The sequence below is a fragment of the Nicotiana sylvestris genome, chromosome 4 (genome assembly GCF_000393655.2).
Source record: "Nicotiana sylvestris chromosome 4, ASM39365v2, whole genome shotgun sequence".
Classification (NCBI taxonomy): Eukaryota; Viridiplantae; Streptophyta; class Magnoliopsida; order Solanales; family Solanaceae; genus Nicotiana; species Nicotiana sylvestris.
The window spans coordinates 25,638,204-25,710,292 of NC_091060.1; the positions used below are offsets into that span (position 1 = coordinate 25,638,204).

Sequence of the window (72,089 nt, forward strand, 5' to 3'; positions counted from 1 at the left end):
TCGGAATAAGTTGGCAAAGAAAGGGAATGACCTGTTGTCGCAGCCCCGAGATCTTCACTCGGGGCGTTCTCATTAGCATTGGGGGTCTCAGCATTTACCCCCTCTGGTATAGTTGTTGAAGACGGAGGGACAATCTCAACCTCCGGGGACACAGGGGCCTTGCCCGTTTCTTCTTGCGAGGCATCCTCACCACGAGATGAGGTTTCCAGTTCGGAAGACTTGGCGACCTCGACTGGCTTCCTGGTCTGAGTCACCAGCGCCGACTCTTCATCATTATTTTCTTCATTATCCGGGGAATCATGGGCCGAGTCTGCACCCGTTTGAGCTAATCTTTTTTGCAGCCTTCAAGCGGGGGTTTTCTTATATTGAGGGTCCCCGGGCTCTAAAATCCTTTTCCTTTTGTTGTCCTTCTCGGACTTCAGATTTGAAGGCTTGATCTTCTCCCCGGGCAGAGCTGGCCTTATCTCGGATGCATCGCCAAGGCCTGCACATGTAAGCGCGAGTAAGTTAAATACCGCCAATGTATGAAAAGTGTTTGAAACCGTTGAAAGGTATTTACCCTGGTTCTTGGTCTCCCACTGGCCTCTCGACAATTCACGTCACTTGCGCTCAGCGTAGGAAGAAGTGGCAGCTAACTTTCGGACCCAATCCTCGAGGTCGGGCACCGCTGGGAGCGCCCAAGCATTGGCTGCCAGAAGAAGGATAACAACGTTATGAAATATGGAAACAGAATATAAATAGGTATAGGGAATATGAACTCCACTTACGGTTAAAGTTCCACCTCTCTGGGAACGGTATTTTATCCTCGGGGATGACGTCCGAAGTTCTTACTCTAACAAACCGGCTCATCCAACTCCGATCTTTTTGGTTCGTCGGTACTGGCAAAGAAGGATTTCGTTGTTCGGCGCTGCACCTTGATGAGCCCTCGAAATAACTGGGGCCGATACAATCGAACCAGGTGGCTAAGGGTGAATTCCAAACCCTTGGCCTTTTCAGAAAAATACCACAACATGATCACGATACGCCAAAAGGAAGGGTGAATCTAACTGAGGGTGACTTAGTATGTTTTGCAGAAGTTGATCACCACCGGATCGAGGGAACCCAGTGTGAAGGGGTAAGTGTAAACACTCAAAAACCCCTCCACGTGGGTAGTAATGCTTTCATCGGGGCTCGGGATCTGAACCTCAACCTCATATCCCCAACAACAGTCCCTCTTTACATCCTTGATAAACTTCTTCGTTATCAAGCTAATATATCGAGATGCGTGCTCGCATCGGCCTGGGACATCGGGAGGATTCTCGATACTGAAGTCTTTCTTAATAATGCAATTACTAGGGGTGATTTCCTCAAGTGTTGGCGGCACCATTGGTTTGGCCGGCCGGGAGGAAGAAGAAGACGATGCTTTGTCCTTTTTGGGGACCGTTTTGGAAGTTTTGGCCATAGTTGTAAGCTAAATAATACGGGTTGCACAGGAATGTGGTATTTCTGGCAAGAGCTTTTCCGGCGCTTAAAGAGGCGGAGGAAATGGGTGATTGGAGAAAGAGATGAAGATGGCAAAGAGGTGAAGAAAGAGTAAAGTTCTTTACTTGGAGGAATCGCCTCATATTTATAGAAGGGCAACGACGGTTCGGCGGCACTAGTGGCCGACCAATACTGGCATACATTCAATGTTTTTGGGGAAATGGACCGACGAGACATTTCGGTCACTTCGAACGCTTGTATCACGGGGATGACATCATCACTAAGGACTTCGGGAATCCAAATCGTTTCATATCATTTCATTCTAAGAAACACGGGGACTATCTGTATATGGTCAAAATCAAGGAGCCCGATTTTGAAGTCTTAAATTGGGCTATGAGTTCAAGTCCGGGCGACTCAAAATGGGGGTCGGACCCGGCAGAAGGACACACACCTCGAGGGAGCAAATCGAAGGCCTTACACGACCTACATCGAGCGCAGTACAATTTCAAGGACACTCAAGAAATAGCGGGAATTTCTCAAGGACACGTGGATCAAGGAATGAATTAAAGCATAAGATTTGTACGAGTTGGTACAGGTCCATACTAGGTTGTTATACAGCTGTACCAATAGAATTCTTTGTCACAATTAGGAATGTACTATATTGGGGTTTTCTCCCCCTATATAAGGGGGACCCCAATCACTTGTAAAGATATCTCATTCACTGCAATAGAATATTCTACTCTGCTTTTCTCGTATACCGTGCTCAACAATTGTTCTTCAACTTTATCATTTTTACTTTATTGTTCATACTTTATTGGTTCTTAGCTCACCTCGAGGGCCCGCTACTCCAGCAACACTGGTTTGGTTCATCAATTCTTCTTACTTAAACCTAATATTACTTGTATATTCACTAGTATTGGAATAAATCACATATCTTTAAAGCCATAAATTATCTTTAATTGTTACTCACATTTTTCGAGGTAAACAACCTATAATCAAACATGAGATAAATAGTTCTAAATATTATACAAAAATTAATATTTTTATCCCGATAATCAAACGACTCACTAGAGTTGCATTCTTTATTGGGAGTAAACGTTTGGGGTCGTGCATCTAGATCGATGTCTTTTTACTAGATATGGACTTAATTTCATAAAATTTTGGCATGTCTGCACTTACCACACTAGTTAACTAGTTATATAGGCTACAACTTGCTTAGCACATCATTTGGTTTTCTTACTCAATAAATTTTAGAGTAATAGTTTTAACTTTCAATATTCAGTGTTCGGAATTCATTGAACATTCAGTGTTTATTAATTTGAACTCGTATCAAAACTTATTATGGAAGATTTTAACGTTCTCTATCAAAGAGGATTATATTCCTAACTTAAACTCGAGATCTCTAATTTAAGCAAAAAGAAACTTTTCTCATTAACGCAACCAGTAAACTAAATTACTCATAACATAAGCTAGCTAAACTATGTGCAACGACTTTCCAACTCCTGGGAATACATATAAAATTCACTCCATCAAGTTAGGATGAAATTTCCAGAGTTTTTTTTATAACTCGTTGATCTCGCCCAACTATGCTTTATAAAAAGGATACGTGGACGTTGCAAATATAATCTGAGTATTTAGCCCAGAGTCAAACCCACAAGGAATTGACCTATCAATTACTCTCGTTAGACTTACTAAATTCTACGGAATCAACTTCCCAAACGTTCTGAATAACAATGGAGGATGTTTCTACTAACTAAGAATGAATGTAAATAAGCAACTGAAAACTAACTATGATTAAGTTGTAAACAATCAAGAGAATGTTCTAAGGTTATGATTTCCCTTATTGATGGAATCTATTCCGGTTATGTTTCACATAGAATTGCCTAATCATCTCTATCAATCATGAGCACTCTTATTACCGTAAATCTCTCCCCAGTAATCACGATAATTTACTAGATGCACTCTCCCGAGATACGCTAGCTGGCTTTGTTTGTTACAGCTCACTTTAGATTGTACCCAAGGTTTCGTTATCCCTAATCCCGCCTTTAAACCCTCAGTTATTGATCCCTCATATACTTTGGGAGTGGTGTTGTTCAACAATTACCTAAATATGCACTCTCTCCCGAGTTATGCACACTAAATAGGCACAATTAATTGAAGATCCTGTCAATTAACTACAACAAACACATAGTTGAACAAATATAGATTAAACTGGGCAAACTATATTAAAATAACAAGAAGTTCAACCTTCAGTAGGTTCCATCAAAACCTTAGACTAAATATTTAGCTATTCATACTAGTGTTCATCATAACAATATTCAAATTCATCACAAATCGTAAAAACAAAAGGAAGAAAGGAAGAACTCGATGTTGAATTATCCTCATTGTCTCTTGCCTCTCCTTGCCTTGAACTAAGCTATGAAAACCTTGATAGTGAATTTTTGGGCGAGCTAGACCTTCTATAGGTTAAGTGGATTTACCCCCGAACTTCCAAGTGTACCCCTGAAATTTAATTTTCCGGAACTGGGCTAGCGCGGTCGCGCTAATGGACGCGCTAGTGAGTGCGCATATGCCCTATCATTCTGCCTCGACTATCTGGGCTAGCACGGTCGCGCTAGTGGCCGCGCTAGTCCAGGTCTTCATTTCATCTCTTTTTTTTCTCGTCTTCCCACGTACTCAGCTCCTAGGGCTTTTCTTGCTTCACTTTAGCTCCAATCACAGCTTCAAGTCCTCATACGTGCTACTCACTCCTGCAACGTGTGAAATTCACAATTAGAGCCAATTTATCATCATTTAACTATATTATCACAGTAAAACATAATCAAGCTGGGGCATAAACACTCGCCAAATTACATAAATCTAGCATATTATCACTCGTGCACCTTTTAAGTATACTCTTTAAATAATAATATAATTATGTCTCAATTTCAAACAAGGTGGAATCGACTATATGAATCTCTCTGTACTAGATAAATTATTCACTTTCTTCCGATCATTGTGTGTATTTTTTATGTTTTCTCATGAGCTTTTTATATATTATATCAATAATGATAGGCAACTGTAAATTTAGTGATTGATGGTAGTGAAAAAAATATTGCATCAAAGTATAAACTTAGTATAATTTAATGAACTAGAATTGTAGATAGTTGTAAAAAATATATAAAAGTAAAATTGTGTCAAATATTTTAAACATTTAATAATGGAATGAGTAGCATGAAATAAATTGCAGTTCACAATTGTTGAGGCTTAATTGTTTGCTTCCGAATTAATTTTTCAGATCAATTTGCATATAAGATATGTTTTAGATTAGCTTTTTCTCACTTTCAGTTTCTATTTTTTCCTTTGTAAATTAAATATTCCTTTGCTTCTAAATTTCGAATTTGATTAATTTGTTGCAGTGCAAACTTTAAATCTCGGGTTTGAAGTTCAACTTTGTCCAATTATTAATTTGCTTAGCACAAAGTGGTTAAACTTGTAAATAATTTTCTTAAACTGATTATTAGCCTGTTTGCCAAAAGTGCTTTTTTTTTTTGCCAAAAGTACTTTTGGCCAAAAATTTAGGTGTTTGGCCAAGTTTTTGGAAGGAAAAAAAGTGTTTTTGATGAGAAGCAGAAACAGTTTTGGAGAAACAGAAAAAAGTAGCTTCTCTCTAAAAGCACTTTTTTGAGAAAAATACACTTAGAAGCAATTTTTTAAAGTTTGGTCAAACACTAATTGCTGCTCAGAAGTGCTTTTCAAACTAATTGCCAAACACAAAATGTTTCTCACACCAAAGTACTTTTGAAAAAAACACTTTTCAAAATAAGCCGATTTTTGAAGCTTGGCCAAATGGGTTATATGTTTTAAACGGTGACCCCCGAAATCGGCTATTTGTGCACTTCTCCCATGAAGTGGTACCTATATAAACTTCGATGGGCCTAGTGTTAAAGAGTTCTCGGCCTCACGAAGCCCAATACGCTGAAAAAGAGAGGAAGGCTCTGTATCGCAACTCCAATGGCGTTATCCTCCGTTGTTATGCCGTCGTTATCTTCTCCGCCGCCACGTACGGTGGCGATGTTGAATCGCTCCGGTTCACCGTCGTCTACATCGTCGTCTGCATCATCCAGTGGCCGGCTCACCGGCTCAACGCCACTAGCCGTCGCTTTTATGCCGTTTGTGAGATGGACATCGCTATCGTCTTCTCGCCGGAGTTCACAAATCGTACGTATGGCACCGGAAGAAGAGAAGATGACTCGCCGTTCTCCTCTCGATTTCCCTATTGTAAGCTTCAAAAACTCTTTTTTTCTGGTTATTTAACTTAAGCCAGCTGTGCTCTTCTACAGAAAGTGTTATTTTTTAGATAATAGCAGCTATCGAAATTTCAGGTTAGTTTGGGCTAAGTTTAAAACCTATTATATAGAAGATAAAAAATTCAAGTTATATACAGTGTCAGTGCATAACTGATATCTACAGGTAAGCCTCCTTAAGATGTAGGATATGTAATTTTGAAATAAGACAGATTGTGTGTTTTAAGCTTCCTTATAGTTCTGGTGTATATAACTTAAACTCTTTGCTTAATGTAGTTAGGGGTCGTTTGGTTGCCGGTTAGAGTTATGCAGGTATTAGTTATACACGTATTAGTTATGCATGTATTAGTTATGTAGGGATTAGTTATGCAGGGATAAGTAATGCAGGGATTAGTTATGCGGGTATTAGTTATGCATGGATTAGTTATGCAGAGATTATCTTTTTGAATGTTTGGTTTGTTGTATTAGAAATTGATATACATTATATAAATTTTAAAGTAAAATGCTTGTTTACAACTATACCCCTGGCCTTCTTTTGCATTGTTTTCTCTCTCTTTCCATTTATTTATTTAGGCAACAATTTAGTTAGGAACTTTGGGTGTTACTTTCACTTCTTCGTCATACTACCGAACTATGTGAAGTTTAGGCATATTTGATTTTCACTTCTTAGTTTTGGTATTTCCATTTTCTAGTGGCTTCTCCAGTTTGCTTTTGGTATATAGTTGGCAAGTGAAAGCAATGTAATTAAATCCGTAACATGCAATTTACACTACCAAAAGCCATATGATGCAACAATTTAGACAAGACTAGTATTCTATTATTTATATTCGCAACTTACACAATCCATATCGTTAAATTAATGAAACTGGGCACGTAGTAGAGTGACTACCAAAGTGAGGCAACTCATACTGAACTTACTCGATTTGGACTAAAGTTACTCGGTTTGGCCGAACCTGAACCTCACCTTATGGCTCTATCCCTGCATATACGGTTATAGCAAGGAAGTAGGATGCAAAAACAAAATCCTATAAATCACAACACAATTTGGAAGAAAAAAGAATAAACAAGAAACAATCAATAACTATCATGCACCAACGAACAAGGTTGACAGTAGAACTTTAATCCCCTCTTCAGAAAGAAACATAAGAAATCCAAATCACTCAGCTACCGAAGAATTTTCCTTTTACAACTGAACAACATTAAAATTTAAAATGGATTGCACTTTTTGTCACCATTACTATATCATACTACTGTTTGATGTCCTGTAGTTTGACAAACATCCAAAACCAAGACAAACAATAAGCAAATTAATAAAAGATATATTCAACAAAAAGAATCCAAAGGAGAACTACTCTGTCCACCAAAGTAAACACCAGCTGAAAATAATACCAAATTACACAAAACACTAACGTCAAAATATAGCAAATTTCTATGTGTATTTGTTATACAAAAACAACCTATTTTAAAGCTAGAACATCCACATATATTTACATTTGTGGATATTGACGAGGTAACAAAATACAACATTCAGATATCACAAAGTAGCAAAATAAAAACCATCGAAATCTTTAAAGCTTGTCATTAATAATTATCCACACCATGGTCTGACGATCAAGTTCACCCACGCTTAAAAAGAATTCCATTCTTTTTACATCTTGAGTAATTCCCATTGCTGCCTTGACTCGCTGATCCGAGTTGTATAACTCAAATGTTGGGGATCCAAGAATAGAGAAGATCTTACCACGAATATCAGATAAGTCACGCTCCCCTAACTTGTCAATTAAAGCACCCATTCTTTTATCATGACTTTCAGTAAATTGTTTCGTCACATCCACTAGACCTTTAAGAACAGTCTCATTCTCATCCTCAATTGTTCTTCTTCTTCTTTTGCATTTACCTTTTTCATTAGCATTAGAAGATGATGCCTTAGAATTATTACCTTGTTTCTGAGTTTGTTGGGTTCCACCACTCTGAGTTGTTCCAGTGAATGAACTTTGTGCTGCTCCAGTTGATATATTAGGTTCCTCTTGAGCAGTAAATGGACTTTGGTGCTGCTCCAGTTGGTATATTAGGTTCCTCTTGAGCAGGTTGATCTCCTCCTCTGGCTGGAGCATCCCCATCATCATCTTCATCAACCACAACGAGAGGAAATCCCAAACACATGTCATTAGGAGTTTCCTAAGCTTCAGTTCTTTCTATTTCTTCAACGGCATCTTCCGGACCTTCAGCAAACTCTCCAGTTGCTCTATCCTTGCCAAATATTTCTTCCCAATTAGCAAACAATGGCCATTTCTTCGAGTTCATTGACTTGGCAAGTGGATCAATCTAATGAAACAAAAAGAAATACAAGAATAATTAGCAATATTCCAAATACATAGATCATATTTACCAAGAAAACAATTAGTAACTAGCAATATTTCACTAATGATTTAAAAAGATGTAATTCACCTTTATAAAGTCATCCAAGCTTTTGGATAGTCAACTAAGATAGTTCCATCGCTATATTGGAATCCCAAGCCACTTCGACTCTTTAGTAACGATATGCTTGAATAACTCCTCTTCCATGCTCTTATTTTAGAATCGATATGTGGTTGAGATTTCAATCCGGAATTAGGATGACGAGCATGCATGTAGCGTTCCAACTCCATTAAATGTCCGTTCTTAAAAGTTCCATTATCTCCTCTCCAACCATTAGCACACAATTCTTTTAATGCATCTACAAAAGTGAGTTCCTCTTCTAGACCCTTCGAGGCTTAGGTGTTGTTTTTCTTGTCCTTTTTGAAGCTCCATTAGATGGTGTTGCTGTGAAACTAGTCATTTCAATCTATAAAAATACATAAAGATTTACTATCTGCCAAAAAATAATGTGAGGCATACATAATGACTTACTACTTGTCTTCAAAAAGATGTTGTCAAAGATACATTAAGATTCACTATTTGTCTCCACAAACAACAATTGGAGACATACAAAAAGATTCACTATTTTTCTTCACAGAACAATGAAGCTACTACTATTTACAAAGGTAATCTAAGAATTACAAGGATTAATTTCCAGATCTTTCATTCCACATAGATTGAGCTAACTCATCCCTCCAAGTGGTCCACTCATCAGATGGTTCAACGGTATTAATATTTTCATTTTCATGTTGATGCTCCATATGGTTTTCCATTTCCACGTCTAAGGGGTCGACATTCATCTCTCTTCGAATGAAATTGTGTATCAAACAACAAGCAATAATAATTCTATTATGGACCTTAACTGAGTACCATGAAGGACTTCTAAGAATTCCCCAACGTCCTTTCAATATACCAAATGCTCTTTCAATAACATTACACGCTCTAGCATGCTTCATATTAAAGAGCTCTTCTCGGCATCGAGGTGGTGGATTGTCACCTTCCCAATCCTTTAGCTAGTATCTATATCCTCGGTAGGGTGAAAGAAAACCATTTCCATTTGTATATCCTCCGTCGCATAAATAATAATTACCTAAAAAGTATAAAAAAGGATATAATTACTTAGAAATATTAATCTATTTTCTTAATTGGAATAGATAGGTGTGTGTATATAGCATACCCTCGGGTACTTTCAAACCATTCTTTCGTATAACTGCATCTCGCAATACACGACCATCAGCAGCCGATCCCTCCCAACCAGGTAATACATAGATAAAGTTGAGATTTTTATCACAAACCCCCAATACATTAGTTGCTATATCTCCTTTCCGGGTCCTGTATCTTGGTTAATGTATAGATGGAACTCTAATGGGAATGTAAGTACCATCCAATGCACCTAGACAACCCTATAAAATAAATTGAAGTCTAAATACTAAAATAGAGTTATCAATAAAATACTTTAATAATAATATTTAAATCTTTCTATAGTTAATCAAATGCTGGACTGAAATTTACCAACCTTAAACCATCTCCATCGGTCATCAGTCTCATCTTCAAGCACCGGCTTAGGTTTAACAATTAACAATGGAGTTAGTTTGAGAATAGCTCTTAAACATTCATTGAAGGTTTGACTAACTCCACCCTGATCTAATATAATCAACGTTGATAGACCTGTTCTTCTCGTGATGAGCCAAAATATTTAAGAACATTGCTAACTTTTCACTACTGGACATATTTGTACTATCCGTCAACCCTCCAACGTCCTTGGCTAAGGTAGCTAATATGTGAAAGTCACTTCTATCCATCCTAAGCTTATCAATACATACAGTATCATTTTCACGAATAATAAAATTTAGATGAGACACGATTTTAGGAATTCTAGCACTCATGCAATATCTAACCCGTTTATTTCTACTTTGTGTTCTTAAGAACATGCTGTAAATAGCCATAAAAAGACAAATAAGGACAATATAAGATTGCACCACACTCTCCTCAAGGATGATAAAGCATTCGACATCGCATAATTGTTGAGGATCCATAAACACCTATTTGCATTAAAAGATGCAAAATCATTATTAAACTGAGCATATATAGTTAAACATACATTGCATATTAAAGAAACTTTTTTCAAGTTCTTATTTTCTTCTCCTAGACATATAGATTTCACAATTGCTACACAAAAACAAACGTTTCTGGAGTCTTATCAACCAAAAGTAGTCTTATTAGAGTATCATTTTTTTTTGTTATTTAATTAATCACCATGTTTTAGACCTTCGATGTTTCTGAATCTTCAAAGAAATAACAATACTTCAAACACAAAGTTAAGGTTGCTCTCATCTTGCAATTTCTGAAGCTAAAGAAACTGATTATACAAGAACCCCCTTTTATTGGAAAGAATTTTTTTTTTTGCTTTTAACAAACAAACAAAACCCGTATCAAATTTGGGTGTACTCAAAACTTCAACTTTACTAGAAAATATTGAAAAATTAAAGTTTCTTCCAGAAATTCGTCTCTCAGCAGATTCACAAGAGGAAAAAGTAAAAGGAGAAGAAATAAGAAAAGAAAAGTTTAGGGTTTCAAAAACTTCTTACCTGAATGAGAGAACAATCTGTAGGCGCTAGATCAGAGAAATATATGTCAATTTATTGATTTTGTTTCTTAATAGATTGAGAAGAGGAAGAGCCTAGCAGTGAGGCATCGCTATCTCCATTCTTGCTATCCAAAAGTTTGATACAGATCGATACATCTAAGGAAGCCTTATGTGTAAAGTGATCGGAGTAAATTTGTCATTTCAGTATTTTATCCATGTATTACTAATACATGTATTAGTTATTCCATCTTCTACCTCGCATAAAATAATACACAGATTGAGTCATAACTTATACATGTATTATTTATGCATAATTGAAAAATGTCAACCAAACATGGTATTAGTTATGCAGAGTTTTATACAAAATAACTAATGTCTACCAAACATGGTATAAGTTATGTTACCCCTTATACATGAATAACCTTTCTTCTAACCAGCTACCAAACGACCTCTTATAGTTTTTGGTCATTTTACTGTGGAAGATTGTCGTTATTTGGATGAATTAAATTGTGATAATCCAATCAAAGTGCCAAATCCTATGAGAAAATAGCAATTTGGTCGTGCTAAAGGTAAAACCTATGATTAGTAGGTAAAAAGTATAGTTTGATCTAGACATAGATTTTGGTTTTCAAGTGTGAACAATTGTTTGGTTTGGATGAATTAAAATTTTCAAATGTCCAAGTGGCAACTATTTGAAATATACAGTTTTGGTTGTGAAAAAATACAACATTTAACTAGAGGATTAGAAGAGAATGAGTTACTATAGTAATTGGTTATTTAAGCTCAAATGATTATTACTGGTTAGATGAATAAATTGGCAAATACTCTCAAACTACCAAGCTATCTGTTCATGTCAACCTAACCCCCCCCCCCATATAAGGAAGTTAATCCCTTTGTTTGACTAGCCAGTGACTCAGTTTCCGAGAGGGCCGTTTTACTATGAGGCCTGGTAGAAACAATTTAGAAGAAAGGTTGTCGACCTATATGGTTAACTTTTCATGCCGAGAAAGTCAGGTATCAGATCTGTGTAGTTTCAAGCCCCCTTTCCTTACCATTTGCAGTTTCAGCGAGCCCTTTCCTTACCATTTGCAGTTCCAGCGAGTGAAGTGAAGTAGTCTTAGTCTGGGGAAAAGATACCCTACCCGCCATCTTTCCTCCCCAAGGAGGGGCCCTCAATGACTTTATTTAGCCTCCAATCTATTATAGCTCCTTCAAATATCTCTTTTATTCCTCAAAGTGCTACCAAGAGAGTAAGGGGGAAAAGAAGTGCCACCAAGAGAGTAAGGGGGAGAAGCAGAATAATTTTGGCAGCATCTTCCCATTCCTCTTCCTCTTCAATACTCCTGCACCGTTCAGTACCCGTCCCGTCACAGATCATGGCCTCTTTACTCTCCTCTGATTCTCTTTGCTTCCTCCACACAATGCACCAAGACTCCTTTCCCTCAGCATCTCAGCTACTCAGCTCATTCTCTTTCGCTCCTTCATTGGAGGCACTGCTCCAATGGAGGACTTGATTTGAAAGAGGTTTTTTTATTCCTTTATGATAAGATAAATGATTGGAAGGAGGCATAGGGGAGGCTGTCAGACTTAGGTGAAGGGAAGGGGAGATTGGCAGATTTACATGCTGCAATGTGCTTCATAGGCTACTCAATGTGATTGCTTGCTCGATTTGTCAACCACTGGCCTTCTGCAGCCCTTCCTTGTTTGCAGTAACATCTCTTCTATCTCTCCCTTTTTTTTGCACAATAAGTGGGTCTAATGACATCTCTCCATAGCCTTATTCATTCTTTCTAAACCTCCATGGCCATTATATGAGGAGACACAAATTGATAAAAGTTACTCATCCTCTTATTAAGAGGTATTGTCTCTTCCAAGTAGCTAACCTGTATATGTCATGAATCTGGTAGAGGGACAAAACTTTGCCCATGCATGTGTTATTTCTTCTGGACAAGTCACTCTTTGTCTAATTAATATGCAGACCTGATTTTGCTTCAAAAATCAATTAGTTAGTTATTCTTTCTTAGCCTCAAAACCTTTCATTGTGTCATTGATAAAGGAATTTGTGAAATAGTCAGTGACTGGTCCAACAGGTATTAACTTTCTTTTGTAAGGGCCACAACATTGTCTATCATCTTGCTCAGTGATTCCATAAAAAGTGTAGTATAAACAGAAAGGAAGAGAGAGGATCTCCCAACTGTAAATCCCTGTATGATGGAGTGAAAGCTTCTGCGCTCTCTTTTTCCCTTTTTTTAAAGAAAGCTTCTGATTCTTTGGTACTATATTCTATGGAGTCGTACATTTCTGTTTGGCCAGTTGGCTGCCTTTGTACAACCACCAAATGTACTGTTCACACCAGATGGGTTCTAGTTTCTGAGTTAGCCCCAGGCCTTTAACAAAGACAGAGATGTAAATACAATTTTGGTCTTTTATTTGTTATTTTCTAGTAGTTTCTAAAAGCTCTTAGACATGTCTTTGTGGAAGTTTCTTGATGTCCTCACTAACAAACTTTAGCAATATGCTTTCAGAGGATTTTGAGCTGATACTGCGTTGTGCTTTCTATAATAATACCCATCCAAAGCATTTTGATGAAACATGTTTATTGGCAGGAATGGGAAAGGCCCAAGCCCGGACGAAGACCAGATATCTTTCCCCAATTCAGTCCTATGAAAACTCCCTTGCCACCACCTCTGCCAGCCGATCCTCCGGAAGAGGATGAGGAAGAAGAAGAAAAGAAAGAGGAAGAGGAAGATCCTGAGAAAGAAGATCCAGATAAACCAGATGAGTAGTAGGGCAATCTGATGAGTTTGTTTCAATTAGTCAGGCTTGCGTCTACTATTGTTATCTTAGCTGTTGCGGCTTAAATGTGCTGGCCCTAGGCCATGTTCTATATAGAATTAATGGCACGAAGAGTTCTCGACTTCAAAATTTTGTAAACAGTTTACTATGCGGACAGTTAGTAGTGCAATGTAATGTTTTGTTTCAACAAGACTCGCATTTAATATTCTTAGCCTACTCGCTGCATAATATGTACATTGGCTCTATTCATAATTTCATATTGTATTGAGTTGATGGCATGAGCAGTTCTTGACTTCAAAAATATGGCACAAGGAGGTACCAACAAAATATCCCTTACTATTCTTAAAGGAAGTCTCGAGTTCTAACACTGTTTCAGCATCACTTGCAGAATTCTGTTACACCAAAAAATGAAACAAAAGCAAACAGTTCGTCTTGGTCTTCTGGATAGAGTTTCTGTCATCTTCAAAACACCTAGCATTTTGCTCTTTCCAAACTGTCCACCATATAACTAATTTTTCTACTCGACTCAATTGATAATATATCCATTTAAATTCCATTCATTATGAGAGGAAAAAGCAAATTGGAATATAACGTCGAGAGAAGTTAGACTGAAGGGACTGCTGCTTGCAGTTGGTCATTGTGAGACGAAAGTACAATGAAAAAGAAAACCAATGCGCCTCAATTATAGTTTGTCTATTTATTAGTTCTGGACTAAACATACAGGAAATTCTTACAGTCAGACCTACCAACAATACGAAGTGATATCATTCCAACAGAAGATCTCTTTTCCTTGCTCTTTGTTAAGGAAGTATGAAATGGTTTATGAAACTGCATGAAAAGAGCCTAGTTTCTACCGTAGCTTCAATTAAAAATACAAAATCACACACTTCAAACTGAAACTCGATTCCAAGGAATTGAACTATTGCTCGACACAAGCAGCACCCTATTGCTCGACACTAAAAGCAAAAACATTGATTCAATCATGAAATCTATTTCTTGTCAGGCCGTATAGCGTACAAGAAAAATGGCTGCGAACTGAAATGCTAGAATACATAAAATTAGAAGAAATCAAATCTACTACATAATCACCTAGGTATGAGAGAGTCCAAGGAATTATCAGATTTGACAAAAATAAGTTCTGGACACTGTGCTTCAAAATGACACATGAACTGGCAGAGAGTACTCTGCTTCATACCCTCTTAAAAAACAAGTGTCCTGAGAAAACTGTCTTTTCTCAGCTGCCTTTGATCATACGAAATACTTGAGGATTACTACAGCTTCTGTTTCTTGCTTTATCTCCTCCTTGAACCAGAAGATCCTTTACTTCTTGCTTTATCTACTTCATCGAGTGCTGACTTTTGCCTCCGTTGAATATCTTCAACATATCGGCGCCATAAGGATTCCCTATCTTTTCTAGGCATTTTTGAGTACCTGGGATCGGCTTTGAGAAGTTGTTTGGCTGTTGACCAAGAGTTTCCAACTGTTTTACCATCTTCTGTTTCTCGTGAACAAGCTTCAACAGTTATAACCTCGGCTAGTAAAGCTTTAAACTCCTGTGCGCTCCGCTGAAGATCAAAATACATAGTATGAGAATAAGAAAAGAAAACCATGTACTTGATAAATAAGGAAGTACATAAACTGCGTGAGAAGGACAAACAAAGGTACACCTCATTTAAATGATGCAAACTGCTAGTAACTATGGAGGGCCCACGTCACATTTTTCTCTTTACTAGATTTTAGGTACTTAAACACCAGTATGGGATACTCATCAGGGGTGGATCTACATAGAGCCGAGGGGGTGCGCCGCCACCCGCAAACCTCGGCCGGAACTCTGTGTATATATCTATATTGTACAATATAATAAAATGGCACCCTAATGAACAAAACAGCCACTGGGTGCCAGTGGTAAAGGCCCGAAAATACCTCTCTGCCAGCGGAAGTTCGAGACCAGGGCAACACATAAAAGTTTTGGAACTTTTATTAGTACGTAACTATTGGACTATTAATGTTAGGTGTACGACAGTTTACTTGTTTGCTTTCTTATTTATTCTTTGTTTTACTTTTTTGACTTTTTAACTTATTTAATATTGTTTGACTTTTCTATTGTGCTTTCTTTATCCACTAAAATACAAAAGCTACCTTATTTCCCCAAAAACTTTTCCCACCCAAAACCCTTCTCTTCTACTGCGCTGCTGCCCCAAATTTGGGGATTTTCACTGTTTCAGTCCGTCACTCACCGGCAGTTGGCCACCACCGTTTGGTGTCCACTTTTCCATTTCACCTCACCTTGTTGCTGCACCACTGCTTTGTAATTTGACTGTAAATCTCTCTTATTCTCTTGCTTCTTTTTTTAATTTTTTTTTATGTTGGGTTTCTCCGAAAATAATTTTTTGGTGGTATAGTTAATATTTAAGAATATAGACTTACAAGTTGCTAAACCCCTTTGATCTTTTCATTTTCTCCCTTGTTTTTCTTTTATTCAATTCAAAATTGATTTTTTTTTTCTCTGTTCCAATCTTTAATTTATAGTTTATTGTGTTATTGTGCATATTGTTCTCTTGAATCTCTGATTGTATTAGCTTTTGCATTTTGTTGTCAGATTTTTATTTTCATTATTTGTTTTGCTCTTGCTGTTGATTCCTTGATGGCGCTCATTGGAAGTTTAGATTTTCAGTCTTAGTTCAAATTTATACCAAAAATGCATATGACATGTATGTTTTTGTTTACTTAAGGATGAAAGAATTATGTATGTCTTACTTATTAGTTAAAGTGACCAACTGATTATGGTAGTATTTTGTTAATTGGAAGATATTTCCAATTGTCAGAACATGAAAGAAGTTGTCTTTTTGTACTTTTCATGTGGAAGAAATTTTATGATATTGGTATTACTGCTGAAAATTTTATGAATGTGCGCTAAGTTGTCATAATTTATTTTCGTTCGATATATTTATCTATATAAATCGAAAAGATGAATAGCTAGAATCGAAGCACAAATTTGATCAAACCGACTATATATTTATCCCATTTGGACCGTATAAATAATAATATATCTATGTATAAAATAATATGGCACCCGAAACCTTCAAATCCTAGATCCGCCTCTGATCCTCATTGCAGTGAAAATCAAACAAAATTTAGAAAAGGAAAAACAAAGCAGAAAGAATGTCAGTACAGGGCTTTGTCAGCCAGCAAATAAAGTTTTTCGAAAAGATTGTTGCTTAGATGTAGTTCTTCAAAAATATGTAGATAATTTCTTATCTGCTATTGTATAAGAAGTTAAGAACCACTAGGAGTATCAATTATAAAATGTATTACATTCATTTTCAATATACTTAAGTTAACACATAATTTATACTCCCTCTGTTGCAATTTATGTGGTGTAGTTTGACGGGACACGGAATTTTAGAAAGAAGACTAGCTTTTGGAACTTGAGGTCTTAAACATCATGCTAGGAGATTTTTGTGGCTAAAAAAGCATATCATTAAGGGTGAAAAGCAGATAACAAGGATTACATAACTTAAAAAAGAACATCAGTAGTCATCTTACCTCATACAATATCTTCACATGTTCTCGAAAGAGCTTTTCCAAGTCAGACTGATCCAAATGCGGATTAGCTGCACGTCCTTGGGGATCCTTCTCTAATTTAGGTTTTGACTCTGTCCAAGATGCCTTAGGAGCAAGAGAAAGATATCTCAACAATTTGAAGATAAACTGGAAACAAGTACCATCCAGAAAATAAAAAGGAATTACCTTTTCAACAATTCTACCACATAATAAACACAATCCTTCCATACTTCATCAGTAAAGGTAAAGCCAAAAAGATAAGAATTTTAAAGTTAAATAAAATATCATCTGATGAGCACCACGGGGGAAATGCTATTTACTGCAAGTTAAAAGACCAATTATAACCACGGGCTGCACAGAACATGTAGTTACAGAAAATAAGCTCTTCCGAGAAGCTAAGCACCTCATGTAAAGATGGATGGTACTCTTTCCACCAAACAAAGATCTTTCAAATTTTATTGTTTCTGAATAAAGATGAGGCTGATCTTCTGGAACTATCTAAAACTGTCTAATCAAGTAATGGGATATGATCCATGACATATGTTCTAAGATATGTCCTTGTAATATTTTTGGGGTCTCTTACAAGATAATACCTGAGGATCTTTAATTATTTCAACCAGCAAAGCTTGATAGGATTCAACAGCTTCCTTTCTACGAGCTTTTGACCGCACCCTCTCCACTTCTTGCTCTTCTCTTTCTTTACGTTTTCGCAAAGCTCGTTCTCTTTCCTTCAATTTCTCCTAAAAGAGTCAAGCAGAACACCATTAATGCCTTCAACTGAACAATCACGCCAAAATGTGGAATCAAACAGAACTTGGCGTACTACATTCTAAATTTGTCAAAACTTCGGACCAAATACACACACATACAGATGAAATAAGTAAATGCATTAAAATCACAAAGCACAGGTTTTTAGTTTTCTACCAGGATTAAATTAATAGGGAGAATCAGCAGGAAACCTTAGTTGGAGGCACAAAGACAGTGGTTCGGATCAGCAGAGGGAAGAGGCAACCAGTGAATAAAGACAAATAAACATGTTAAGCTACTAAACGGGTGATTTATGCTGATTAATGTGTATTTTTTGTTTGAACTACTTTCCTTTATAATGAACACTTCACTGACGAGATTTGAAGTTAAGGGGATAAGTTGGTATTCTATAGCTCCATACACTTTATAAAAGTAATCGGTTAGAGATATTAGTACACGAGGAGGTGAGAAGTGGCACTCTATAAATGGATAACAATGACCGAGTAGGCCTTGTTAGAGTTTGTTACACTCCCACATTGGTTTAGAGTATGGGCTATTGTCTCCTTATATTGTCCTACACAATCCTCACCTTTTGAGCTAATAGGGATTAAATTCAAGGTCTATTTTCTTTACATGGTATTAGAGCCAAAAGTCGCTACTCTCGGTTTGACTTTGCCATATGTTAGGCTCCCCCGTTATGTTATCCATGTTCTAGATGTCCGGTCCGGGCGTGCAGGGAATTAGAATCGGTACGGGTTGTTGTCTCTTTATGTGGTTTTGGGCAATCCTCTCATGACCTAACTTTTGGAGTTGAGTTAGGTTCAAGATCCATTTTATCTAGATATGTTCATATTGGATGAGGGGAAGTTTCTTGAGGAACTCAGTGCATTTGGAATCAATGGTAAAAACATAAATCTCACCTTTATTTCAGCTACAAGAAAGCTTTTATTTTTTATCCTGAGATCATTGCGTAATAATTTGGCTATCGAATTCCTTTGAAGGGGCTGACAGATTTTTTTTGATGAAGTAAAATGATATCATTGATGAGCATGCATCAGGACGATGCCAAATAGCAAAAGAGTTAAAAAAAAAGAGGGTAAGCTCCAGTACATGAGTGACTAAGCTAAGTCCAGGGAGCTAACAAAATCCAAAAGGTTGAAGGGGCTGACAGCTTTATGCCGCAGCTTAATGATTGTGGCATATTGATTGGCTGATGATGTCAAGAGAAGAAGGGAGATAGTTCCAAATTAACTTGAAAGTGAATGCAGAAAGTGTGAAAGATAAAGCAAAAATTTGTGATGCGTGATGGAGGGCGGATCGATAAGAGCGGGTTAAGAGGACTGGCAAAGCTTCTAAGTTGGGAAGCTTTGGAAGAGGCAAATCCCAAATTGGAAAGGGACTGGAAAATAAAGCGCTATATAATAGAGAACATAAGTTTAGATGGTATGTGTACTTCTACGCTCGACATGATGGAGTCAAGAGAAATCCGTGAGGTCTACCGAGTCAAAGCGAGCAATACGTATTATGGGCTTGAACTGTAACAAATATGATAGTTTACTAGATTTTCCCACATTACTAAAGGTATTTTCTGTTTTTAAAAGAAAAAACTTGCATACAAAATGTAAACGTCTCTATTAACGACAACATACAAATTTAACGTTAACTAACACCTAACCCCCTTTGACTAATTCTTTTTACCATAAAACACAAGAAAAACGTGTCTATATTCTAACGTGTGAAGCTGTAAAGGGTTGTTTTTTCATATTTTCTCAAGACAAATAAAATAAACCACTCAATTCTATATAAACCAACAGAAAGAAGATATGTCTGCATATCCATATCCTTGTCCGCCAGTATGGAGAGGGAAATATAGGTCTTCTTCCGAATTATGTGTTAGTGACTGGTGAGGAGGGTCAAGTTGTGATCCTGAAAACTCAATCAATCAATTATTCCTAAATCTCAAACTAGTTGGGTTCATCTATATCCTCTTATTTGACAATTTTTACAATGAGAGTCAACCTACCACAACCCTTCCTTTTCAAACGGACTTGAGACCAGCTATGCTTAGCAAAACTCAAAAAGCGGAGTTATAACGATGAAAACTAAGTAGACTAACTAAAAGACAAAACCATTGAGGTCTAAGGTTCACTTGTCAAGCTTGTACCAAGAACATTCAAATTTATTCACAAATAAAAAAGGAAAAACCTACTGCAATGCATATGCACAGAAAATTCCTCATCAAAAAAAAAAAGAACATATGCACAGAAAATAAATCTCAGATTGACATCAGCCCATCTAGTTTTCTAGATCACAGTGGCCATATCATGCAGAAAAGAAGGATTAGTATTTGCTTGAGTTAAACTTACTTCAATGGTAGACAAGCAAATGAAAGCCATGATTTTTCTTTTTTGGGATTCCCCCCCTCCCTTCCTCTCACATAAGACACCAACTCATCTAACACATCCCCTCTTCAAGTTATGCATTGCAAGAATTACATGTCATATAGTATATCATAAAAAGAAAGAACACCTGTTGTCCAGACAAATTTAAATCCTGCCACCCACACTCTCAAAGTCAAGGCCATAAATCTTCTGTAAAGAGATGCTCCACTTCTCCCCATTCCCCATCCTAAATAGGCATCTGAAAAGAAAAAGATGTCCCAGGAGGTTTAATGAGCACCCCACCTATGAGAATCTGATACCATGAAGCCTTACTATATGCATTTGACCATAGGCAATTGAATGTCCCCGTTAAGTATAAGATTTTAGGCGTTAGCGCCACTGAAAGCTCAAAGTCCCATATTAAAATGAAAGTGAACAGTCTTGTTTTCTATATCTTTGAGGGGTCAGAGAGAGAGAAGGAAATAGCTGCAGGTTAGAGTCAAATTTTAGGTTTTATCTGTACATTTTAAGTGCCAAACAAAAATTTACGGTATAACTAGTTACATGTCAAATAGGAAAAACATAAAAGCCCTATATTAGGGTTCGAGCCGTGGAAGCAGCCACTAATGCCTGCATTAGGGTAGGCTGTCTACATTATATCCACTAGGGTACGGCCTTTCCTGGAAACTGCGTGAATGCGAGATGCTTTGTGCACTGGGCTGCCCCCTTTTTTTAAACATAAAAGCCCTATATTAGAAAGAAAGTTAAGAGGTATCTAACCCCCCCCCCCCCCAAACACACACACACAGAGAAAGAGTTGACAAACCTAATATGAGATATCAGTATGATACCTTTGGAGTATCTAATTAATATTGATACAATAATATAACAAAAAAGGCAAGTAACAAGAAATCCTAAAACAAAGAAAAGTAAGGCCCCAAAGATGGAAGTAAGAGAATGCTCACCTCTTCATCATGTTTTGCTTTTGCAATTCGTGCAACTTCCTGTTCAGCAGCCTTGAGTTCCGATAGATACTCATTGAATAAAGCCTCTCTGTCCTCATGCTTAACAGACTTATAACGGGGATCATCTCTTAAGCTATCCTTTACCTAAAATCAGCAGAAAGTTGCAACTTAGGGAGGGAGAAAATATAGTTAATTGCATTTATCCAAGTAAAGGGGGAAAAGGAAAGCTTAAAGTAAACCACAAGGGAAACTTCAAGAACCATATCACCAAGTGAATTTTGGAAAGTTTAGCAGTTAGCACGACGACTTCCATTGGTTTCAAGGAGAGACATTATGCAGCTGAATGAGAAAATAAAACAATGTCCAAAATACAAATCATCTTTCTATCTTGTTGATTCGCAGACATGATATTCATCATCTGATTCAAATGGGAGCAATGTCGACATTTGAATTTTAATTTCTAATATTCTATTACTCCCTTTCATTCAGGTTGATGCTTGCTTGACCTCTGCTCACCTCTAAGATAAAAATATTGATCTAGGATGGTATATTAAATTGGAGCTTAAAATACGAAGTACATCCAAATAAGGGAAATTAAGTGGGGAAGTGAGAAGTGTGACCCTTAAACTTGTGATTATCATATAAAACAAATGGTGAGACATTCTGGTTTAGGAAAGACAGATATTATTTCGGCATTGCCCAACATAAAACCATGACATTTAATTGGAAACAACGGACTTCTTTTTCCAGAAAGTTTAGGAATTAGTGATAAATTTGATGACATCGTGGACTTTGAACCAATTGTAGTTCAACATGACATGAGTTTTGTGAAATGATGACCAACCGTATTAGTAAACATGAAGGGAGGTCTGTTAAGCAAATTAAATTGAAGATCAAGTGTAACAGAACTGAGAAATTAAAAAGCTGCAGGCCTCATATATTAGTCTATTTAGACTTGAACAATAAATATTATAAGTTTAATCTTAAATAGGCATGTCAATCCAGACCAAGCATTCAATTTGCAAGCAAGTAAAAAGATCTAAAAGGCAACTAGTTACATTGATATTTTCTTGGTATCACATCTCAACATATAAACCAACCTTTGACCACCGTGTATTTAAGGTAATATCTTCTCGTTCCCGAAGCATGGACTTGAACTGTGATATAGCAGCAGCACGTACAGCATAAGCTTTTTCTTGAGCTGCCTTCCTAAGCTGAAGCACCCTACACATTAAGTAGATTCTTGCCTAAACAACCAGCTCAGTAGGAAAAGAAATGGAAATCGAATCATCCTAGAAACAAAAGATGAAGAACAAATTAAGGCCAGTCAACAATTAAGATCAAAAGATTAAGTACGGCGATCAGTCTTCAACCGGTTAAGCACAGTCACAACACAGACTTGCACGAGCCAAAACAAAAACACGTTCACTTCACATTGAAATCTCTTTTGGTATACGCACCACTCCAACTCGTTAGATCATCAAAAAAAAAAAAGTGGAACACTTGCCCCCCCCCCCCAAAAAAAAAAAAGAACCCCACAAGGGGCAAAGCTATGCATGGTCAAGGTGGTCAGTTGAACAGCCTTCGCCAAAAATTATGCCGTGTACATAGGTCAAATGTTACTTTTAACTAATATATTATGGGTGCTAGAGAGGTTTCCATGAGAATGTAAAAAACAGAACCGTAGAAAACGGAATAAGGAACATGAAGACTCTAAAAGAATATATGGAATAATGAGAAAATTATACACAGAAGCTTACCAAGATTAGTAAAAGCCAAGAAGAAACACAGAGTAATTCTGCTGAAGTCTTTAACATAAAGAAGTCATATAGGTTATTTAGAGTGCTATTAAGCAACCTAATGGTAAAAGGTGATCCAGTGATCCACAAAGGTCAAAAAATTCCTTTATTTCATTACTCGCTGTCTCAAAAAATTTGGCCTGATTGGATTTGCAGGGAATCAGGAAAAAATTGCATATATCAAAATCGGAAAAAGAACCAGTACTGGACTCCAGATATGTGAAAACAAGGATGGCCACTATGGAAAGAGGGAATGATTTTTTGAAATGTCAAAATTAGAGGTTGCAATGGTATCACAAAATGATTACGATAATATAAAGTAGTAGAATTTGTTTACACAATCAAGACGTCCATTTAACAAGATCAATCAAGTATCCAATGATTGAAAAAAGGGGGAAGTAAGTTGCATTCTCCCTGTAAATGCTTCACAGCACATTCTTGTTGCTGGATATTTCAATGCATTATCTTTAACAATCAAAAAGAGAAAAAGGGGGGAGAAGGAGAGGGGGGGGGGGATGTTAACTTTTTTCTAAACTAGGGAAAGGGTAATACTAGAAATGGTGCAGTAAATTCGAAAAAGAATCACTTGTTAAGGCTAATATCAGAAAACATAGTAGGAAATAAGTGACATCAGAACTAGTAAATCTAAACCAAGATTGGAACAGTTGACTAATACCTCTCATTCAGCAGCACTTCTCTATCCTTTCGATCTAAGGACTCAAAGCGTGAATCATGACCCCATTTCTTTTTGAATGATTGATAATCTGTGTCCTCGTTGATATCCTGAACATAAGTAAAATAATCAGCAAGTAATGTAAGGCCCTAAAGTTATAGATCATGTTCCAACAAAAAGTTCAGCTTTAATTGGAAACTGTGAGAAGGAACAGGAGAAAATATGATATATTGATATTGTGTGTTCAATACAATACAAGAGGTCCTTATTTATAGTTATACCATACAAGGACATACTACTCCTATTTCAATGTGGGACAAGACTACATTATGTGCATATCTAACACTCACCCTCAAGCCAGTACATACACATCATATGTACCAAGCTTGTTACACATGTAACTAATACGAGAATCAGTAAGAGACTTGGTGAAAATATCTGCTAGTTGATCATTCGACTTTACAAACTTTGTAACAATATCTCCTGAAAATATTTTTTCTCTGACAAAGTGACAGTCAATCTCAATGTGTTTAGTCCTCTCATGGAACACCGGATTTGACGCAATATGAAGAGCAGCTTGGTTATCACACACTAGTTCCATCCTGCTGATTTCTCCGAACTTTAACTCCTTGAGCAACTGCTTGACCCAAACTAACTCACACGTTGCCATAGCCATGGCCCGATATTCGGCTTCGGGGCTAGATCGAGCAACTACATTCTGTTTCTTGCTCTTCCACGAGACCAAATTACCTCCTACTAGAACACAATATCCAGATGTAGATCGTCTATCAAAAGGTGATCCTGCCCAATCAGCATTTGTGTAACCAACAATCTGTTCGTGGCCTCCACCTACGAATAGTAATCCTTTGCCTGGAGCTGACTTTATATACCGAAGAATACGAACAACTGCATCCCAGTGACTATCACAGGGAAAATCCATAAACTGACTTACAACACTCACCGGAAAAGAAATGTCAGGTCTCGTCACTGTGAGGTAATTCAATTTTCCAACCAACCTCCTATATCTCGTAGGGTCTCTAAGAGGTTCCCCCTGTCCAGGCAGAAGCTTAGCATTCGGATCCATAGGAGAATCAATAGGTCTGCAACCCATCATTCCAGTCTCCTCAAGAATGTCTAAGGCATACTTCCGCTATGAAATAACAATACCTGAGCTAGACTGAGCAACCTCAATACCTAGAAAATACTTCAGACTGCCCAGATCCTTAGTTTGGAAGTGCTCAAAGAGATGTTTCTTCAGATTAGTAATACCATCCTGATCGTTGCCAGTAATAACAATATCATCAACATAAACCACCAGATAAATACACAGATTCGGAGCAGAATGCCAATAAAACACAGAGTGATCAGCCTCACTACGAGTCATGCCGAACTCCTGAATAATTGTGCTGAACTCCTAAATAATTATGGACTGTTTCAAACCATATAATGACCTGCGCAATCTGCATACACAACCACTAAACTCCCCCTGAGCAACAAAACCAGGTGGTTGCTCCATATAAACTTTCTCGTCAAGATCACCGTGGAGAAAAGCATTCTTAATGTCTAACTGATAAAGAGGCCAATGACGTACAACAGCCATGGAAAAAAAAAAGACGAACATATGCTACTTTAGCCACGGGAGAGAAAGTATCACTATAATCAAGCCCAAAAATCTGAGTATATCCTTTTGCAACAAGACAAGCCTTAAGCCGATCAACCTGGCCATCCGGACTGACTTTGACTGCATAAACCCAACGACAACCAACAGTAGACTTACCTGCACGAAGAGGAATAAGCTCTCAAGTGTCACTCGCATGTAAAGCAGACATCCCGTCAATCATAGTCTGTCGCCATCCAGGTTGAGATAGTGCCTCACCTATAGACTTAGGAATAGAAACAGTGGACAAAGAAGATATAAAAGCATAATGAGGTGACGACAAACGATGATAACTTAGACCAACATAGTGAGGATTACGATTAAGTGTGGACCGTACACCTTTGCGGAGTGCAATTGGTTGACTAAGAGGAGACAAGTCCGCAGTAGGTGCAGAATCTGATGCAGGACGTGAATCACCTGGGCCTGATGCTGGATGTGGACGACGATGATAAGTCAAGAGTGTTGGAGCTGCAGAAGGTTGAACTGGATTATGTGGAGGAACTGGACCTATAGGTGATGGAACTGGAGCTATAGATGGTGGAACAGGAGCTATAGATGGTGGAGCTGGAGATGTAGAGGAAGATGGATGGGAGATAGTGACTGAATCTCCAAAAGAAGAGACTGGTAGTACCTCAGAAATATTTAAGTGATTACCTGGACCTATGAAGTATGATTGGGTTTCAAAAAAGGTAACATCAGCTGACATAAGGTACCGCTGGAGGTCAGGAGAATAGCATCGATACCCTTTTTGCGTTCTCGAGAAACCAAGAAATACGTACTTAAGAGCACGGGGAGCTAACTTATCTGTTCCTGTTATGGACAAAACAAGTGCTTCCAAAGACACGGGGTGGAAGAGAGAACAAAGGTAAGTGGGGAAACATGACAAAGAATGGAACTTGGTTCTGGATAGCTGAAAATGGCATACGATTAATAAGATAGCAAGATGTAAGAACTGCATCCCCCAAAAACGCAACGGAGCATGAGATTGTATGAGTAGGGTACGAGCAGTTTCAATAAGATGTCTATTCTTTCTTTCAGCTACCCCATTTTGTTGAGATGCGTACGGATAAGATGTTTGATGAATAATCCCATGAGATTTCATAAACTGCTGAAATGGGGAAGACAAATACTCTCGGACATTATCAATACGAAATGTGCGAATAGAAACCCCAAATTAATTTTGAATTTCAGCGTGAAAAATAGAAAACAACTCAGATCGATTTTTTATCAAATATATCCAGGTGCACCTAGAATAGTCATCAATGAAACTGACAAAGTAGCGGAATCCTAATGTAGAACTGACCCGACTAGGACCCCAAACATCTGAATGGACTAAAGTAAAAGGTGACTCTACTCGATTATCAATACGTCGAGAGAAATGGGAGCGAGTATGCTTACCGAGCTGACATGACTCACACTCTAGAGCTGACAAGTGAGATAAACCAGGTACCATTTTCTGAAGTTTTGACAAACTGGAATGTCCCAACCGTTTATGTAATAAAGTTGGTGAATCAGTAACAGGACAAGTTGGTGATGGAAGACAAGATGTGAGTCCATATGATTTAGCAAGGATAAGGTAATAAAGTCCATTTGATTCACGCCCGGTACCAATGATCCTCCATGTACTGCGTTCCTGTATAAAAACATGATCATCAAGAAATAAAACGGCACATTTAAGTGATTTGGCTAGGCGACTAACAACTATGAGATTAAAAGGACTATTAGGGACATAAAGAACTGAATCTAAAGGTAAGGAAGGAATTGGGCTTGCTTGACCTATTGCAGTTGCCATGGTTTGAGACCCATTGGCCATTGTGACTCTTGGAAGAGATTGAGAATATGAAATAGTAGTGAAAAGAGATTTGTTACCAGAAATATGATCTAATGCACCTGAATCAATGACCCAAGACTCAAGAGGATGAAGATTGAGAGACACAAGTCACGCTATTACCTGTTTGAACAACGGAAGCTATCTCATAAGATGTCTGCTTACCATGTCTGCTTACCTGCTTTGTATTGAAGAAACTCAAATAATCCGCTAAAGAAACCATCCGACTATTCGAAATATCGGCTCCCATGTCGCCACAATTAATAGTAGTAGGGTTAACTTGAAATAGTGAAAATTAGTAACTCATTTGGGAAAACTGAAGAAATCACTAAGAAACACTATTTCTGCGCCGGAAACTTAACATTGTTCAGCGTGAAAAACACTGTTCATGCCAGAAATACTGTAGCAACCGGAAAAAATTCAAAGTGGTCGGAATGAAATAAAAACAGTAGAGGTAGGATCGGAATTACCAGACGACCCAACTATTCTGAAGAAACTTTTTCAAAAAAATGGCCGGCAATCCACTTCTGAAATCACTGTTCACGTCGGAAAAATATAAAAGTGGACTGAATTTGGTGTAACCTGGATGGGTAGGCTCGGAATTGCAAGGGGAATAATCTGTCCTGAAGAATCGTCGCCAAAAAATGGCCGCAAGGTAGCCCACGCGGCGTCGGAACTTTGCCGGAAAAGTTTCTTCCGACAGCTACAGTACCGCCGGAGATTTTCACTGGGGTTTGGTCGCCGGACAGTGACTAATCTTGTGGTAGTGTTGGATTTTGCACAACACTGACCGAGACAAAGCAGAAGCAAAACAACTTTGAAAAATCGCCGGAAAAAAGGGTTCCGGTGACTGATTTCACTTCCCGGAATCGCTGGAATTTATGCACATCGATAAATCTCTCATGATAGCTCTGATACCATGTGAGAAGGCACGTGAGAAAATATGATATATTGATATTGTGTGTTCAATACAATACAAGAGGTCCTTATTTATAACTATACTATACAAGGACATACTACTCCTATTCCAATGTGGGACAAGACTACATTATGTACATATCTAACAGAAACAATTTACTCCCTTCACCCTCAAGTGAATATTTACTTTTCCAAAGAAAGCTATATCATTTATCACAATAAACCAAACTGTTTATGATGCTTTCATGATTTAATATCTCCATCTCAGATTCACCTTTTAACCTTAAATTAACAAAGTTTTAATCATGCCAAGTAGAAATTGGGCACTTGACTACCTTAAACAGTTTTAATCATGCCAAGTAGAAATTAGACAGACATTCAACTGTGACACATAAGAACTAGTGGAAATATATTGTGAGATTACATCTGAAAAGAACTAAAGAGCGCTTAAGTAACAAGATAAACCTCCTTTGCTTCTTCCAGTAAATGCTTGAAGCCCTCCACTGCAGCTTTCTGTGCTGCCCGTTTCTCCTTCCTTTCTTCGTCCGCACGTGTCTTGACATAATGCTCAAACAGAGCTTTTCTAGCACTGTAACTTGGAATAGCCTGGACAAGGAGACCCGCTATTTAGGAAAGCAATGAAGAGAGCACCACAAACAAGAGATGGAAAAAACATTTAGTAACATGATATGTGCATGAATGACTATATGGCAGCTTTGAACCTGGAAGAGGATATACATACATCATGAACAGACCATATAGTTACTCTCAGAACAAGAGACAAGATCTCAGAAAAGTTATTAGCTTGCAGATAATCGATGAAAACAACATAATTTTGGTTAGTGTCCCGCATTAGTCCAGGATATGGGTTGTAGTCTCCTCATATGGTATTAGGCAACCCTCGCCTCATGAGCTAGATTTTGAGGTTGAGTTAGGCTTAAGATCCACTTTCTTAACATAGTATCACCATATCAGAGCCAAACCGTCCCTATCCCAGATTCCCAGGTTTATCCAATTTTGGGCCTTGATGTTTTGTTATCCATGCTACAAATGTCCAGCCCTGGACGTTTGGGGAGTGTTAGTGTCCCATGTCGGTTGAAGTTATGGGTCGTAATCTCCTTATCTAAGAACCAAAAAGCTCATCAGCCCAGGGGAAAGTGCATGGCATGACCTAGTTTGATCCCAGAAAGACCTTTTGGAAAAATGACTGGCAAACTGACAACTGATTGCATCTTCCATGTATAAGGGTAAAGATGTACTTTTCTAATAAGACAAGTAATACATGTCCGAGAGCTTCTTTATAGAAGCAGAAGGTAATTTCATTATTTAGACCAGGAAAAATTCTTTGTTATGTACATCTTTCACTTTTTTCCTTTTTTTTTTGAGGTTATGTACAGCTTTCACTTTGCACCAAGAAACTAAGAAGATGCATTCATTATCAGTTTGAAAATTCAAAAGCCTCGATGTCTCTATCAGTTTGAAAGAGAGACACATACAAGGCTACAAGCCTACAATCACAAATTTTGACAATAATGTATTGGTATAGTATTCTCAACAACTGAGATGCACTTTCTTCACATGGGTACACTGTACTCGGGAAGACTGCAATGTTAAGAAAATTCCAGGATCATCCTCCTCCAATCCATTTAAAGCAATAGGCCACAGCTACCCTTTTTTAGGGTTGTGAATAGGCCTCATCTACCATAAAGAATGGAAATGAGCCAATTTTTCATTTAACTTGTAGCTTTCTTGGAGATAGGTTGTCCTCCACATATCCTACTCCTTTTTAATCTCACTTTTAAAATTTTGGTTTGTACACACCAAAATTCTGCCTACTTTGAATGACTAACAGCTTTTGTTAGAATAGTAAGGACCTTCTAGTTAAATGGATAATATAACCAAATTCTGAACCACCTAGTACCTAAAGCTAAGCTATTCATTCCCCTACAGCTACCACATACAACCCAAGAAAGCACTGCATTCCTTGAGGATGGAAGCACAAAATATTTCTAAAAGGACATTCAGTTGGCTGATGCAGGAAACTAGAGACATTAATTCACAAAAATAAGTTCATGCAATGTAGGAAATGTACGATTTATAGAGATAAACCTGTCTTTTAGGAGGTGAAGAAAAGGCCACTAAGTCCCACATAAAGTCTTTAGTTTCAACGAACCTTAAAGCGTGGATCAAACACTATCTTCGGTAATTCCTTCTCCCACTTTGAGAATGGTGCTACCCCACGTTCCTTCAGCATCTCCTGTAAATTTCACATGCACGGGATACATTTAGAACCAAAAGAACAAGACTCACAAGACAAAGATTCGATTGCAAAGCAAGAGACAAAATGATGATATGCACAAAAACCATCTTCAGGGTACTTACAGCAAAGAAGCTGAAGCTAATTGAATAACAATAAAGGAACCATTGGAGGGTGCCAATGGACCTCGAACTTTTCCGAAGTTATAATCAATTTAAAAGCATAAAGTATAAACCAGGTACTTTTAGCATTCACATTCACTTCGGGCCCAAGACTTTAAGGTCATGGCTTGCTATCAAACACAGGAAGCAACATCAGAAGATAGTTCTGATTAAGTTTGTGAATAACTATAAAAAACCTAGATGGTTGCAATGAATGACTACCTCTTTTGAATTCACCAAGTGTATGTTTGGATGGAACGAACGGCAAAGAAAGAAAGGAGAAGATACAAAAGATACTAATTGTTTTGTGTCTAAGTATCTGTTAGATTGTATTATAGTTATATAAATAAGCCTAGTTACACATGGAATAGGAATAGAATACGTATTGTCATTGTTATAAATAGGGGTCCTTGTATTACAATTAAAGTACATCAATAATATAAATCTCTCATGTATTATTTCTCACATGGTATCAGAGCGTGGGTGAGGCACATCCGGGAAAGTCAGACAGTAGACGTGTGTCAATTTCCGGCGACTTTCTAATGTAGATTTACGTCAAATCAATTTCTACTGGTGTTGTGTGAAAACCAACACCACCACAAGGTCCCCAAGCCCCCGGCGACCAAACCCCCACAAGAATCCTCGTCAGTAGAGGCCTCACGCACTCTCACGCGCCGATCGAAGACAATTTTTTGCAGCGACATCTGGTCCACTCGCCGGAGCGTGGGACCTTTTGTCGGACGTAAGATGTTTCTAGTTCGTACACTCGCTGGACTTCCTAATGACCTTGATTGAGTACACGACCAGATTTTGCCTAGTCCCTATGTCCCTACTCAATAACGCCGCCTTGCTGCAGCGGCCAGTCATATAGTGATCTTATCACAAACAGCTGACTCCTCTGTTCTCGCATCACAAACAGTGGAAAATCAGGCATCTCAGCAGGGAGAAAACACGAGGAGGAGGTCATTTTGGAAGGACTCGACCCAGGTGTTCTTATTGTAATAAGCTTGGAGCCTTGGACACACCCATAAGATGTGTTACTCTTTGCATGGTCAACCATCTAAAAATGCTCATGTTGCTCAAACTGATACCGCAAGTAACCATGGATTTTCTTTATCTAAAAGGGAATATAATAAGTTCCTTCAGTATCGAGCAAGTTGTTGGTAATTCCTTTGCTTACGTTTCCCAGTCTACTAACTGTGGGTCATGGAGTTAGGCGCCTCTAATCATATTTCTGGTCATAGGTCACTTTTGTCAAATATTGTTTATTTACGGTCTCTTCCCAATGTTACTTTAGCTAATGGAGTCCAAACAAAAGCAAAAGTAGTTGGACAAGCTAATCCCTTATCCTTTGTCACTTTAGATTATGTTCTTAATGTCCCTGGCTGTCATTTTAGTCTTGCATCTGTCAGTCGGTTGACTCATGCCTCCATTATGGTATATATTTTATTGATGACTCTTTTGTTATGCAGGACAGCAGTACAGGACAGAAGATTGGCACAGGGCATGAATCACAAAGCCTTTACTATCTTGACTCACTCAATCCTTCCATAGCATATCCAGTTACAGATCCTCCATACCTAATTCATAGACGTTTAGGACATCCGAGTTTATCCAAGCTTCAGAAGATGGTGCCTAGTTGTCTACATTAGATTGTGAGTCATGTCAACTTAGGAAACATACCCAAGCCACCTTTTTGCATAATGTTGAGAGTCGTGCAGAGTCTGTCCAAGCCACCATGTCAACATAAGTTCATTCTTATATATGGGGTCCTAGTAGAGTCATTCCACCTTAGGATTTCGTTATTTTGTTAGTTTCATTAATGATTACTCAAAATGCACTTGGATTTCCTAATGAAAGATCGTTCTGAGTTGTTTTCTATATTTCAGAGTTTTTGTGCTGAAATAAAAATCAGTTGGCTTTTCTATTCGCATCTTTCGCAATAATAATGCCTTAGAATACTTGTCCTCTCAATTTCACGGCTTTACTTTACCTTTTCTGACCACCTTGATATATCTTAGGTCTTACCTATACAGACTCTTGAGGAGTTTACTGCAGCTCCTTCTACACCTTCCGACTTCAGCCATAGAAGTCTTACCCATACCAACCATTGAGGAATCTAGTATTGCTCCTCCTAGACACCAAGGCACAGGAACACCACTTTTGACTTATCATCGCGTCTGCATCGAGCATCAGGCCCAGCTGATTCACGTCCTCAACCTGACCCTGCTCCTACTACGAACTTGTCTCCTTATAGTCCACTGATTGCGCTTCAAAAAGGTATATGATCCACACTTAATCCTAATCCACATTATGTCGGTTTAAGTTATCATCGTCTGTCATCACTCTATTATGCCTTTATATCTTCTTTGTCCTCTGTTTCTATCCCGAAGTCTAGAAGTGAAGCATTGTCTCATCCAGGATGGCAACTATGATTGACGAGATGTCTACTTTACATGCGAGTGGTACTTGGGAGCTTGTTCCTTTCCTTCAGGTAAATCTATTGTTAGTTGTCGTTGGGTTTATGCATTCAAAGTTGGTCCGGATAGCCAGATTGATGGGCTTAAGGCCCGCCATGTTGTCAAATGGTACACTCGGATATTTTAGGCTTGATCACAATGATACTTCTCTCCCGTGGCTAAAATAGCATTAGTCCATCTCTTTTTATCCATGGTTGTTGTTCGCCATTGGCCTCTTTATCAATTGGATATTAAGAATGCTTTTCTTCATGGTAATCGTGAGGATGAAGTTAATATAGAGCAACCATCAGGTTTTGTTGCTAAGGAAGAGTGTAGTAGCCGGGTATGTCGATGCGTCGGTCACTCTATGGTCTTAAAAATCTCATCAAGCCTGGTTTGATAAGTTCAACACAGTTATTCAGGAGTTTGGCATAATTCAAAGTGAAGCTGATCACTTTGCGTTATATAGGCATTCTGCTTCAAATCTCTGTATTTATTTGGTAGTTTATGTTGACAATATTGTCATTACTGGCAATGATCAGGAAGGTATTACTAAGTTGAAGTAACATCTCTTTCAGCACTTTAAGACTAAGAATCTAGGCAGATTAAAATATTTTCTAAGCATTAAGGTTGCTTAGTCTAGGTCAGGTATTGTGATCTCACAACGGAAGTATGTCGTAGACATTCTTGAGGAGACAAGAACAGGTCGTAGACCCGTTGACACTCCTATGGATCCAAATTCTAAACTTCAGCCAGGACAAAGGGAGCCGTTTAGTGATCCTGCGAGATATAGGCGGTTGATTGGTAAGTTAAATTACCTCAGAGTGACTAGACCTGACATTTCCTTTCCTGTCAAAGTTGTAAATCAGTTTATGGATTCTCCCTGTGATAGTCATAGTCATTGGGATGCAGTTGTCCAAATTCTCTAGTATATCAAGTCATCCCTAGGGAAAGAATTATTGTTTGAGGATCGAGGCCATGAGCAGATCGTTGGATGCTTAAATGCTAATTAGGTAGGATCACCTTCTGATAGACGTTCTACGTCCAGATATTGTGTTGTAGTAGGAGGTAATTTGTTGTCTTGGAAGAGTAAGAAACACAATGTGGTCATGCGGTCTAGTTCAGAGGCAAAATATCGAGCAATGGCATGGCAACATGTGAGCTAGTTTGGATCAAACAGTTGCTCAAGGAGTTGAAATTTGGTGAAGTCAACCAGATGGAACTTGTGTGCGATAATCAAGCCGCCCTTCATATTGCATCAAATCAGATGTTCCATAGGAGAACTGAACACATTGAGATTGATTATCACTTCGTCGGAGAAAAGATACTCTCAGGAGATATTGCTGCAAAATTTGTGAAGTTGAATGATCAGCTTGAATATTTTCACCAATTACCTCATTGGTCCTCATATTAGTTACGTATGTAACAAGCTCGGTACATGTGATATGTATGCACCGGCTTGAGGGGGAGTGTTAAGATTGTATTATAATTATGTAAATAAGCATAGTCCCACATGAAATAGGAATAGAGTATGTATTGTGTATTGTTATAAATAGGGGTGCTTGTATTACAATTAAAGTACATCAATAATATAATTTTCCAGTGTATTATTTCTCACAATATCTAACCATCCCATTTCTGCCCATTCATCACTTCTTCTTTTTTTCATAAGGTGGTGTCCGGTCCATTCCTTTCCACGCAGATACAAAAAATAAATAGTTTCCATTCTATTCCACTCAGAAGTAACAAATAAGTCATCAAGCACGACCATTCGAATTAAAGAATGTAATTTTGTCTCTGCCTCAGCCAGGAGGATTTATGGTCGTCCCAAGTACACCAATAACCAGTTTGGAACTCAATTTGCCAACAAATTTGACGTAGATAAAACATGCCATGATAGTTGAATCCCAACTTACAACAAATAACAAAAAAGATAAATCAAGCACCTCAGTTAATAATTAAAGTATTTATGTTCCAAAACTAGGAAGATGGCATGTTCTACTATAAGAAATGCTTTTATGTCCCAAAAGCAAGCTGTAATAGTAGGAAGCTTGAATTCTTATAAGGTTTTCTATTTTTTGGTATACTTCTTGTATACAGGCATGTTCTAGCCCTTTTGTTTAATGAAATTTTATTACTTTACCCGGGAAGAAAACTGTAGGAAACTTGAAAGAATATGTATCTATGCCAGAAAGCTAAAATTAAAATCAAGAGTTATCATATTATGAAGGACAATAGCATCAAAAATATTATACCCCAAATATAACTCCATGAGGATGTTGGAAAGCAAGCCCCCAGGGGGGTGTGGGTGTGTGTTGGGGGAGGGGGGGGTTCCTAAGTAGTATTGCAGGACACAAGTCCCCTATTTTGGTAGCGTAATTTCAGTGTAGAACAGGTATACTCCCTCCATTTCATTTTATGAGCAATGTTAAAAAGAGAGCTCTTGAAAAGAGAGTTGAACACAGGAAATAAATAAGCAGTGGAAATACAACATGGACATCTGCAAATGTATCTCAGATTCCCAAAAGAGGTCATATGCATAGAAGATTTGCAGAGTTTTTATAGAAAAGCAAGGGAGCAAACATAAATTATACACCTCAAAATATTAAGCTCATCATCAAACCTTAAGCTCCAGGAAGGAAATGATTGATCAGTGGCCCTGGAAACTAATTTGGAGGACAAAAATGCCTCCAAAGGTCAGTGCTTTTTGCTGGATAACCCTAAATGGAGCATGCCTAACCCATGACAATCTCATCCGAAGGGGTTTTCAGCTTGCTAGCAGATGCTACATGTGCCAAAGCAACTCTGAAACAATCAACCATTTATTTCTTCACTGTCCAGTTGCAACAGACATATGGTCCATGTTTCTTTCACTTTTTGGTTTGCGTTGGACAATGCCATGCAGTGTCAAGGAAGTTTTTGTGAGTTGGAGTTCATGGAAAGTTGAGAAGTCCATCAAGAAAATCTGATCTATGGTTCCTGCTGCTATTTTTTGGTGCTTATGGACACAAAGGAATCAAAGATGCTTTGATGGCATCTCACCTGCTAGATACCTACTCAAGGCTAGATGTTGGGTCACTCTTTTTTGTTGGGTTAAACTCTCCCCTATGTATAACTCTGACCAATTTATGGAATTTATCAGCCCTCTAGTCTTATGATAGATTTTTTGTTGCTCTCTTCTTAGGAGCTGATGTCTTCTTTTATTTTGTAATACATGCATCCACTGGATGCTTTTGTCATCAATACACCACTTACTTCATCAAAAAAAAAAGGCTTAAGTAATTCGTGGTGGGATGATATTAATACTTCAAGAATCTAACCTATATCTGAAGGAGGTGTAAATTTAATCACCTCCACACTACGCAAATCATGTTTTGGAGGAACATTGATGCATGGGTCATAGAAAAAGTACTAGAAACAAAAGGGTTTTAATGTTAGCACTCAGGTGGAGGTGAGAAGGAATAGGCCAAGTCTTTTCTTTGTTCCTAACAGCAAATTAAGTTAGAAACCAGTATCTAGAACATGTTAGCATCAAAATAAATATTCTGGGAAAAATGTCAACAGAAACTAGATATACAAGTAGAACAAAAGTATATAGATGAATGTACTTGTATATGCATAAAATTTACATCATAAAGTCATGAAAAACAGCAAACTAGAATTGGTATAAAGTAGCAAAATCTCCAAAAGAGAGAAGGAAAAAGATACCTTGAATTGGATGATACAATCCTCTTTGGTTGGTACACTCTCATCATCTTCTGAATCTGAAGAGGACTCAGACATATTGCCATTGTCATTAGCTTCTTTTGACTTATCTTTGCTATTTTCTTTTTGTGGAGCTCTGGCTGTAGATTCAAGTGCTTCTGATCCATTTAGTTCCGATGATATTACTCCTGAAGAGGCTGGGGTTGGTGAAGAAGCAGCAGCCGTAGCACCAGCATCCATTAACTTCTTTTTTACAAGATCTAGTGCAGAAGATCCTGGAACAACTGAAGATCTTAGAGTTGTTGCATCACGACCACCTGTATTAACAGCAGGAATGCTCAAACTAATAGGAGAAGATCCTTTTTCAGTTAATGCATTAGCATTTGGCATTGACGTTGATTGAGCCTGCAAAGCATCAGCCTCATGCTTCTTTTTCAACTCTGTCACGTCATTAGGAATTTGCCAGCTGCTTAACTGGGTAAGAAGGCATACAAGGAAAAAGGACATTAGAAAAAGTATTCAGTTACGTTTACTGTCTTTGAACTAATTCACCAAGAATCAATGTCAGAATGTACAACTCAATTTCTCATTAAGGATGATTTGAAGGAGCGTGGTATGGTTGCCAAGGAGATTCAGACGTTTTTGGAGTTTTGTGTAGTTGTGGTGGAATTTTTTTTTATAAGGAACTGAATGGAACAAAGAGAACTTCTTTATTTTGTTAGTACACAGTAAAAGCTATCCTTATTGTGAATTTCGTTTTTAAATATATTATCGTTATAATCTTTTGTATCAAAAAATTGAAGTAATATATCAAAAACCATAACAAAAATGTTTTAAGATGACGTGCGACAGCTCTTAAACAACCATTTTGGAACATTCTCCAATTTTATACAGTTGCTGCTTTCGGAGTTTCGTCTCTGCTAAACTTAATGGATACTAAAAAAGTTAACTGTTATTGTGATTCAAGAATCAGAAACTGAAAGTCAAAGAAATCAGCACTTCACTGTGCTTCACTAAAACTAATATTATTTATACTATTATCTAAAAAGTTGCCCAACTAAATATTATTTGAGCATAGGGCTGAATGTTGTACTACAAGACACTATTCAACCAACATTTGTAAGGTTTTCCCAGTAGTAAAAAGGCCAATGTGCCCCAAATTATTTTTTTTGATGAGGTAATAAATTTTATTGAACAAGTTAGGGCATAAAACCTGTATATAAGGGGTATACCAAAAAGTAGAGTACATAAATATATGATTCTCTACAAATAGCACCCAATCATCTAAACGAAGAGGAACTTCATGGGTGCACCAAAAGAAATAAGGGATAAAGGCTACTTTTCAATTGTACAAGCCCCTATATTATTAATTTATTGAGTGTAACAAACTACAAAATCAAAAATCTTGTGTAACGAGAACAAGTCATGCCTTGAGTCACATTTTATTTAACTAACGAACAGTCTGTCAAGCTTAGCTTAATCAACAGTGTATATATCCATTACAGTTTTCTTTGAAACAAAAGATGGAGTCTTCTAAGAATTTCAGCCTTGTAGAAAAGGTGGTAAAAAAAATAGAAATGTAGATCGGCAATCAGGGATCCTATGTAGATCGGAACTGGAACAACAATGTGTGGGAACCTCTCTTAAGAAGAAATTTTCAAGACTGGGAGCTGACTGAACTAATGGAGCTATATGCTAAATTAGCAGGGGTCACTATCAATCCACATGCCAGGGATAGTATTCAATGGGGGGACTCTGTCAAGGGTGATTTTACAGTCAAGAAAGGATATGCTCTCTTGTGCTCCAACAAAGAACTGATTGACAACTGGCCATGGAAGCTAATCTGGAAGACAAAGCTACCTCCCAAAGTGATCTGTTTTTGCTGGCTAGCTTTGTATGAAGCTTGTCTTACCCAAGACAATCTAAGCAAGAGAGACTGTAAATAGATGCTACATGTGCAGAATGAACCTCGAGAGTGTGAGACATCTGTTTTTGCATTGTCCAGTAGCAGCAGACATTTGGAACATGTTCCTGTCAATTTTTGGGATAGCCTGGGTCATGCCTAGCTCCATCAAAGATGCCTATGAAAGTTGGTGTTCTTGGAAAGTTGGAAAACCCATCAAAATGACTTAATGGTACCTGCCTCAATCTTTTGGTGTATATGGAAGGAACGAAACCGTAGGTGTTTTGATGGGATCTCAACTTCAAATCATGCTCTTAAAGCTAAATGTTTAGTGGATTTATTTAGCTGGCTTAACCAATCTCCTGTATCTAGCTGTGAACAACTTTTGGAAGGTGTATGCTCTCCAGTTATAGATTAATCTTTGTATCTAAGCAGTCAACTTTTTCCTTCTTGTAAATTTTTGTCTGCATCTTCTTGATGCCTTTAATGAAAACTTATTACTTCATCAAAAAAAAAAAAGAGAAATGCCGTAACCGTATTATCCGACCCGCCCATTTGCTAGTACTAGTTATGTCCTACATAGACCTCCATATGCATGTCTGTAAAATTAAGAATATACCCACTGCAAGTTGGCTCGCATAAGCAACGTGAAGGTCAAGTGAGATTACACACCTAAATACTGGCAATTAGATATCTGGGCTCGGCATTCTAGGAGAAGGGTATAATAGATGAATATATAACACATAGAACTAAAATAGAACAGTTGAAACGGAAAAGTGCTACGAGAGTGTTGGGCGATAGGAGTATAACTACCTACCAAGGTGCAAGGCAACTTCTATAGAATGATTGACCAGCAACTTTACAAGGCAATGGCGTAACCAGGAATCTCGCCAAGGGTGTTCAAACTTTAAAGGAGTCAATAATTTACTTATTTTACGATGAATGGGTGCACCAAAATTTTTATATCAAACTACGCAACATTTAGTTAAACAATAAAAACACTTGTAATAGAACTATAAATTTATAAATCAAAACTAACATAAAAAAGACCACAATAGAAATTTTACTAAAGTAAGCATAAAACAAAAGGAAAGAGAAAGTCTAGAGGGTTTGTAGTATGCGGAGAGCTTTTGTTGAAGAAATTTTTGTAGAGCTTGACTTTTAAATTACAAAATTTGTGTAAGAAACAGTTTTTTATTTTAAAACTACTTTTAAGATTAGTTATTTGTTTTTACGCAAAACTTAAGTTTTAAGAGTTATTTATTAGGAAATCTTTTAGATTGAAAAGAGTCAAATAAACCTCATACAGTGGTTTCCGTTTAGTTTTGGCAAACACAATGGGCAAATAAAATGTTTAGACAGGGATTTGAGCTTGTGAACAATACCCCACTTTGAACACCCTAGACCACTGGACTACCTCACTCAATTATGTTAAGGGTGTTCAAAATGTAAGATATACCCATATAAAGTAGCATTTGATCTATATAACAGTATAATTTTCCAACGAAGGGTGTTCGCTTGACCACCCTTGGAATAGTGTGGCTATGCCACTGTTACAGGGAGCGAAAGTTAGGCCTCAAGGACCAACACATCACAAGATGAGTCTCACAAAAATGCAAATGTTAAGATAGATAGCACTAAATACAATATTAGACAAGCCATAAATGATCACACCAGAAGGCGCAAGCAGCACACACAGAGGATAGGAGAGAAAATTGCTTGAGATGGTTTGGTAATGTCCTACATTGACCTCAACATGCATCTGCCAGCAACTACGAAACTATGATGATTGAAGGGGAACATGGTAGACTTAAAATCATACGAAAGGAAGTTGATGGTTGGTACTATCCTACATGGACCTGAAAATGTATCTGATAAGGGAGGGAAAGAACATCCAATATGTTTTGATAGACTATTTCAGACCTCAGGCCATTCTACGCCAAAAGATGCATGCCAAATGAAACAAAATTAATGAGAGTCAACCTCTTTGTAGAGAAAAGAATAAGGTGATTGACCATACCTTTGTTTTAGTGTTATAGTAGTATTTTTGTCCATCATTGGTAGTAACCAATGCCCAATCTGTACCAGCCAACTTTTCCCTGATTATAGGTTAACAAGTTGGAATGGTTAGTAGAGCTGGTAAAGCTTGCTTCAGCATTAATAGATGCTTGCAAACAAGAACTGCAGAGCTCGAGTAATATTTGTTTATGAAAAGAAACTTTCATAAAAAGACAAGTAAGAAAGCAAAAAGGAAAGAGAAAACTTAAAGATCAAGCGATAAACTCATCATAGAATTGATTTACACAATGAAACATGGGCGGTGAAACTCCCAAGGACTAACTGCTACTCCAACAAGAAAACAGGGTAATATTCTGGCATCAAACGGGCATGAATCCAAAGTGAAGTATACTCCTTACTGATGTTCTGCCCAAATCTTTTTTTTATTTTTTCCAATAAGTAGGGTAAAAATTTATCAATAGAGTACCAAGGTGGTACAGCAACTACTGTTCTGGCCAAATCATTCTACAATAGACACCCTTCACGAGACAACCCAGGCTTACACTTTTAATCAAATCTCTTGTTAATGACATTATTAATCAGTTCTATGATGGAGAGAATTGAACTCCATGTAATCCTTCATTCTAACCTCTGTAGAGACACCCGTACCAGTACTGAATAAAGGGCAGCCCGGTGTACGAAGCATATTGTTGTTCACGTCATCACGAAGAACAATTAATGAAGTTTGATGTATGTGCTAATTACTGGCATTGATCTAAGAAAAGCAAAAGATAAAAGCAAATCTCGGTTCAAGAGGCACAGTTGCTTAAAACTTGCTCTAAGGATCTTGCTGAACTATGAAGTTTAACAAGGAATAAAAGCTAGCTAGCTATTGCCAATTATTTAAGGCTTTACCCTTTAGCTGAACATTCCCTTTTGCTTGGTAGTATCCAGATTGAGTAGTCCTCTATTTTACTTTTACTCCATTTGATTTCCAAATAAACTGTTCTTATCAACACTAGAATGCATGCATGGCATACACCCTCCTCGAAGTATTGAATACAAAATTAGATATGTTCAGTTGTCCACATAGGACTAAGATCTTTTTGTGTGTGTGTGTGTGTGTGTGTGTTTGTGTGTAGGGATAGGTAAGTAAGAAGTTGTAATAATGAGTTTCCGCACTAAGATGGTGCAGTGTATGTACAAGATTACAGTTGCAAGAACTTAGTCCCTATGTTAAAGAAGATTTATATAACTTATTGCAGCTAATAATTCAACTGAAGAAAAGTTCAAAAGTTTTCAGAAAGACAAATTGCAGCATACAATGACCGAAAAGAATTTTGTTTTGATTGTTTATAAAGATTGAAAAGAAATTTCAGACCAGAACAAGATGCAAACTGATAGCACAGGCAATGAGAAACATCATACAATGGAAAGAAACAAAGGAGAAGCATCATATGCAGACACTCATGAATCATGAAGCCTAAGAATCTGAGAATGCAAGGAGCACAGATTTCTCTGGAAAGCAATGGTGTATTGAGCTCATTGACAGATCCCTGCCGGCATATTATCGGTTATCATCCATTTACAGATGAAGATGGGTAGTCTTTTCCTATAGGATAATAAGGGCTAGTTGATCCAGTATAACTTGAGCAAACTTGCAAGTGTTCACCAACATACAAAAATGGCAAGTTAATGAACTCCCAGCTAGCATATAATGTTCGAGTAAAATATTTACATTCTCAATATGCATGTTCCAACAGATCACTATTTCTGCTTGTGCGCTTGAAGAACATCGCATGTACACGAATATGCTTAAGCAGTCGGACTATGTAGAATAAGTCATCAGATACGAGGGTGCATTCACACAAACATAATGAATTTATTTAGAAAAACAAAACACAATAGTACAGGTCAATAAACTTATTATTACTATAAAGATTTACCATGAAACGGGAGTTGGCTGCGCAGCGACTTTGGCCGGCTGCACCAGAAGGGGAAAAACGCTGTTGTCAGGTGCTATTGTAGACAGAGTGACAGACATGCATGGATGACTAAAAATGTGTGAATAAAGAAGGCAATTACTCTAATAAATAAAAAGGGCGAACAGTGACAAAGGTAGGCCACAGCCAGATTATTGTAGTTAAAATTCATGAGCAATGCCGATATAGATAATGGAATTGAAAGTTCTAGAACCACCCAGTAGCGAAATTAACCATAGCCAAGCCAAAAAATGATCATCTACACAAAAGTTCCACACTCTTGCTTCTTCTAAACAACAGTAGTCATCACCAAAGAAGAAAATAAACTGAGGACAAAGAAACACATGTTATCAAGAATACTCAAAAATCACAACCAGATGACGTGAATGAAAGCATATCACTTTTGCTTTTATTGCATGTAAAACAGTCAAGGATTTGGTGCTTCTAAGATGACCATGGATCACAAATTAATTAGAGATTTTTTTTTCCAAAAAACAAGAAGCAAGAGGATAAGTTACATGACCTTTGAATCGTTCAGAAGGGAAGAAAGATTTGCAAGTAAAAATGGCCAAGCGTATACTCCTTGTACAAAATTTTCTGAAGAAGAGACATTTATCAGAAGAGAATCAGAAGTAGAAAGACTAATGCTAATATAAGAAGTGGAAAGGGAGACAAGACCTCTTGTTTCTTTATCATCTTAGTTTCATCAAAAGAGGGAACTCCAAGGGAAGAAAGTAGCATCCTCATGAGAGAAAGAAGATCTAGAAGAGCTATGAGTAAAAATTTAATAGAACTATCAGCTAGGTAACTCATTTAGGCAGCGCCCTGACCTACAGGCCTTAAAAGAAATCTAGTACTCTACTAGATTGCCATTAGCCATTTCCAGATGAAGAATACACCTACTAATTAAGCACCTGCTTCACAGTTAAAGACAGAAAGTGATATTCATACCTCTCCGCTAAAGCCAGCAGGTTTCTCATAAGTAGATTCTCCAGTCAAAGAATTATAGTAGTATATGGCTCCTGTTTCAGTCCGGTGAGCAGTCCAGGTCTCCAGTTGTTCACTGGTTGGAGCTCCTTCTATAGTGTCAGCATCATTTACATGCTTAGCGCTGTCTGAAAAGGAGAAAAATGGGAAGGAAAGGCCATATGCTGTGAAATGAAGAATGGATAAATAGAGAGGAAATCATTAAAGAAAAGATTCTTCTGGGCATGGACTATATGCATACCAACTCCAGGAGGTAATTCTGGCTGCAACCCTAAAGCAGGGATTGACTGGGTAGCAGTAGTCGGCACTCCAGGTGGAGTTGCCACTGAGGCGACACCAGGAGGGCGAGTGTCGGGCAATGTCGCTGAAGAACGTGGTGCACCAGTAGCTGACAAAGGAAAGGGAACAGCAAAACCTGCGGGGTGTGATGGAAATGGCGGTCTTAGCATGGTAGTGACAGGTGAAGGCTGCAACCAAGGTCCCTGAGTTGGGGCCATAGGAGAGGCAGAAAGATAGGGAGAGTATATTTGTTGCTGAACAGGTGGATTGGCCAGAACAGGAACAGGAGGCCCATTGGGCCTTAAGGATAAAGAAGGACCTCCAGGTGAGGCTGTAGCAGTCACGTTGGAAGATGAAGGTATAACTGGACCAAGACCAGGAGGACCAGGAGTAACAGGACTCCTAGGCACTCCAGCTGGAACCTGAAATTGAGGTGCGTGGGGCATTCTTATATTTGGAGAGCCCAAATGAGAAGTTGGAAATGCAGCTGTCGAAGAACCAGAACTCATGTGACCAGCCTGTGAAAAAGACTGCATGACAGAAGGTGGAGAAGTCATTGCTCCCATTTCGTGTGCAATGTCAACTCTTCTATTCTGCAACTAGAATAAGATCAATCAGATGTGAAGTCATGAACAGTTGTTTCAATTTGCTTACAATAGAAAAAGCTCTGGATTTCATTTTATATATGTTAGACCAGCTAATCTTTTTACTTCAAGGGACATAGCTTTGTAATAACACATACTGGTTTCATTGTTTGATCAGTCTGCACCATTTGAGGACTTCCATTGAAAGATAAGTTCGAACCACTTAACGGGGAGGCTGCAGGTGCAGCACTTCCAGGTATGAATGAGCTTAACCTTGTAGACACCAGAGGAAGAGGAGGCTGCAATGATGCTGCAGGAGATGAATTCTTTACATCCACTAGTTGATTAGGAGAAACAGGCTGCCACAAACCAATAGGTCCAGTCAGACACAAGTCAATCCCAGCAAAAGGTAAAAATTAAATTAAGAAAAAAAGAGCAGTTACTTGAAGACACGATCCTAGGAAAATCCATGAATACGGTTTTTATAATTAGTGGGAAAGTTGATTGTGCAAATGATGACTTGGACCGCCTAATAAGATTAAGACTTTAATAATTCATGACCCCAATACAACAGTGCATCCCCCACGCGTGCCAGCAGCAGAGGATGAGGGGAAGCAAAAAGTAACAGATATTTCACAGCAATCTTTTAAAGAAAACTACCCAAAAAGGACATTCAAAAGAAAGCAACATATTGTCTTTAGAATTAATATGAACAAAGTTGCCAACTGCTTTAAAAGCTAAATCAGACAGAAACACATAGCTTCATAGGAAAAATCACATAAATGAAATAGCATACTGCAATCAAGGACTTCTAGTATTTGGATCTGTTAAATCTTATCTTCTTAAGAGATGCACAAAATAAAGAGCAAAACCAATAAGTACCTTTTTTATAAGGAACCAATAAGTACCTTTTTATGGATTAGCAATCTTTAAATGTCCATGTAAAGTTTCTAAGTAATTTGATTTTGGACAGCAATTGTGCTCTTCCTGAATTGTAGAATGCACTTCTAAACCAAATGAAACCCGAGGTAGAATGCAAAGGTATCTAGGAGCAATTCTTATAACTTGCCATTCATTTATTTCTTATTGAAAAAAGAATCTCTTCTCCATATTTGCTTTACTGTTTTGAAGCCCATACCTTCAAAATATTGTTTTCCTGTATGAAGGACTCAATACACACATCCTAAAGTACACATCACGTTCTTCACAACGCTACATCCTACAATGTCCAGCTAACTTCACTTACTCTTATTCTGATAATTGCAGGATTACAGGTCAAAGATTCAACCCCAGCTTCAGGCTTTTAGACATATCCGTGTTAGATTTACCCACTGAACATTTACCTGGGCCTAATATACACATGTTACACAAACTTACCACTATAATAGGCTTGGCCATGCAATAGAAAAGAGTAGTCCTCATATGAACCTATCCCCCCATCACCACCACCACCAAAAAAAAAACTACAGCCACTGACAACATATAACACGTTCTGACAATATGTATTAGCCAAAATGTTGGTGTAATATTACTGTCATCAATCAACAGAAACTAACCCTCAATGGGCTAGTCGAGAACTGTAGGCCACGGGAGAAATTGTTATCAGCATGTGAAATGTTGTATGAAAATGAAGAGCCAACATTTGCAGACTGGCCGGGAATGGGAGGTTGGAGCGATGCTGAAGAACCTGAGGAAGTTGATGGAATGACCTGCAATGAAAGCCAAGTAATTCATAGTTCTCTCCAGTTGAAACCACTGCATCTCCAGAAATAAAAAATGTAAAAATTTGACTAACAGGACTTGAAGATGACTGTTGAGAGCTTCCAGAAGGGACACTAGCATTCACATAAGAGAAAGAAGCCCGACCAGCGCTATATCCAGGAGGGGGGATAAATTTCCCTTGGACCGCTTCCTGAGTTGAATCTGCATTTGGAGTCGAAGAGCTTGTAGTTGGTTCTCCAGTTGCTAAACTCATACCAGATGTTTGTGAACTTGAAGACTGCATTTCCTGGGGCAGCCAAGCTGGGGATGCCATTTCACTGCAAAAATTACTTGAAGAAATAAAAGGTCTGATACTTTATTGCCGCTTCTTTGAGTTTTTTCTTCTTTTCTTTTTTTATTTTTATTTTTTGCTCTCGTCTATTTGGTTGAGATGTCATGTTTTATTTCAAATTTAAAAGAAAAGAAGAGAGAGGGAAGGAGAGAGAGGGAGGAACAGTTACAGGGAAAGGTTTTTCTTTCTTGATAAGGTAAGCAATATAAAGTTACAGGAAAAGATTAAGGTCTTCTTTCATAATGGAATACAATGACAAAGGAAATGCATGTCCACTTAAGAAGACGCTCCCTTGCCGCAGGATGATGGTTACTCTCATCTCCCTAGAGTTAAACTAATTCATAGTAGTTCACACCATCTTTTCAAATGCAGTAGTATGAAACTCATAATAGTTCCCAGGTAGTTTCCAAGTCTCTAAAAAAATAGTTTCAAAGAGAAATTTTTTTGAACTGGAAAAAATATTTTCAAAGAGAAATTAAATGTGGCTCGCATATAAAATAGGTCAAATTGACCCTTGATAGGTGAAAAAGACAAATTAAACTGGGAACAAAAGAATCGCCATATATTAACGCACTACTCACCAATATCTCTTACTTTTGCAATTTCATAGTACTAGTTTAGGTTAGACGTATGAATCCTCTATATCCATTCCTTCTATTCGGGCCCATTTCATTCCACTAATAAACAATTAGAAGTTACTCGCGTCACTTTCATTCATAATTTGAGAACCATAAGGGCATATGGCTTGGAGATGCAATATAAAGTACGTAAAATATAACAACAATAAATGTGGTTAGGGCGCCACTATTGGTCCAGTTAAACGACATTAATATTTGCACTACTAAGAAAGTGAAATAAAAAAGAAAGCTCTGTGCCTCATATTTAATTCCCTAGTCCCTCTTTTTCCTCTATCAATCCAAAAATGCCGTAAATTCAAATATTAAGTTCCATATCTAATATCTTATTCCACGAGTCCAAATTAGTTGGGGTCTGCTACATGAATCCTCTATATCCATTCTGATCAATTCAGGTTTATTTTTAAAAAAGTATGCATGAGGATGCTGAGATGGACGTGTCGGCATACTAGGAGAGATATGGTCCAAAATGAAGATATTCGGGAAAATGTGGGAATGGCCTCCGTGGTGGATAAGATGCGGGAAACGAGGCTGAAATGGTTCAAGTATGTGAAGAGAAGATGCACAGAGCCCCCAATGAAGAGGCATAAGAGGATGTCATTGGCGGGGTTAAATAGAGGTAGAGGTAGGATGAAAAAGTATTGGGGAGAGGTGATTAAGCAGGACATGGCATATCTTCAGCTTACCCAGGACATGACCCTTGATATGAGGGTATGGAAGTCGGAAATCAGGGTAGAAGGTTAGTAGGTAGTCGAGTATACTTCGTTTCCATACCAGTAGTTCTGTTACTATTCTAATATTTCCTTTTTTCTTAGATTTCTAATACTACCTAATGTTGCTTCTGCTTCGGTTTTATTATTGTCTTATTGTTGTTACTGCTTCCTTTTCTTCTTTATTAGTACAATATTTCTTTTTCTGTAATGATGTGATTATGCTTGCCTTAGCCGAGGATCTATCGGAAACAACTTCTTTACCTACATTAGGTAGGGGTAAGGTATGCGTACACATTTACCCGAGACTATACTTATGGGATTACATTGGGTATGTTGTTCTTGTTGTATGCATATGAAACTGGTATTACAAGTACTCCTTTCATGTTACATTACAAGCGTAGAGAAATGAGAAGAAAGCCTAATTGATGCTTTTCTTTATCAGAGTTCATCAGTTAATCAATGAACTATACCTCATCTCGAACTAGTTGGAGTCCTACATATCCATTCAGTTTAATTCGAGCGTATTTCTTCCCAATACTGGTTATTAATCTATACTTTTAGCCAGCAGATCAAGAATTTTAAGTTTATGGGTTCTGGATTCTAGCCCTTTTGAGTTGATGAGTTCTAAATTAATAATTTAAATATATTAAATGTACTTTTTCAGACAAGTACTAGGTTTGGGCCAAATATACCATCAACTCTTCACCCGCCACAGCTCGGAGTTCAAGGGAATTAAAGGACTTTACCCAAATTCCACCAGTCCTATGGCTAGGGTTATAGCAACTATACTCAAAACCATGCGCCGTACGGATGCATATGTTGCTATTCAATAGAGAGAGAGAAAATGATAAGCGGAAACATACAGAGAGAGGGAGTGAAAAAACGAACCTGTGAATAGAAGAATGAGAGGAACTGAGCAATTGGTTGATATGATGGAGAGAATCACATGCAGAGACGACAGCACGCCGCCCGCTGGTTGTGTGCGCGCGCGAGAGATGTCGAGAGAGGAGAAGAAATGTGAGGGATCGGGGCTTTCAAGTGTAGGAAAGTAGATTAATGTTTAAGTTTTTGATATTATTACTCCCTAAATCATTTGGCACAAGCTTATAGCCAAAATTAGTCATTTTTGTAGCCCTTACACGGATTCGCCGTATTCGTATTGTTGCAATGGATTGCTGTTTGAAAACACTTTCAATACAAAAAGAGCCCTTTCCGGCTATATAAATTAAAATTGAGGTCATTTCCTCACTTTTTCTTCTTATTATTATATTATTATTATAACTCCGTCGGTTTTTTATTGTTAGTTGACAAACTCAATTTTTTTATTGTATTTGAAGCATAAATCGTAGTTAGAGTATTGAAACTTTTATGGACTATTAACAATTGTAATTGTTAATCAATATTTTTGATGATCAACCTCCTTATTTATCGATTATCAACCAACTTAATCAAGCAATTTCATCAACCTTTGAACTTATGACAATATGTGAGAAGAAATTAACGAAGGAATAATATATTAATAAAAAACATTGCGATTGACAATATACTAACAATAAGAAATTATTAATTTAATATATTGCTAGAATTATAATGCAGTCATTAGTAATATCGTAATTATTAATATAAAGTTTGTGACGTTTAAAAGAAATATGATAATGAATTATCATTTTGCGAGTATTGTAATATTGAGTTTTTAATGTGAGAATTGTAATATAAAAATTAATAATAATGATTGTGAATTTATGATGTTAGGATAAGTAATTCATGAAATGTTAATTTAGGGATTACTAATGCAAGAAATATTATGTTAACGAGAAATATAATAATACTTAATGCTATGTTAACAAAAAGTTTAGCTAATTACTCATATTAACCCTTACCCTGAACCTTGAACACTAAGTTTAGTGACTTAACAAAATATAAACAACAAATTGTATAATTACTTACTTAAACTTAGTGATATTAATATGTTAACACGAATATAGTAATTTAATAATATGTTAACAGAAACTAGCTAATTACTTACATTACCCTTTAACCTAAACCTTAAACTATAGACTTGGTGATAACAGTATGTTAACAACAAGTGAGAAATGATCACTCACATTAACCTAATGATTTAAAATTTGTTAACAACACATTGGATATATTTAGTACTCTCGTTAACATAGTGATTTAATAATTTGTTTAAGAATATAATGATTAACAATACATTAATAAGAATTTAGTGATTAATAATATATTAACAGTAAATTAGATAATTATCACTTTAACATAGTGATTTTAGCATGTTAATAAGAATTTAGTGATCTTATAATGTGCTAACAAGAATTTAGTTAATTTTTCATATTAACCTTAACCCTAATAAATATTAGACTTGATAATTTAACAAGTAAAATAATCATTCATATTAACGTAATGATTTAACAATTTGTTAACAAGACATTAAATATTTACTCTCGCTAACTAAGACTTAATAAAATATTGACAAGAATTTAGTAATTTCAAAATACGTTAAACAAGAATTTAGCCTTTTTGAAATATGTTAACAAGGTTTTATCGATTTAATAATGTGTTAATAAGAATTTAGTGATTTAATTAACCCTCGCATCTGTTAATACATGCATAAAATCCTTGCATTATTAGCCTCACATGGTAATTATAACTCTTCTAAACATATTGTTAAATCGTTATATTTTTATGATAACAGTAATAGTAATAATTAATAAAAAAAAATTATTTGTCATAGTAAAATAACATTGATAATTGTGTCAGAACTAATTGATAAAAAAAAGGTGTTAGGTAATTGTGAAAATGATATAGCCTTGTCACAAAATCGAAGGATGCTCAATGACTTAACCTGTATCTAGGCAGAACGCATAAAGATCGAAGCATGCTTATAAATAATGATTTTTTTATTGATCAATAATAATAATTTATCCAACATGTATAGCTTGTTTGGATTGTTGTTATATGTTGTTTCATAATGTAACGTATATATATTGTACTGTATTGTATTATATTATTTGATGAATACGATGTTTGGATAGCTTGTATCGTTTGTCGTCGTTTCATGATATCACTCATCAATAATATGAAGAATAAACTTACAATATTACTAAGAAAAAATAGGATACGGAATAGAATTATTATATAAAAAAGTAGGATAAATGATAAAATATGATTATTTAACAATAAGGAAGGGCAATACGAGAGAAAAAAGCAAGGAAACGACGGCACCACACCAAATCTGTCGTTCCATAAAATGGCACTTTTTGTCGTTATGTAACAACAAATTTAACGATACAATATAATAAAATTAAATTAATAATTAAAACAAATATTGTATTTAAAGTAACAATACGATACAATATGATAGGTAACAACCATTCAAACAACGTGTTATAAAAGATAGAGAATTCAATCAACACATTATGATGCAATTTTGTGCTTTATTGTAACGACTCAACCGGTCGTTTCGAGAGTTATAGCCCTGTTCCCCCATTTCCTACTTTTTGTGTTCTACAACTGCATTATGACTTACCGGGTTAGTTGGTTCGGGTCTGGAGTAATTTCGGAGTGAATTGAGACACTTAGTCGCTTAGTTGGAAGTTTAAGTTGGAAAAGTTGACCGGATGTTGACTTATGTGTAAACGACCTCGGATTTGAATTTTGATGGTTCTGCTAGCTCCATTAGGTGATTTTGGACTTAGGAGCGCGTCCGGAATGAGATTTTGAGCTTCGTAGTAGAATTAGGTTTGAATTGGCAAAACTCGGGTTAGGACAGTAAGAGGCGACTCCGAGCATTTCCCGGTTCTTACGGGGTTGCACCAAGGGTCTGCGTTCAGCCCTTTCCTATTTGCCCTGGTGATGGATGCCATAACACATCATATTCAAGGGGAGGTGTCATGGTGCATGCTATTTGCTGATGACATAGTCCTAATTGACGAGACACGACGCGGCGTCAACGAGAGGCTAGAGGTTTGGAGACATGCCCTTGAGTCTAAAGGTTTCAAGTTGAGCAGAACTAAGACGGAATACCTCGAGTGCAAATTTGGGGCCGAGCTGACGAAAGCGGGAGTGAAAGTGAGGCTTGACTCTCAAGTCATTCCTAAGAGGGGTAGTTTCAAGTACCTTGGGTTAGTTATTCAGGGGATGGGGGAGATCGATGAGGATGTCACACACTGTATAAGGGTGAGGTGGATTAAGTAGAGGTTAGCGACGGGAGTCCTGTGTGACGAGAAAGTACCACCGTTACTAAAAGGTAAGTTTTATAAAGCAGTGGTTAGGCCTGCCATGTTGTATGGGACCGAGTGTTGGCCGGTTAAGAACTCACACATGCAGAAGATAAAAGTAGCAGAGATGAGGATGTTGAGGTGGATGTGAGGGCATACAAGAATGGATAAGATTAGGAATGGAGATATTCGAGAGAAGGTGGGCGTGGCCCCCATGGAGGACAAGATGCGGGAAGCAAGACTCAAATAGTTCGGGCACATTAAGAGGAGGAGCATTGATGCACCGGTGAGAAGGTGTGAGCGACTGGATGTGGTGGGCACGAGGAGAGGTAGAGGGAGACCTAAGAAGTACTAGGGAGAGGTGATCTGGCAGGATATGGCGCATCTTAGGATTACTGAGGACATGACCCTTGGCAGGGAATTGTGGAGGTCGACCATTAAAGTTGTAGGATATGGGGAAGTTGTGGATATTTCTACAGCGCACTAGAGTGAGACTAGCCAGTTAGGAGTTAATCTTAGGATGCTGCTGATCAGCTACTAATATAGGGATGTATCTATTGGATATTAGTATACCTTCCATCTTTTTCGTATTTCCTATATTTCTTATATTGTTGTATTTTATGTTATGTTATATATTTTATGTTATTTTAGTATGACTCTATTGATAGTACTAATGTATCGTCTCTTGTTGCTGTCTTGAGACGAGGGTCTCCTGAAAACAGCCTCTCTGCCCCTCGGGGTAGGGGTAAGGTTTGCGTACATATTACCCTCCCCAGACCCCACTTGTGGGATTATACTGGGTTGTTGTTGTTGTTGGCCGGCAGTAAAAATTTTTATATCGGAGTCGGATATGATTTTCGAATATTAGAGTAGGTTCGTGGTGTCATTTATGACTTGTGTGCAAAATTTGAGGTCAATCGGACGTGATTTGATAGGTTTCAGCGTCGTTTGTAAAATTTGAAAATTTTAAAGTTCATTAAGCTTGAATCTGGGTGTAATTCGTGCTTTTGATGTTGTTTGAGGTAATTTAAGGATTCGACTAAGTTCGTATGATGTTTTAGAACTTGTTGGTATGTTTTGTTAAGGTTCCGAGGGCTTCTGGTGAATTTTAGGTGGTTAACGGATCATTTTTTGCCTTTGGAAGATGGCTGATAGTTGTTGGTATTTTCTTCTGGTTTCCTTATACGCGATCGCATAAGTTCATCCGTGATCGCGTCAACTTATTAGGGGTAGAGGTGATTTTTGTTCTATGCGTTCCTAGAGGAAGGAAAGTGATCGTGTAAGTGTATTAAGCTATGCTTCGCGAACGCGTGGATGAGGTCGCGTTCACATAGAAGGATTTGAGCAGTAGATGAGGGGAGGCAATTACTCTACGTGATCACGTAGGGCTGGACGCGTTTCCGTAGGTTCGAGAGGCAGTGATCCGCGATCGCGTGGGTGATTCCGCATTCGCGTAGGGTAAAATGTATGGGCAGTCTGCTTGTGCTTCGCAATCGCGAGGCCATTTTCACGATCGCGATGAAGAAAATCTGGGCAGACAATGTTAAATTCAAAATCTAGGGTTTGAGCCCATTTTTCATATTTTGAACTAGTTTGAAGGTATTTTTGCGGATTTGATTAGGGTAAGTATTTCTTACTTGGTTTTGGTTAAATCCCATGATCATATCTTTGATTTTATCGTCTAATTTGTGAGTTGGGGTAAAAAATTGGGGAAGAAAATGAAATGTTCTTGAGTTAGATTTTTGGGGTTTTGAATAGGATTTTATTATCGGATTAGAGTAAATTTGGTATGGTTAGACCCATGAATGAATGGGCTTTCGGGTTTTGTGACTTTTGTCGGATTTCGAGACGTGGGCCCCAGGACCGCGTTGAGCCAATTTCGGATTTTTGGGTCTAAATTAGCAGTTTTCTTGTGGAATTGATCCTTTTAGCCTATATTTATTGTATTGTATTGGTTGTGGCTAGATCCAGGACGTTCGGAGGCCGAATCGCAAAGCAAAGGCATTTGGAGTAGAGTTTCGTTCGGATTGAGGTAAGTAGCAATTATAAATCTGGTCCTGAGGGTATGAAACCCCGGATTTTGTGTCGTATGACTATTTTGGAGGTGAAGCACACGCTAGGTGATGGGTGTGTGGGCGTGCACCGAAGGAATTATGAATTGGTCCATTCCGTGAGACTGTAGAATCGAATAGCTTACTGTTAACTACATGTTCCCTCTATTTTTATGGAAATTGACTGCAATTCATGTTAGAAATCATATTTAAGCCCTATGATATCACTGTTGGGACCTGTTGAGGTCATGTACTTGTTGAATTAACTGTTATTTGTTGTTTTGTTCTCAGTCATGATATTACTTGCGTCTCATACCTTCGTCCCTTCTTGTTTATTATTGATACATGTTATTATCTCTGTTTGGGCTGAATTATATGATTTCTAAGAGCCCGAGGGACTGGAGAGGTTGGTGACTGAGATAGGGCCTGAGTACCGAGCTGTGAGCTATGTGATTGTATATGGATTAGGTTGCACGCCGCAACGAGCTCAGGGCTATATATGTATATATTGGATCGGGTTGCACGCTGCAATGAGCCTTCGGGCTAATTATCTATATTGGATCAGGTTGTACGCCGCAACGAGCCTTATAGGTATTGGATCGGGCTGCACGCTGCAGCGAGATAGCGCTTGGGCTGAAGGAGCTCCTCCGGAGTTTGCACACCCCCAGTGAGCACAGATACCTATTGAGTGTGAGTACTGAGGGTTGAGAGCCGAGTGATTGAGCTGCTGAGATGAGTTGAGTGACTGTTGTCTTGAGAGACTGTACTTGCTTTCAAATATTGTTGCACTTAGTTGTTAACTGTCCTTGGTGTAAAGAATTATAGGAGACTTCATATCTGGTTTACTTGAGCACAAACTGATTTGACTTAAACTGCTAGATTGAAAGCATGTATATTCTTTATTGAAGTCACAAACTGTATTTGCATAGCTCGTCACTGCTTCTCAGTTCCTTATTTGTTTATGTTACTTACTGAGTTGGAAGTACCTCGCATTACTCCCTACACCTTGTGTGCAAATTCATATGAGACCGGTCGCGGAGGTTGTTGAGTTCGTGTGCGGTCGACTATCAGAGACTTATGAGGTAGCTGCCGGCGTCCGCAGTCCTTGTCTCTCCTTCCTTGTTATCTTTTCTTTCTAATTTTGGCATTTGGCAGAATGTTGTAAACTCTGATTCTAGACTGGTTGTAGATGCTCATGACTTAGTGACACCCCGATGTGGGGCTATCTTTTCTGCATTTTATTTTGAGTTTAACTCCTATTTTTTTAATTATGAAATCTCTTTTATGAAAAAGCTTTGACTTCTTTTTATGAAATATCAAAGTGTTTTGAAAATGTCGGCTTGCCTAGTACCACGATAGGCCCATCATGACAGGTTAGAGTTTTGGGTCGTGACATTTGTATATAGTATTATAGATAGTATTAGTTTTTAGAATAAACATAAGTAAAAATAAATTTCTTTTAAATTTGGTTGAAGTTGTTCAAATGAGTGAGTAAATTAAGTTAAAAAAGTTTCTATCTCTCATTAATTTATAAATATATCTACATCGTGTGTTTTGAATTTTTTCTTCTTAGTGTAAATTCGTTCTATTTTTTTCCTGATTATGATAATTTTACTTTTTATTTTTATGTCACGACCCAATTTTTTCTCCGTTGGGTATCGTGATAGCACCTAATCTTAGGGACTAGGTAAACCTAACTTTTACTAAATAACAATAATAATATATAAAAATCTAACAGTCTCGAAATACAAATCTCTATAAAATTTATATTTTTTACAAAATCGGTAGTACAAGTCATAAGTTCTACAGAGTTCGCTACAACTTCTAAATACAATTGTTTGTAAATAAATAAAAACATTGTAAATACAAAATAGGAAGGTGACTCTAAAGCTTGCAAATGCAGCATCAGGTTTACCTCGAGTCTCCACAATAGCGCCCCGCACAACTACTAACGAACAAATACCTGGATCTGCATAAAAAATGTGCAAAAGTGTAGTATGAGCACACCACAGCGGTGCCCAGTAAGTATCAAGACTAACCTCGGTGGAGTAGTGACGAGAAACAATCAAGACACCCACTGGTCTAATAACTTGAACAAGTATAAGTATAGGAACAACAGAATATGATATTTACATAAAGACTCTGCAATATGGTTAACAATACAGTAATTGCAATAAGAAAGAAAACAACAAGTATCAGCGGAATACCACAAAATTGACACAGAAGAGTGAATGGAATACAACCTAAATCCGGGATCACATATACAACAAGGACAAGTAATAATTCAGCAATTACAACCGCTTTTACATAAGGTTTTAGTCAACAAACTCCAAGAGGTACCGAACATTGGACGAATCACAACTCACGTGTCTCAATACCTAAACCCTAACACTTAGCATCATGTGCCCTCATAACACCTCATAACCGCACTGACGACTTACGTGCCAATAGAGCCATTTTCACATAGAAGACAAGTAACAAAGGTATGCATCTATACTCAACAATATCAAGTAAACCTCTTATCTGATAAGAGTGCTTAACTACGTGTATGCTTGTGCAAGTGTCCTAACATAGTCCATACCAGCAAATTGTGATAACCCAAAAGGTCATTACTTATTTTAAAAATAAATTCTGCGTTCTGAGGCCCTAAAAATCTCTTTTTGTCTCACTTCGATTTGCGTGCACAGTCCATGTGCGTAGTCAGAAAGCCATTATGTGAAAATCTGTGAAAATGATGAATTTTACCTTTAAAATGAGTTTAAGTTGACTTCGGTCAATATTTTAGGTAAACGGACCCGGACCCGTGATTTGACGGTCCCGGAGGGTCCGTAGGAAAATATGAGACTTGAACATATGCCCAGAATTGAATTCCGAGGTCCCGAGCCCGAGAAATGAATTTTTGAAAGAAATTGTTTTGCTGAATTAATTATGAAATAAAGAAAGGAATTTATGTTTGAAACCATTGGTATCGGGCCCGTATTTTGGTTCCGGAGCCCGGTACAGGTCTTATATATGATTTGAGTCGAGTCTATGAAATTTGGTAAGAAATTGACTTGAAATGACATGAATCGGACCTTATTTGAGAAAATTAGAAAATTTGATGTTCTTGAGTGATTTCATGATTTTGATGCTAAATTCATAGTTGTTGATGTTATTATGGTGATTTGAATGCACGAGCAAGTCCGTATAAAATTTTTAGGTTGGTGTACATGTTTGGTTTCGAGCCCCGAGGGCTCGTGTGAGTTTTGGATAGGCCACGAGGTGGAATTTGGACTTAGGATGTTGCAGATTTTAGCTGGTGTACGAAGCCTGACTCACAAATGCGAGCAATGTGCCGCAAATGCTAGAAGTGGCCTGGGCTGGCTTATTCGTAAATGCGAAGTAATTGTCACAAATGCGAAAGGCAGTATCGCAAATGCGAAGAGGCCTGGATTCCTCAGGGTTCACAACCCTGGTCGCAATTGCGACATGTGCGCCTGCAATTTTATAACTTAGCTGAAAATCTTTCATTTTTCACACTCTTTCAAAACCAAAACACTCTTGGGCGATTTTTCAAAGACAACTTCTCTTCCAAATCGATTGTAAGTCGTTTCTAACTAGTTTTCTTCAATCTATAACATCTTTTCACATAATTTCAACTCAAAATCAATGATTTTCATCGGGAAATTGGGTGTTTTGGGTAGAACCTAAGTCTTTCAAATTTTGGGGATTTGGACCTCGATTTGAGGCCCGATTTCAAAACAAATTATATACTTGGGTTCGTGGGGGAATGGGTTATCGGGTTTTGGTTTGAACCTAGAGTTTTGGCTATATGGGTCCGGGGGCGATTTTTGACTTTTTGGGAAAAACTTTAGAAAACTTATTTTCATGTATTAGAATTGACTCAATTAGCATTTATTGATGTAATTAAGTAACTTGTTGCTAGATGCGAGTGAATTAGTGGTGGAATCAAGAGGTAAAGCGATAATTGAGACTTGAACTATGTTCGTGGCATCGAGGTTGTCACACCTCCTTTTTACCTATACCCCCGAAAAGGGTATACAAAGGAGTTTTTTCCAACTTAAAGTGACAATTGAAATGGGATTATTGCAATTAAAGATTCAGAGTCGCCACTTGGGAGATTTATGGTGTCCCAAGTCACCGGTTGAATCCCGAACCGAGGAAAATATGACTCTGTTTAACAGTCCGCGAACCAGAAATCCGGGTAAGGAATTCTGTTAACCCGGGAGAAGGTATTAGGCATTCCCGAGTTCCGTGGTTCTAGCACGGTCGCTCAATTATTATATTTGGCCTAATTATCTGATTTTAAGACATTTTTAAACCTATGTGCAAATTTTAACTTTCCACCGCTTTTATTCAATTTTAAAGAAGATTGAACGTCATTTAAAACATGTGTTTGGATCGCACCACATGAAATGCACCCGCAATCCGGAACACATTTATCCAACGTTTTAGGATTTGGATTTGGGTCACATGAAATGCGCACCCGAGTTTAAGAAGGTAAAATTATTAAGTAACGTGCCTAAAAGCAACTAATGCGTTGTTAATTCTGCGAGGGCCATGGAAATTTGCTAAATGGCATGCCTCGAATTCTAGGGATTTCAAAATTAATTGAGCGAGGGCCGTACATTTAAGATTTTTATTTGGCACGGTAGACTTCGAATTTTCTAGCCATACATTTTTTTTTTAAAAAAATAATAATAATCCATGAAGGGCCATATACTACTTGTGTTATAAGAGATGATTCGCTTCAGTTATTTATAAGGGCCTAATTAATCAAAATGCCAAGTGCAATCAAAGGTTTCTCTAAAGGCTTACAAGATAGGGTCGGTCATTTAAGCCAAGGGGTTTAACCCAACTCCAAATGAGCTGATAGCTTAGTGAACAAGGGGCCGCACACTTTGGGCCCAAGCGTGAGCCCAAGACTTTGGGGAGACAGAGCATCAGCGGAAAGAGGGATTCCTGATCGAATCTCGGAGGCCCACCAGTAGTGTCTGAAAAACGTCACTGGATACAACATGAGTCCAATTGGCTAACAACGGAATACCTATATATATTCAATCGACCTTGAAAATCAGCCTCCGACTACTCAATGCATGATTATGTGCAGTTTAACAATAATTTAGTTTGCAAGTAGTTGAGAGTCTGATTAAAATAACTAGTAGTAGGCAACTTATTGTCAGACCTCCAGATTAACTTAAAGGCCTAAAGATTTAAAAACAAATCAAACTTGTCTCGCTTAAGTAAAATCCAACTAACAATTGACCATTTCACAGTGGACTCAAATGTACATCAACATCAAAGAGCCCCAGTAACTCACAACGAAGAAACTAACTGAGATCCATACTCAAAGCCCAAAACATCAAAGAGTCAGCTAGTGCTACAGGGCAGGTTTACAACGAAACAATTAAAAGAACATGATAAAGGGAAGGTCAAACTACTCTACACATTCTGACAGTTCCCCAAAGACATGAGTGACATTTGTGAACAAGACATAAACGTGGCTAAACTTAGCACTGACTTACAACACTGTAATAGTCCAATAATCCAACATTACTTATAACACATATGTGCAAACCCAAAGTCCGAAAAGGAAACAGGCTACAAACTATATATAACTAACTACTCATAATGATTAACGAGAAAAATGTGCAGGAATCGCAAGAAGACCAATAGCCTCTGTTCGAAGGAACAAAATAGCCATTTCAGCTTGATCTCATAAAACTTCTGGTCTACATTTACTCAGGGATCAAATGTCTTTACATACCTGAAAATGTGAAGAAAACAACAGCGAGATAATCAGAGATCCAGCATCAGTAACAAACAGCAGTGTGGAACTCAAATCCAATGGAATGGTGTACCAATAACAGCTTAAACCCCAGAAAACGCACTTCAGCAGACCAGATTGCAGTGTCAAACACACTTTCAAACTAGCAAACACCAAAACCTAACCTTAATGACTAAATCTCAAGCCATTTCGAAGTCCAAACCTTTAGGAAATTGATTTAAAAGGAGAAGGATTTCAGATTCTCAAGCTACAATTCAATGGAACAATGTTTTTCTTAGAGGTTTCAGCCGTTGCAGATTTTTTCTTCTTTGGATTCTTAGCTCTCCACTCTTTTTTTTAAGTCTCCTCTATCTCTTAGGTCTTGGGTCTCCCTTTAAAGGCAAGAAAAGCTGCCTTTATAGGCAAGTTATTAGGGCAGCATAAAAGGGATTCTTATTTGCACTTTAAACCTTTTGATATTTTCATTTTTGCTATTCAATCCCTAGCTTAAAATCAGTATTTTCAGTGAAGTTCCAAAGTCAGCTTCCAGGAAGCTTCCTTCAATCAGTTACAAGAGATTCCCTTACCCAATCTCCCTAAACTACCCTTAAAACCCCTGTCAATTACCCTAGCTTACCTCATGGGTCAAGTCTACCCAGTGAATTAAACCCAACTGAGCGGGCTCCTCTTGAAAATGGGTTAGAAATGACCCAAAGCCCAAACCAAAAATCAAAACTCCCATTGACTAACTCGAACGAGAAGCAGAAAGGAAAACAAATGAACAACTACAAAAGCCCAAAATCTAAACTAACCATTGATTTTCTTTTAAGCTAAATACCAAACCAAAATTAAACTAAACTAACAAATTAACAAAATCCAACTTAAGATAATTAACAGAACATGCCATAACCTAAAATAAAATTAAGAACACAGAGAACAACAATTAAAAACTTGAAAAGAGGAACTAAAAAACTAACAAAATGAACCCTAAATTAAGCTAAATGGAAAGGCATGGTTCGAAACTTTTCAACAAATTCAGAGGGAGGACATGCCATTCAAACTGACATAGGAGAGAAGGAGAAGAACAATAGAAGGGACGAACAATAATGGATAGATGTCACACCTCCTTTTTACCTACACCCCGCAAAGGGGCGTAGGGAGGGGTTTCCAATTAAAGGACAATCGAAACGGGATTTATTATTTAATTCAGAGTCGCCACTTAGGAGATTTATGGTGTCCCAAGTCACCGGTTGAATCCCGAATCGAGGAAAAAATTGACTCTATATTACAGTCCGCGAACCATAAATCCGGATAAGGGATTCTGTTAACCCGGGAGAAGGTGTTAGGCATTCCCGAGTTCCGTGATTCTAGCACGGTCACTCAACTGTCATACTCGGCTTATTTATCTGATTTTAATACAATTATGAACCTATGTGCAAATTTTAACTTTTAACCGCTTTTATTATTATCATTATTATTTTAACAGAGAATTGCAACGTTGTGAAAACGTATCTCGAACCACGTCACATCAATGTACCCGTGGTTATCGACACATTTCGACTCCGTTGAGATTTGGATTTGGGTCACATAAATGTGCACCCGAGTTTAAGAAAGTAAATTATTAAAGGCGCACCTAAGCGACTAGCATATTATCATTTTGGGGAAGGCCGTGAACCTTTGCTAAACGGCCCATCCCGAAGTCTAAGGAATTTTACAAACACTTATAGAGGGACCCACAGCTTATGTATTTTGTTTGTCGAGGCTCGTCTCGTTCATTATGTAATAAAAAAGAATTGCAACGTCATGGAAATGCATCTCGAACCACGTCACATCAATGTACCCGTGATTAACGACATATGTCGACTTCGTTGAGATTTGGATTTGGGTCACATAAATGTGCACCCGGGTTTAAGAAGGTAATATTATTTAAAGTACGCGCCTAAAGAGACTAACGCGTTGTTATTTTGGGAAAAAGGACGTGAAATTCGCTAAGCGGCCGATCCCAAGTCCTAAGTAATTAATATATACAATTATCGAGGGCCCCGCAGTTTGCAAGTTATTAGGCGAGGCACGCCCCGTTTATTTTTTAGGATATCCTAAAGCGACTATGGTTCTCTATTTACCTTTGTCTCTAAAGATAGAAAAAAGACCTAATTAATTACAAGCGTGCAATGTTCCAGCTTTTGTTGTTCGAACCAACAACTTAACGATGACGCACCTCAACGACAATGCATACCTTCATTTTAATTGACAGACATGAACTCCCAAAATTCCTAAACCAATTTATCATACCCATTAACTACTACGAACTATGGGTTTTAATGAACCGATTTAGTGTAAATGAACCTTTCTTTTCCTGACTTTTAACTTTTTTCAACACTAATCTACCAATAACAATTCAGGTTTTGCTTACTATCAAATTCAGAAATTGTTATTCAACGAAGACATACTAATACACTAGCATGATTAATGATAAAATTACTAGCGAGTAAGGTGAATATTACTAGATTAGCTCATGAATTGGAATCCTATTACAAGTTCATTACTCTTTTAACCTGACATTAATCTAGACCCGCCTATTACTGATGACAATCGAGTTCCTCCCAACTGATTCAACAATCCCATTTCACGAACCTATTGAACTGACTACACTTCATGCCATTCCAAGGATTCAATTTAACAGTTCAATGTTATACAATGCTTAACAGATAACTCACCTTAAGAAACAGTTTTGATTATACACATAACTACCATCTATATAACAGGAAAACGTCTAAACTAACATCAATTAAAATGCATGCAGTCCTCAGTTGAACAATAAATATGTTCGAACATTTTCTTTCAAACTTCAACGAGCTTACATCAATGTGGTTCAGGGTAGTGTACATGGTATTGGAATACAAGAAGAAGAAGATCAGCGGAGTAGTATGTAACCCAGCAACAACAACAATAACCAGCAACAACCAGTAGAAATAACCCAGTAACAGATTTAAAAGGAATCAGCAGAATTCCAGCAATACCAACAGCAACACAAACACCCAGTAACTGACCCCAAAACAGCTTGATAGCAACTAAATACCAATCAAAACACAAGCAGAAACACCCCCTAGAATTCAGTAATCAAGGGAAAATTCGAAAATACAACTCCACAGTTAAGCTGAAGCTCTTTTCAGTCTCAATGGAATAGTACTAGTTGAACTAGGCTCACTCTTAAGACTCTTCTAGTTTTTCAGAATGTCCAATACCCTCAAGATTTTTAGAATGTTCTCCTCTTAAGGTCTGCCCAAAAGAAAAGCCAGCCCCTAAACTGTCTTCCTCTCTTTTAACTCTCTCTTTTCTACTTTCCAGTTCTGACCCAGAAGAAGAACCAAGCCCAGACTCGACTAAAAAGATTAAGAGAAACTGATGTTTTTTGCTCCAAAAAAAACCAGCCACCTATCCTATGTAAAAAAAACCTCCCATTCTGTCTAAAAATGACTCTATATATAACCCCCAAAACAGGCCTGCCCCCTCTGCCGTATCAGATTTTCTGCCCATGATATTCCTCCACCACTACTACATGTTTTGTTCTCTTTTTAATTCACTTGTTCCCCACTACCCTTTATTTAAATTCAAATAGGTATGTGCACCTATTTCTTAATCCATTTCCCTTAAATCTTCCCCTACCACTATGTCTTGTTCCCCATTAGCACTAAACAAGTGCATTAGTTTAATGTTAATTAGTATTTACTGGACAGAACACTAAAACTAGTCATTTTTAAACTTTTCAATTCCCAAATTACCCTCCTAAAAGCCCCTGAAATTACTATCCTACCCAATCCCTTTCACTCTGCATTGAACCTTTCAACTCTAACCTATTCAAACCTACCAACTAACTAAGCTGAATCCAACAAACTACAACAACTATAACCAATTTAAATCAGTTAGCAATTCAAGATATTGAATCAAATGGCATTAAAATGAAAACTAAGGGTTCAGGGCAACACATATTGAACTAACTATATTGGGGAACCAATCATATTTAGCTCAGCAACAGATGAACTGAAATTAACTAGACGAGCATATGCCTTAGTCAGATTGGAATACAAAAGAGAAAACAGCCAGAAGAGCCTTAACGGGATTGATAGATTCAGGATAACAAATGACCAATAAATTCAGTTCAATGAACTGAATATACCAACAGGCTCAGTTCTAAGTTCAAATATACCAACGAGCTCATTTTAATACAAACTTTAGAACACAAACGAGGCAGGAGGGAAACAGACAAGAATGAACCACAAATTAGACTATTATCATGCTAATCTAACATTCAAGCATACCAGACTAATCGACGACACTTATTCAATCGATTACACAAATTATAACATATAACAATCGACAACAAACAAAAGCAATGATAAAATTGGACCAAATAAAAGGTCTGATGGAGAAGAAGAAAGAATAATGAACAAGACTGGATTATAACTAACTAAACACAATTAACCATAACCAAATAGAACAAGAAAGGAGAAAAAAGGTAGCTTAACAAAACAGAAACTGGACGAACCCAGGTCGAACCCTTGACTCGAACTTTTTTGAGGTCGAACGGACCTTAATCGAGTGTTCTCAACTGAGAACACTTCGATTAAGGCCCATTGGACACCCAAATTCCTATAATTCGGACCAACTCCAGCCTTTAGTTTTCTAGGGTTCTTGGGGTTTGATTTGGGGTTCGAACGGTTCCGGTCTGATTCGAACCAAACCAACGGTGGTTTGGTGACTAGGGAGGTCAGGGGGTGCCTTGGTGTGAGTTTAGGACCGGTTGGGATAGATTTAGGTTCTGCTCGAATCTTCGATTGAAGATTCGAGAAATTACCGGCTGATTCGAGGCAAACGGTTAACAGATCCGTAACGAGGGTGGTCAGGGGGTGCCTTGGTGTGAGTTTGGGACTGGTTGGGGTGGGTTTCAAGTTTTGCTCGAATCTTTGATTGAAGATTCAAGAAGCTACAGGCTGATTCGAGCAAAATGGGTAAGGGATTCGTGGAGAGGGTGGTTAGATGCTCTAGGGGTGTTAGTTTCATGGTCATCGGCGTTGTTGTCGCCGGCTTTCAGGCGAAAGGGTTTCAGGGCGTCTAGGGTTTCGAGGGTCGTTTGGTTTGTCTCTGAAAGAGACGATGAACATGGGGTATGGCTTAGGAGGTGCGAGGTGAGAGGTTGGATTTATATACGGAGGGGGTGGTTTAATCCTGGCCGTTGGATCAAGCACGATCAATGGCCTAGATTATTTTGCTAATAGGCACGATGTCGTTTGGAGTAGCACTGAGGCAGTCCGGGTTGGGTCAAATACGGGTAAGGGAGGAGTGGTCTGGACCGTTCGATCAAAACAAATCACCGGTCCAGATTGAACGTGACAGAAATGACGCCGTTTGAGCGGTCGTTTTGCCAGATTGACTGGACCGGGTACAGGGTGAAATTTGGGCCTGGTTTTGTTCAAAATCAAGACGGCCCAGTTCCGATCTGGTCCAATTTTCACTCCTTTCTTTTAATTCCTAAAAACCAAAATTCCTAAATTAAATTGTAAAACCAAGCTTATTTTAAAAAGATATTAATTAACCCTTAACAATAATTAACACACAAGATCAAACAAAAATAAAATCACACAATTAAACAATAAAAATGACAAAGCTACCAAAATTCCTATTTTTGTGATTTTCATTCTTAAAAATAGGACATGGTTTAATTAATTCAAAAATACACAATTAAATCCTAAATATGCATGCAACATGTATTTTGTATTTTTCTTAATTAAAGTAGAAATAAACATGCACAGACAAAATACAAATAAATCACAAACAACAAAAAATCATTTTATTTTGAATTTTTGGGAGTAGTTCTCATAGGGCAAAAATCACGTGCTCACAGCTGCCCCTCTTTGTCCGAAAAAACAAAGAGTTGTCGTGCAAAGATAAAGTGAGCATATACGAGCGATTTTTGCCCGTTGGAATACTCCGTGTGAAGCATTTTTGAAAAGATTTAACCGAACCTTTGCTTCAAAGGTTTCCTACATATCCCTGGCTAGAAGGGAATCAGGTTAATGTAGTTCGGGAAGTTTTGGTAGCTGAGACTACCATGAGACTGCGATGTTGCTGTTACTGCTGTTGCATGCTGTTACTACTGCTTTCCGACCTCCTTATTACACCATTGCTAGAAAGAAAACAAAAAGCTAGACTAGACTAATGATTACAGAATCTTATCTATCTTCGACTTGCTCTTGTAGTCTTCTTTCAGATTTATGAAATGGGATTCATGCTGGGGGTATTTTTGTTGTAACCCTCCACATTACTGACCTCTGATTTGATCTTGAAATGTATTCCTCTGTTCTGCAGGCGGGCTCTTGACTTTAACAACTTAAAAAGTAATGCCTCCGTTCTACGGGTGGGCTCCTGACTCCAACTTAACTTTAAAAGATAATGCGGCCTCCATTCTCCAGGCGGGCTCCTGACTTCAACGACTTCTTAAAAATATAACACCTCTATTCTCTAGGCGGGCTCCTGACTTTGACTTAAAATTATAACAACCTCCGTTCTACAGGCGGGCTACTGACTTCAACTACTTCTTAAGAATATAGCACCTCCATTCTCCAGGTGGGCTCTTGATTTCGTCTGCAACTTGCAATGATAACAACCTCCATTTTACAGGCGGGCTCCTGACCTCTCTGACTTAAAATTATAACAACCTCCGTTCTACAGGCGGGCTCCTGACTTCAACAATAACTTGAAATTTTACGACCTCCATTCTACAGGCGGGCTCCTGACTTCTTCAACTTAAAATATAACAACCTCCGTTCTATAGGCGGGCTCCTGACTCCTTTAACATAAAATATAACAACCTCCGTTCTACAGGCGGGCTCCTGACTTCGACTTGAAATTGTAACAACCTCCGTTTTACAAGCGGGCTCCTGACTTCAACAACAACTTGAAATTTAACGACCTCCATTCTACAGGCGGGCTCCTGACTTTAACTACTTAAAATATAACAACCTCCGTTCTACAGGCGGGCTCCTGACTCCTTTGACTTAAAATCATAACAACCTCCGTTCTACAGGCGGGCTCCTGATTTCTTTGACTTAAAATTATAACAACCTCCATTTTACAGGCGGGCCCCTGACTTCGACTTGAAATTGCAACAACCTCCGTTCTACAGGCGGGCTCCTGACTTCATCAACTTAAGATTTAACAACCTCCATTCTACAGGCGGGCTCCTGACTTCTTCAACTTAAAATATAACAACCTCTGTTCTACAGGCGGGCTCCTGACTTTGACTTGAAATTGTAACAACCTCCGTTCTACAGGCGGGCTCCTGACTTCATCAACTTAAGATTTAACAACCTCCATTCTACAGGCGGGCTCCTGACTTCTTCAACTTAAAATATAACAACCTCCGTTCTACAGGCGGGCTCCTGACTTCGACTTGAAATTGTAACAACCTCCGTTTTACAGGCGGGCTCCTAACTTCAGCTACTTCTTAGAAATATAATACCTCCATTCTCCAGGCGGGCTCCTGATTTCAACAGTAACTCAAAATGTAATACCTCCATTTTTCAGGCGGGCTCCTGACTTCGACTATTTCTTAAAGACATAACACCTCCATTCTCCAGGCGGGCTCCTAACTTCAACAACTTCTTAAAAATATAATACCTCCATTCTCCAGGCGGGCTCCTGACTTCAATAAACAATTTAGAGATAATACCTCCATTTTCCAGGCGGGCTCCTGACTTCGACAATTTCTTAAAAACATAACACCTCCATTCTCCAGGCGGGTTCCTGACTTCAACCTTCTCAAGAAATATAACACCTCCATTTTTCAGGCGGGCTCCTGACTTCAATAAACAATTTAGAGATAATACCTCCATTTTTCAGGCGGGCTCCTAACTTTGATAATTTCTTAAAAACATAACACCTCCATTCTCCAGGCGGGCTCCTGACTTCAATTATGACTTAAAAAATATAACACCTCCATTCTCCAAGCGGGTTCCTGCCTTCAACTTCTTCTTAAAGATACAACACCTCCATTCTCCAGGCGGGCTCCTGACTTCAGTAAACAACTCAAAGATAATACCTCCATTCTCCAGGCGGGTTCCTGACTTCAACTACTTCTTAAAAATGCGTTTTATTGTTGTTGCTCCTTCCTGCCTTCTGAACCATTTTCCTTCTAACTTGAAATTATCTTTTTTAGAACTGCTTCTCTCTAAACTGGTGTTTCATTCCTCTGAAAACTGCTGGGGATAACACCGGTATTTTATTCAAAAATATATTATTTTCCTTCTTCAAAGACTACTTCCTTTAAAGCTGGCGCTTTCCTTCCACTGGAACTACTTCCCTCAAACTGGTGTTTTCACTTCTGTCGGGGATAACACTGCTGGGGAGTTATCTTCCTTCATTAAGACTAGTTACTTTCCTCCTTTTAACAATGGTGGGGATGACACTGATTTAGAGACCACTACCCTTAAAACTCGGGTTATCTTGCTTCTTCCAAGATTGCTTTCTTTAAAACTTGTATTGCCTTCTCCCGTAAACTGCTGGGGATTCCACTTCCTTCAAAACTTGTTTTATCTTCCATCTTCCCCAAGTGGCTATCTGATTTCAAGAAAATTTTCGCAGTGAGAGAAAATTTTCTGCCCCAGTTTGATAATCTTCTTTGTGGCCATGTCTTCCCGCTGTCAATAGCATTTCTTTTCCCTGCTTCAAATCAAAGAAAAATTTGTTAATTTAAAACGTGGTGAGTGGTCGTGCCACTCCTGCTGGGGATGGTTTTTCCCTTCTTCCTTTCCCTGCTTTGCGCTTTATTACAAAACTTGTTGGGGATGATATTATTTGCTGGGATGATATTCCTGCCGGAGATGGTTTTTCTTTTCTCCTCCTTCCCCGCTCTATGTTGTCCGACCATCGCGGAACTTGGTCGATAATCTGTCGGAGTTGTTCCTGCATCTCGCAAATCTGCTGGGGATCCTCTTGGAATTTGATCCATAACTTTTCAACTGTTGTGTTTTCTATTTTTCTCCAACTTCCTCTGGAAATTCGGTCCTCTTGGAATCTAGACCCATTCATCATTTGGTCTTGCGACAAACTTCTTTTCGCTTTGTTGCCTTATCTTTGGTCCGTCCTATCCACATTGTGTTTTTGCACCATCTTGGCAACTGGTAATAAGCTCTGAAAAATCCTTTTCAAAAACAAATTGCTGGGGAGATAAAGTCTTTAGACCAAGAAATGAAAAAGTGATGATTTCCAAAGATAGAAAAAGAAGAAATCTTTCTAAACAAATGCTGGGGAAAAGGAAAGAAAATAACTTATCTGAATGATATAACCGATCCCAACAATCATGTCGTGCATTCCAGATTAATCAACCCAGTCCACTTGTATCAATCTACCTTTCGGACGGCCTCATCTTGCTGGGGATAAACATGCACTCAACTCTTTGCCAAATGCGGATCCTTTCCGCCAATCTTGTCTTATCGCCTCATAGTGCCCTTCGAGGGGTTTTCACTAATAAGACTCTCTCATTTCTCTCAACTCCCGTCGCCTTATGGTGCCTGTGAAGGTTTTCACCGATAAGACTCTCTCGTTTTATTTCTCTCAACTTACGTCGCCTTATGGTGCATGTGGAGGTTTTCACCGATAAGACTCTCTCATTTTATTTCTCTCGACTTCCGTCGCCTTATGGTGCCTGTGGAGGTTTTCACCGATAAGTCTCTCTCTCATTTTATTTTATTTTTCAGCTGGGGATTGGAGTGTTACCGATATGACTCTCTCTGTCGGGGGTTCTTTCGGCTATCAATTCATTTCCAGCTTATGGTAGGTTTTTCAAACAAATCGTTTGGGTAAATGTTCTTCACCTAGAATTTATTATATTCCATGATTTTATCGTTATATTTTATCATTTAATTTATATTTTGAGTTGAGGAAAATGGTGATTTTTGAAGAAAGTTTTCAAAATAAAAAATGATAATTTGAGGGACAAAATGATATCGGAATTTGATAATTTTAGTATGGTTGAACTCGTATCGAATAGGTGTTTGGGTTTTGTGAAATTTGTTGGGTTCTAAGGTACGGGCCCAAGGGTCGACTTTTGGGTCGATTTTTAGATTTTGATAAAGATTGAGGCTTTGTGATCCGGAATAGTTTCTTATGAGTTTTATTTGTGCTTTGAGGTTATTTTGGTTAGATTTGAGCCGTTCGGAGGTCATTTCACCCGAGAAGTTCTTTTTTGAGTATCGGTTTGTCTTCTTTGAGGTAAGTATCTTGCCTAACCTTGTTTGAGGGATCTCCTCTTAGGATTTGAGTCTTCTATGTTGATTGTAGTCCGTGTACGAGAGGTGATGAGTACGTGCTCGGACTTATTTGTGGAAAGTTGGCCTTTAGGGTTCTTAGGTCCTTATATTCACGGAGTATGAAATTGTTCTTGATATGACTGAGTTCCTATTTACTAGTTTCACATCTACATACTTAAATTAGAATTAATTGCTTTAGGATTCACTCTTTTGCCTATTTGACTTAACTGAATATTTTACCTCTTCTATTGTCATGATATCTTTTCATAACTGCTATCTTTATTTGGAATTATTAGTATCTCATCATATAATTGTTTGGTCTTAATTGAGGTTATGATTATCTTTCCGCTGCTTATCCTTAATTGAATTGTTGAATATCCTTCGTAATTGCTCAACTTTAAAGAAAGTTTAGATATCTTATATCTTAGTTGACTTGTCTTTATTTGGAATTATTTGGCTGGTGTTAGTTTCCTTATTGTGGAATTGTATATTGTGGGACCGTTGCTACATATTAGTTTTCCCTTATTGATATGTTTTCTTTACGCCTAGCATTTTTTACTGTGGTTATTCCTTGTGAACTGGTTCTACCGTTTCTTTGTGATTTAAAGTTCTTGAGTTGGTTTACTTGTCGTACTTTGTATTATTGTCATTATTGTTATTGTACCTGTTGTGGTAATGTACAAGGTTTCTTTCATGCGGTTGTTGACATTGTGATGCACGAGGTTTCTGCCACGCAATTGTTATTATGGGGTTGTACGAGGTTTCTGCCGTGCTGTTATTACTATTGATATTTGCACATGCGGTGAGACAAGGCAGGATATACATATATGAGTTGCGCATGTGGCGAGACAAGGTGGGAATATTATTATGCAAGTGTGGCGAGACAAGGCGGGAACATTATTATGCACGTGTGGCGAGACAAGACGGGCATTTACTTTACTATTGCACACATGGCAAGATAAGGTGGGCTATGTCAGGGATTGATTTGTGATGATTTGTAATGGTCTGGGGGCATTCTTGTTGTTGATATTTGTGTGGTAGTACACTTACATGTGTGAGCTTTATCTTGTGAAAGTGTTGAGAAAACATTCTATGTGTTGTCCATTCTTTTCCTTATGCTTATTTGCTGGTATGGACTATGTTAAGACACTTGCACAAGCAGACACGTAGTTAAGCACTATTATCGGATAAGAGGTTTTCTTGATATTGTTGAGTATATATGCACACCCTTGTTACTTGCCTTCTATGTGAAAATAGCTCTATTGGCACATGAATCGTCAGTGCGATTATGAGGTGTTATAAGGGCACATGATGCCAAGTGTTAGGGTTCAGGTATTGAGACCCGTGAGTTGTGATTCGTCCGAGGTTCGGTACCTCGTGGAGTTTGTTGACAAAAACCTTATGTAAAAGCGGTTGTAGTTGTTGAGTTATTACTTGTCCTTGTTATATATGTGATCCCGGATTTAGGTTGTGTTCCATTCACTCTTCTATGTCATTTTTGTGGTATTCTGCTGATACTTGTTCTTTCCTTTCTTATTGCAAATACTGTATTATTAGCCATATTGAAGCTTCTTTATGTAGATATCATATTTTGTTGTTCCTATACTTATACCTGTTCAGGTTATTAGACCACTGAGTGTCTTGACTGTTCCTCGTTACTACTACACTGAGGTTAGTCTTGATACTTACTGGGCACCGTTGTGGTGTACTCATACTACACTTTTGCACATTTTGTGCAGATCCGAGTATTTGTTCGTTAGTAGCTATGTGTGTCGCTACTGTGGAGACTCAAGGTAAACCTGTTGCTGCGTTCGCAGGCTTTGGAGTCACCTTCCTATTTTGTATTTACACTATTTTTACTTATTTCCAAACAGTTGTATTTTGAAGTTGTAGCGAACTATGTAGAGCTTATGACATGTACTACCAGTTTTGGAATATTGTAAATTTTGTAGAG

At 37.8% G+C, this 72,089-nt stretch overlaps 2 protein-coding genes across 5 annotated transcripts; one reads left to right on the forward strand and one right to left on the reverse strand.

The window, feature by feature from the left end:
• The first annotated feature begins 5,379 nt into the window (after positions 1-5,379).
• On the forward strand, positions 5,380-13,805 carry LOC104240543 (uncharacterized). Its single transcript, XM_009795400.2, has 2 exons — positions 5,380-5,721; positions 13,338-13,805. Exons 1-2 carry the CDS (start codon positions 5,455-5,457, stop codon positions 13,515-13,517), a joined length of 447 nt encoding a protein of 148 aa, XP_009793702.1. The 5' UTR covers positions 5,380-5,454; the 3' UTR covers positions 13,518-13,805.
• A 679-nt stretch (positions 13,806-14,484) lies between these two features.
• Positions 14,485-48,938, reverse strand: LOC104224351 (pre-mRNA-processing protein 40C). Of its 4 annotated transcripts, none has more exons than XM_070171847.1 (17): positions 48,664-48,934; positions 46,170-46,413; positions 45,931-46,083; positions 44,533-44,733; positions 43,753-44,320; positions 43,476-43,639; positions 42,489-42,526; positions 40,565-40,643; positions 36,645-37,115; positions 30,233-30,316; positions 28,525-28,665; positions 23,660-23,766; positions 22,285-22,408; positions 21,185-21,328; positions 17,685-17,831; positions 17,074-17,196; positions 14,485-15,092 (listed from the first exon to the last, which is right to left on the reverse strand). In XM_070171847.1, the coding sequence occupies exons 2-17, from the start codon at positions 46,407-46,409 to the stop codon at positions 14,820-14,822; spliced, it is 3,057 nt and encodes a 1,018-aa protein (XP_070027948.1). In that variant the 5' UTR covers positions 46,410-46,413; positions 48,664-48,934; the 3' UTR covers positions 14,485-14,819. The 4 variants fall into 4 exon arrangements, 3 of the variants coding, with proteins under 3 accessions (XP_070027948.1, XP_070027947.1, XP_070027946.1); XM_070171846.1 differs by having other exon boundaries at positions 43,753-44,383; XM_070171845.1 differs by having other exon boundaries at positions 43,753-44,389.
• Between the last annotated feature and the right edge of the window lie 23,151 nt (positions 48,939-72,089).

What these genes read in the sequence shown, in the direction of transcription:
- LOC104240543 (XM_009795400.2), top strand. Translation starts at nt 5,455, where the DNA reads ATGGCGTTATCCTCCGTTGTTATGCCGTCGTTATCTTCTCCGCCGCCA. An exon ending in CTCCTCTCGATTTCCCTATT is followed by an intron (nt 5,722 to 13,337) that starts GTAAGCTTCAAA and finishes GTTTATTGGCAG; the next exon opens with GAATGGGAAAGGCCCAAGCC.
- LOC104224351 (XM_070171845.1), bottom strand. Translation starts at nt 46,409, where the DNA reads ATGGCATCCCCAGCTTGGCTGCCCCAGGAAATGCAGTCTTCAAGTTCA. An exon ending in CTGATCAAACAATGAAACCA is followed by an intron (nt 44,390 to 44,532) that starts GTATGTGTTATT and finishes ATCTTATTCTAG; the next exon opens with TTGCAGAATAGAAGAGTTGA. An exon ending in GAAGTGCTGCTGAATGAGAG is followed by an intron (nt 22,409 to 23,659) that starts GTATTAGTCAAC and finishes CTTAATGTGTAG; the next exon opens with GGTGCTTCAGCTTAGGAAGG.